This window comes from Dama dama, unplaced genomic scaffold (assembly GCF_033118175.1).
Source record: "Dama dama isolate Ldn47 unplaced genomic scaffold, ASM3311817v1 ptg000209l, whole genome shotgun sequence".
Lineage (NCBI taxonomy): Eukaryota > Metazoa > Chordata > Mammalia > Artiodactyla > Cervidae > Dama > Dama dama.
The window spans coordinates 268,376-340,464 of record NW_026871000.1 but is presented as its reverse complement, the minus strand read 5'-3'; the positions used below and the strand labels follow the sequence as shown (position 1 = coordinate 340,464).

Here is a 72,089-nt window from a genome sequence, read left to right as displayed (position 1 = left end):
TATATTTGCTGATGATGCTTACGATGCTTTGTATTTCTGTGTTGTCAATTGCAATTTCTCCATTTTCATTCTAATTTTGTTGATTTGATTCTTCTTTGTTCCATGATGAGTATTGCTAATGGTTTGTCTATTTTATTTACCTTCTCAAAGAACCAACTTTTAGCTTTGTTGATTTTTACTATGGTCTCTTTTGTTTCTTTTACATTTATTTCTACACTAATTTTTATGATTTCTTCCCTTCTACTAACCATGCTGTTCTTCATTTTCTAGTTGCTTGAGGTGTACAGTTATGCTATTTATTTGATTTCTCTCCTGTTTCTTGAGGTAGGCTTGTATTGCTATGAACTTTCCCTGTAAAACTGCTTTTACTGTGTCCCATAGGTTTTGGGTTGTTGTGCTTTCATTTTCACTCATTTCTATGCATTCTTTGATTTATTTCTTTATTTCTTCTCTTATTTGTTCGTTATCCTGAAGCGTGTTGTTTAGCCTCCATATGTTGAAAGTTTTAATAGTTTTTGTTTTTTCCCTGCAGTTGATATCTAATCTTACTGCATTGACATCAGAAAAGAAGTTTGGAATGGTTTCAAATTTTCTGAATTTACAAAGGCTAGATTTATGGCCCAGGATATGATATGTCCTGGAGAAGGTTCCGTGCACAATGAGAAAAAGATGAAATTCATTGTTTGTGGTGGAATGTCCCATAGATATCAATTAGGTCTAACTGATCCATTGTCAACAAAGGTCCATCTAGTCAAGGCTATGGTTTTTCTAGTAGTCATGAATGGATGTGAGAGTTGGACTATAAGGAAAGCTGAGCACCGAAGAACTCATGCTTTTGAACTTTGGTGTTGGAGGAGATTCTTGAGAGTCCCTTGGCCTGAAAGGAGATCCAACCAGTCCATCCTAAAAGAGATCAGTCCTGGGTGTTCATTGGAGGGACTGATGTTGAAGCTGAAACTCCAATAATTTGGCCACCTCATACAAAGAGCTGACTCATTGGAAAAGACCCTGATGCAGGAGGAGGGGACCACAGAGAATAAGTTGGTTGGATGGTATCACCGACTCAATGGACGTGAGTTTGGGTAAACTCCAGGAGTTGGTGATAGACAGGGAGGCCTAACATGCTGCGGTTCATAAGGCCACAAAGAGTCAAATATGACTGAGTGACTGAACTGACCTGATCCATTGTACCATTTAAAGTTTGAGTTTCCTTGCTGGTATTCTGTTTAGTTGATCTATCTATTGCTGTTAGTAGGGTATTAAAGTCTCTCACTATTATTGTGTTACTGTTAATTTCCCATTTCATACTAGTTAGTATTTGCCATACATATTTGGTGCTAGGTATGTTGGTTGCATACTTATTTATAATTGTTATATCTTCTTCTTGGATTGATCCTTGGATCATTATTTAGTGTCCTTCTTTGTCTCTTTTCACAGCCTTTATTTCAAAGTCTATTTTATTAAATATGAGTATTGCTACTCCTGCTTCCTTTTTTTCTCCATTTGCATGAAATATCTTTTTCCAACTCTTCACGTTTAGTTTGTATGGATCCCTCATTTTGAGGTGGGTCTCTTGTAGACAGACTATATAATGGGCCTTATTTTTATATCCATTCAGCCAGGCTTTGTCTTTTGGTTTGGGGATTCAACCCATTTACCTTTAAGGTAATTATTGATAAGTATGATCCTGTTGCCAGTTACTTTGTTATTTTGGGCTTGAGTTTATATGCCTTTTCTGTGTTTCTTGTATAGAGAGGATTCTTTAGCATTTGTTGAAAAGCTGGTTTGCTGGTGTTGTATTCTCTGAGCTTTTTCTTGTCTATAAAGTTTTGAATTCTCTTTCATTTTTGAATGACATCATTGTTGGGTACAGTAATCTGGTTTGTAGACTTTTCTCTTTCATCACGTTAAGTCTATCCTTCCATTCCCTTCTGGCCTGGAGTTTCTATTGAAAAGTCAGCTGTTATCCATATGGGCATCCCCTTGGGTGTTATATGTTGTTTTTTTGCTTGCAGCTTTAAATATTTGTTCTTCATGTTTGATTTTCATTAATTGATTAATATGTGTCTTGTTTATTCTGTTTGGGACTCTGGTTTCTTGGACTTAGGTGGCTATTTCTTTCTCAATTTTAGGGAAGTTTTCAGCTATTATCTCAAGTATCCTCTCATGACCTTTCTTTTTGTCTTCTTCTGGGACTCCTATGATTCGAATGTTGGGGCATTTGACATTGTCCCAGAGGTCTCTGAGTTAGTCCTCATTTCTTTTAATTCGTTTTTCTTTTTTCTTCTCTGCTTAATTTGTTTCCACCATTCTATCTTCCACCTCACTTACCCTATCTTCTGCCTCATTTATTCTACTGTTCATTGCCTTCAGAGTGTTTTTGACCTCAGTTATTGCATTATTCATTATTGATTAGCTCTTTTGTTTCTTCTAGGTCCTTGTTAAGCATTTCTTGCATATTCTCAATCCTTGTCTCCAGACTATTTATCTGTTACTCGATTTTCTTATCAGTATTTTGGATCATTCTTACCATCATTATTCTGTATTATTTTTCAGGTAGACTTCCTATATCCTCCTCTTTTGTTTGGTTGGGTGGACATTTATCATATTCCTTTACCTGCTGAATATTTATCTGCCTTTTAATCTCATTTAGGTTGCTGTGTTTGGGGTGGCCTTTCTGTATCCTAAAACTTGTGGTTCCTCTTTATTGTGGAGTTTCCTCCCCACGGATGCATTTAGAAGAGTTACTTGTTAAGGTTTCCTGGTTAGGGAAGCTTGTGTCCGTGTTCCGATGGGTGGAAGTGGATCTCGTCTCTCTGGAGCACAGTGAACATCCCAGTAGTGAGTTTTGAGTTGTCTATGGGTTTGGTGTGACTTTTGACCACCTGCCTGTTAATGCTCAGGTTTATGTCCCTGCATTGTTGGATAATTTTCTTGGTATGTCTTGCTCTGAAACTTGTTGGCTCTTGAGTGGAGCTTGGTTTCAGTGTAGGTATGGAGGCTTTTGGATGAGCTCTTGTTGATTAATGTTCCCCAGAGTCAGGAGTTTTATGGTCTTCTCAAGTTTTGGATTTAAGCCTCCTACCTCTGGCTTTCTGTTTTATTGTTTCTGTAGTCTCAAGACTTCATGCATACAGCACTGATGATAAAACGTCTAGGTTCATGGTGAGAAGATATTCCACAATGAGGAACACCCAGAGAGGTTCATGGAGTTACATAGAGAAGAGAAGAGGGAGGAAGGAGATAGAGGTGACCAGGAGGAGAAAAGGAGAAGTCAAAAATAGAGAGACAGATCTAGCCAGTAATCAGTTCTCTAAGTGTTCTCCACTGCATGGAACACCCAAATAGATTCACAGAGTTGGGTAGAGAAGAGCGGGGGAAAGAAGAGATACAGGTGACCTGGGGGAGAAAAAGGAGAGTCAAAAGGGGCAGAGAGTGATGAAGCCAGCAATCACACTCCTAAGTAAAAATGGATACTGAAGTTTGAATTCTTAAAGGGACAAAATTGTTAACAAATACCAAAAAGCATAGTTTAAAAAATCTAGAGGTTAGACTCTCAAAAATGAAGTATTTTTAAAAATCACAGAAATTATAAATATATATATATATATGAAATTTGTTTTAAAATAGGGTTTTTTGCCAGTAATGGCAGTTTATAAATGTGAAAATTAAATCATTAATAACTTAAAAAATTAAGAATGTAAAATATATTTAGGAATTTCTCTGGAGTTGTTGATGGCAGTGTGGGGTCAGTTGTTTCAGATAGTGTTTTGTTCCAGCTTTTACTTCTTCTCAAGGTTTATAGGCCCCTTCCAATATAGTCAGTGCTAACTTCAGGGTTTTAATCTCTTGCACCTGTTACATCCAAAGTGATTCCCTCTTCATTGTTTATTTTGGCATTTGCTGTTTGCAAGTGTCTAATTTCTCTCCTGATACAATGGGGGCAAAGGTAGTCACTTATTTAGGCTCACTTGTTCAGTTGTGCTGTGGGGAGGGAGGGCCACTGCAAATAAATATCATTGGCTTTTGTGGGGAGTGCTTACAGTGTCTGGGCCACATTGGATTTGCCCCCACTCACGACATGTGTGCCTTTCCGGTCTACACTGCTCAGACTCCAGGTTGCTCTGCTGGGGAACTGTCTAATGCGGGTCCTGCATTGCATGCACTTCCTGGACTGAGCTGCTCAGGCTTAGGTTTTCAGGTACTCCACAAAAGCAAAGACTCAGTTGGCCTGCCTTTTGTGCCCTTCTCAGTCTCAAGCAGCTCAGGCGACCGTATGCTTGGCAAGCACACTCTCCCTGGTGTATGGTGCATCTTATCACCTCCCCAGTCCCATCCGCTCAGTTTCTGGATTTACAGTGAGAACGCTATCTCAGGTGTGCTGTGTGTCTCCTCTGGGGAGCTGATCTCTGACTGTGACCCTCCTGGCAGATGTCAAGTACCCAGGATCCCAGGAAGACTTGGTTAGCAACTGGGATCCTGCTTACTGTTTTGTAAAGGATGCCTTCTCTGGGGCCAAGATTGTCCCTTGCCATCTGGCTCTTGCTGTCACCCCCCTGCGTCTCTGCCTCTGTTGGGGGAGGGGCCGGTTCACAATCGGCTAGCTCTCCTCTGATATTCACTCAATCCTTTGCTCTGTGAGCAGTCCAGGCTGTGCCTTAGAGCTTTCCATGGGAAAGTTCTCTCTCTCTCTCTCTGGCTATCCCACAGTGTGGGATGCTATCCCAAGTTAGCTCCCTCAGACTTTCCTCAGGGCATTCAGGCCCGGTCCATACCTTAAGCATGAAACCCATGACTTCCTGTTCAACCCTGACTCACTGGTGGTGTTCGTGATGTTCCGCACTACTTCTCCACTGAGGGCTGTTGTTCGGTGCGTATTCTGTGGGGTTTTTTGTTTCTGTTTTTCCTCCTTTCTGTTCCCCTCTGAAATTCCAAAACTCCCCATAGACCCACCAGTGAGAAGATTTCCTGGTGTTTGGAAACTTCTCCTCCTTCATGACTCCCTCCCCAGGATGGGTCTCTTTCCCTAACTCTTTTGTCTCTCTTTTTATCTTTTATATTTTGTCATACCTCCTTTCAGAGAGAATGGGCTGCCTTTCTGGGTGTCTGGTGTCCTCTGACAGTGTTCAGAAGTTGTTTTGTGGAATTCTCTCAGTGTGCAAATGATCTTTCAATGAATTCCTAGGGGAGAAAGTGGTCTTCCTGTCCTATTCCTCCACCAACTTATGACCGCCCCTTACCCTTGGTTTTTATCTTCTGTGCTGTATGCATGTGGAATTCTTGATAATACTGTAACAAAGGAATCAAAGCCCAGCGGCCAGGAAGTCAATTCCAGAACTTTGAATCGTCATCAAACTCGTGACACCAGGAACATTAAAAGAGAAGTACACAGACAAAGTCTCCATACCTACAAGGAAATAAAGCTCCACACAAAATCCAGCAAGTTCAGTGTAAGATAACCCACAACTCTTCTCCAGCAAAATAGGAAAACAACAATGAATACCATAAAAAATGGACTGCCCACAGCCATACCAAACCCACAATCAAAAATGCATAACTGGACACTTCATTGCACTCCAGAGTGAAGAGATCCAGATCCACCTGCAGAGCCCAGACAGAAGTTCCCCCAAAGCACTAAACATTGACAAGTCACTGCTCCAACCCCCTCCACAAAGAGCAGACTCCACAACAAAATGAAGCCATAACTGTCCAGCCTGCAGAAAGGTGACCCAAACCACAGCAATGTAAACAAAAAAAAGAAAAGAAAGAGAAATATGCAACTGGTGAAGGTACATGATAAAAATCCACCAAACCAAACAAAGATGACATAGGGGGTCTGCCTGAAAAATAATTCAAAATAAAGACAGTGATGGTGATCTATAATCTTAAAAATAATGTGGAGTCTCTGATAAATACACTTGAGACATGAATTGAGAAGATGAAAAAAAAAAAAAAAACAAGATCTAGAAGAACTAAAAAAGAGTCTATCAGTAATAATGTGATAACTGAGATTAAAAACGCTCTGGAGGGAAGCAACAGTAGCGTAACCAAGGCAGCAGAAAGGACAAATTATATGGAAACATAGTAAAGAGAATTGGAAAAAAGGAAAGCAGTGTGGAAAACCCCTGAGACTTTTGGGGACAATGTTAAATGCCATGCCACACCAGAAAGAAAAAAGAAAACAAAAAAACAGAGAGAGAGAGAGAGAGAAAAGAAAGAAAGAAAACGGGATCATGAGAAAATTCTTGAGTAGATAAATGTTGAAAATCTCCATTAAATGTGGAAGGAAATACTTCTCCAAGGCCCAGAGCCCCAGAACGTCTCGAAGATGATAAATTCAGAGTGAAACATTACACAACACATATTAATCAGATAAAGAAATATTAAACACAAAAATCAAACATTAGGAGCAGCAAGGGGAAAGAGATATATAACAAACAAGTGAATCCCCATAAGGATAGCAGTTGGTCTTTCAATAGAAATTTTTCGGGTCAGAAGAGAATGATAACATATACTCGAACTGATGAATGAGTCAAATCTACAACCAACAAGGAACTTATAGAGATATAAAGGAGAAACCAAAATTTTAAGCAATAACTGAGAGAATTCATCACCATGAATGTTATACTCTTAACAACGCTTTAAAACTGTGGCACTTCATATGTTATCATAATTGAAAAACACATCAGTGGCCAAGAGTTTGGAAAAGGTCAAATTTCATTTCTGATATCAAAAAAGATGGATGCCAAAGAACACTTAAACTGGACAATTGTTCTCCTTTCATCTGCTAGCAAGAAAATAATCAAAATTTTTCAGCAATATGTGAACAAAAAATTTGAAGATGTGCAGCCTAGTTTTGGAAAAGATAGAGGAATCAGAGAACAATTGCCAATAAAATTTGGATCCCAAGAAAACAAGGAATTCCAGAAAAAAAAAAAAAAATACACCTGCTTTCTTGACTCCGCTAAAGCCATTTACTGTTGTGGATAACAATAACTGTGGGCAATTCAAAAAGAGATGGAAGTATCAGACTTTCTAATCTGTCTCCTGAGAAATAGGTATGCAGGTCAAGATGCAAGAGTTGAAAGTAGACATAGAAATGTTGACTAGTTCAAAACATGGAAAGGAGTGTGACAAGGCTATATACTGTCACTTCGCTTATATGAAATATGTTCAGGGTATAGTAAGCAAAATGCCAAGGTGGATGACAAGCCTGATTCCAATGACAGCTGGAAAGTGTTTGCAGGAGAAACATCAACAACTTCAGAATATGGATGGTAACACTCTAAAAAACGATAAAATGAAACAGAACTAAAGAGCCTCTTGATGAGGGCAAATGAGGAAAGAGAAAAATCTCGCTGAAAGCACAAGTTTTAAAAAACAAAAATCATGGCATCTAGTCTCATCACTACTTGGCAAATTAAACGAGAAAACTTGGAATCACAGAAATACTTAATTTTCTTGGGCTCCAAACTCACTGTAAACGATGACTGCAGTCATGGAACAAAAAAATAAAAAAATAAAAATCTTTGTATAAAAAGCTATGACAATCCTACCTATTGTATTAAAAAGAAGAGGCATCACTTTACTAGAAAGCCCCCCACAGTCACAAGCACATACAGTTTATCCAGAAGTCTCGTACAGATGTTCAGATGTACAGTTCAGTTCAGTTCAGTTCAGTTCAGCTGCTCAGTTGTGTCTGACTCTGCAGCCCCATGAACTGCAGCACGCCAGACCTCCCTGTCCATCACCAACTCCGGGAGTCCACCTAAACCCATGTCCATTGACTCGGTGATGCCATCCAACATCTCATCCTCTGTCGTCCCCTTGTCCCCTGCCCTCAATCTTTCCCAGCATCAGAGTCTTTTCAAATGAGTCAGTTCTTCACATCAGGTGGCCAAAATATTGGAGTTTCAGCTTCAACATCAATCCTTCCAATGAACAACCAGGACTGATCTCCTTTAGGATAGACTGGTTGGATCTCCTTGCAGTGCAAGGGACTCTCAAGAGTCTTCTCCAACACCACAGTTCAAAAGCACCAATTCTTCTGCACTCAGCTTTCTTCATAGTCCAACTCTCACATCCATACATGATCACTGGGAAAAACCGTAGCTAAAGTAGACTGACCTGTGTTGACAAAGTAAGGTCTCTCTTTTTTAATATGCTGTCTAGGTTGGTCATAAATTTCCTTTCAAGGCGTAAGCATCTTTTAATTTCATGGCTGCTATCACCATCAGCAGTTATTTTGGAACCCAGAAAAATAAAGTCAGCCACTCTTTCCCCACCTATTTCCCAAGAAGTGGCAACTGTGTGGTCGCAGGGGGGTCAAGAGGGCTACTCCACATTGAAGGTCAGGAGGGGAGCCGTGAGGAGATACCATCTGTCCCAGGTAAGGAGCAGTGGCTGCACTTTCCTGGAGCAGACATAAAGAAATACCCCATATCTAAGGTAAGAGAAACCTAAGTAAGATGGTAGGTGTGGCTAGAGGGCATCAGAGGGCAGACACAGAAACCATAATCACAGAAAACTAGTCAATCTGGTCACACGGACCACAGCCTTGTCTAACTCAGCGAAACTAAGCCGTGCCATGTGGGGGCATTCAAGACGTCGGGTCATGGTGGAGAGATCTGACAGAATGTGGCCCACTGGAGAAGGGAATGGCAAACCACTTCTGTGTTCTTGCCTTGAGGTCCCCAGGTTGGTACGTGCCCAATATGCTACCAGTGATCAGTGGAGAAATAACCTCAGAAAGAATGATGGGATGGAGCCAAAGCAAAAACAATATGCAGTTGTGGATGTGACTGGTGAAAGAAGCAAGTTCTGATGCTATAAAGAGCAATATTGCATAGGAATATGGAATATTAGGTCCATGAATCAAGGCAAAAGGGAACTGGTCAAACAGGTGATGGCAAGTGTGAATTTTGACATTCTAGGAATCAGCGAGCTAAATAATGGACTGGAAAGGGTGAATTTAACTCAGATGACCATTATATCTACTACTGGGGGCAGGAATCCCTTGGAAGAAATGGAGTAGCCATCATGGTCAACAAAAGAGTCCAAAATGCAGTTCTTGGATGCAATTTCAAAAAAGACAGAATGATCTCTGTTCATTTCCAAGCAAACATTCAATATCACGGTAATCCAAGCCTATGCTCCAACCAGTAATGCTGAAGAAGCTGAAGTTGAATGGTTCTATGAAGACCTACAAGACCTTTTAGAACTAACATCCCCAAAAGGTGTCCTTTTCATTAGAGGGGCCTGGAATTCAAAAGTGAGAAGTCAAGAAACACCTGGAGTAACAGGCAAATTTGGCCTTGGAGTATGGAATGAAGCATGGGAAATGCTAATAGAGTTTTGCCAAGAGAACACAACTCAGCTAACACCCTCTTCCAACAACATAAGAGAAGATTTTACACATGGACATCACCAAATGGTCAACACCGAAATCAGATTGACTGTATTCTTTGCAGCCAAAAAGGGAGAAGCTATATAAAGTCAGCAAAAACAAGACTGGGAGTTGACTGTAGCTGAGATCAACTCCTTATTGCCAAATTCAGACTTAAATTGAAGAAAGTAGGGAAAAACACTAGACTATTCAGGGATGACCTAAATCAAATCCCCTATGACTATACAGTGGAAACGAGAAATAGATTTAAGGGACTAGATCTGATAGACAGAGTGCATTATGAACTATGGATGGAGGTTCATGACATTGTACAGGAGACAGAGATTAAGACCATCCCCATGGGAAAGAAATGCAAAAAGGCAAAATGGTTGTCAGAGGAGACCTTACAAATAGCTGAAAAGAAGAGAAGCGAAAAACAAAGGAATTAAAAGAAAGCTATTCCCATTTGAATGCAGGGTCCCAAGGAAAAGCACGGAGAGATAAGAAAGACTTCCTTAGTGATCAATGCAAAGAAATAGAGGAAAACAACAAAATGGGAAAGACTAGAGATCTCTTCAAGAAAATTAGAGATACCAAGGGAACATTTCATGAAGAGAAGTATTCGATAAAGGACAGAAATGGTATGGACCTAAAAGAAGCAGAAGATATTTAGAAGAGGTGGCAAAAGTACACAGAAGGTCGGTACAAAAGAAGATCTTCACGACCCAGATAATCACAATGGTGTGATCACTCACCTAGAGCCAGACATCCTGGAATGTGAAGTGAAGAGGGCCTTAGAAAGCATCCGTATGAACAAGGCTAGTGGGTGTGATGGAATTCCACTTGAGCTATTACAAATCCTGAAAGATGATGCTGTCAAAGTGCTGCACTCAAAATGCCAGCAAATTTGGAAAACTCAGCAGTGGTCACAGGACTGGAAAAGGTCAGTTTTCATTCCAATTTCAAAGAAAGGCAATAACAAAAAATGCTGAAACTACCACACAATTGCCCTCATCTCATGCTAGTAAAGTAATGCTCAAAATTCTCCAAGCCAGACTTCAGCAACACATGAAATGTAAACTTCCAGATGTTCAAACTGGTTTTAGAAAAGACAGAGGAACCAGAGATCAAATTGCCAACATCCTCTGGATCATGAAAAAGCAAGAGCATTCCAGAAAAACATCTAGTTCTGCCTTATTGACGATGCCAAAGACTTTGACTGAGTGGATCACGACAAACTGTGGAAAATTCTGAAAGATAGGAGAACCAGACAACCTGACCTACCTCTTGAGAGACCTAAATGCAGGCCAGGAGGCAACAGCTAGAACTGGACATGGAACAACAGGTTGGTTCCAAATAGGAAAAGGAGTACATCAAAGCTGTATATTGGCACCCTGCTATTTAGCTTACATGCAGAATACATCATGAGAAACGCTGGGCTGGACGCACAAGCTGGAATCAAGATTGCTGGGAGAAATATCAATAACCTCAGATATGCAGATGACACCACCCTTATGGTAGAAAGTGAAGAGGAACTAAAAAGCCTCTTGATGAAGGTGAAAGAGGAGAGTGAAAAAGTTGGCTTAAAGCTCAACATTCAGAAAACTAAGATCATGGCACCTGGTCCCATCACTTCGTGTGAAATAGATGAGGAAACAGTGGGGACAGTGTCAGAATTTATTTTTTGGGGGGCTCTAAAATCACTGCAGATGTTGACTGCGGCCATGAAATTAAAAGACGCTTACTCCTTGGAAGGAAGGTTATGAGCAAACTGGGTAGCATATTAAAAAGCAGAGACATTACTTTGTCAACAAAGTTAATCTTGTCAAGGCTATAGTTTTTCACGTGGTCATGTATGAATGTGAGCGTTGGACTGTGAAGAAGCCTGAGCACTGAAAATTTGATGCTTTTGAACTGTGTTGTTGGAAAATACTCTTGAGAGTCGCTTGGACTGCAAGGAGATCCAACCAGTCCATCCTAAAGGAGATCATCCCTGGGTGTCCATTGGAAGGACTGATGCTGAAGCTGAAACTCCAATATTTTGGCCACCTGATGTGAAGAGTTGACTCACTGGAAAAGACCCTGATGCTGGGAGGGATTGGGGGCAGGAGGAGAAGGGGAAGACAGAGGATGAGATGGCTGGGTTGGCATCACCAACCCAATGGACATGGGTTTGAGTAAACTCCAGGAGTTGGTGATGGACAGGGAGGCCTGGCCTGCTGCAATTCATGGGGTCACAAAGAGTCAGTCATGACTGAACATGAACTGTACTGAACTGAACTGATGGATCCAGATGCCACCATCTTAGTCTTCTGAATGTTGACCTTTAAGCCCACATTTTCAATCTCCTCTTTCACTTTCATCAAGAGGTTTTTTAGTTCTTCTTCACTTTCTGCCATAAGGGTGGTGTCGTCTACATATCTGAGGTTATTGATATTTCTCCTGGCAATCTTGATCCAGGTTTTGCAACCTCCAGTCCAGCGTTTCTTATGATGTACTCTGCATATAAGTTAAATAAGTAGGGTGACAATATACAGCCTTGATGTACTCCTTTTCCTATTTGGAACCAATCGATTGTTTCTTGTCCAGTTCTAACTCTTGCTTCCTGACCTGCATACATTTTTCTCAAGAGGGAGATCAGGTATTCCAGACCTTTCAAGATTTTCCACAGTTCATTTTGATCCACACAGTCAAAGGCTTGACATAGTCAATATAGCAGAAATAGATGATTTTTCTGGAACTCTCTTGCTTTTTTGATGATCCAATGGATGTTGGCAATTTGATATCGGGTTGCTTTTTGGACCATAAAGAAGGCTGAGTTGAAGAATTGATGCCTTCAACTGTGATGTTGCAGAAGATTCTTAAGGGTCCCTTGGACTGCAAAGAGATCAATTCATCAGTCCTAAATGAAATCAACCCTAAATATTCATTTGAAGCACTAACTCTGAAGCTGAAACTCCAGCATTTTGGCCACCCAATACCAAGAGTGAAATCATTGGAAAAAACCAAGATGCTGTGAATGATTGAGGACTGGAGGAGAAGGGGGTGACAGAGGTTGAGACAGTTGGATGGCATCACAAATTCAGGATATGAATTTGAGCAAACTCTGGGAGAGTATGAAGTAGAGGGAGACCTGTCCTGTTGCAGTCCATGAAGTCACAAAAGAGTTGCACACAACTGACCGACTGACAGCAATATTCAAAGTCTCTAGAGCTACTTCTTAAAATCATACTAAAATATATTGACTAAAAAGATAACAAATAACAAGTAATGCAGTACACTAAAAGATGCCATCATGTCAAAGAGACAAATCTTAGAACTGAATAGATTTTAAGAATTAGGTTGCAAGGAAATTTTTATGCAAACAATAAAAAAAAGTCATAGTGACTATACTTCTGGGATACAAAAGAGATATGAAATTTAAAATTATATTAGAGAAATGACAGTTAGTTCAGGTCATTTCAGTCACTCAGTCATGTCTGACTCTTTGCGACCCCATGAACTGCAACACACCAGGCCTCTCTTTCCAACACCAACTCCCAGCAAACCCATGTCCATTGAGTCAGTGATACCAACCAACCATCTCATCCTCTGCCGTCCCCTACTCCTCCTGCATTCAATCTTTCCCAAAATCATGGTCTTTTCAGATGAGTCACCTCTTTGCATCAGGTGGCCAAAGTATTGTAGTTTCATCTTCAGCATCAGACCTTCCAATGAACACCCAGGACATTATATATCATTATATTATGTTAGTTATATATTTTGTCATATTATTTTACATATTAGTGATAAAATCACAAAGAGTTCCAGGTACCTGAATCCAAAACTCAAAAATGTTGAATTGTTTCTCAGCCTTTTGACAAACATGAAGTATAAAAACTACAAAACTTGAACACGAAGTATGGCCCAATAATCGATATCCAAATGATGCTAGAAGAAAATAAGTCCTCTGAATTAAAAGAAAACATAAATGACAATACAAACCAAGTGGACTTAACACACATGGACAGAATATTCCGTATAGCAGGAACTGAAGATTACACATCCCTCTCAAGTGCACTAGGTATTGTCTGAGTTTCCTGAGCTATACAGCAAATTCCTTTTGGCTATCTATTTGACATATGGTAATGGAAGTTTCCCGGAGAAGGCAATGGCACCCCACTCCAGTACTCTTGCCTGGAAAATCCCATGGATGGAGGAGCCTGACTGAATGACTTCACTTTCACTTTTCACTTTTCAGCTTTGGAGAAGGAAATGGCAACCCACTCCAGTGTTCTTGCCTGGAGAATCCCAGGGATGGTGTCACACAGAGTCAGACACGACTGAAGTGACTTAGCAGTAGCAATAGCAGCAATGGAAGTTTCCATGTTACTCTTTTCATACAATTCACCTTCTTCTTCCCTCTCCCCAGGACCACAGTCTATTCTCTATGTCTGTTGCTCTGCAAATAAATTCTTCACTATCACTTTTCTAGATTCTATATATATGTGTTCAGTTCAGTCGCTCAGTCATGCCCGACTCTGTGACCCCATGAATCACCAGGGCTCCCTGTCCATCACCAACTCCCGGAGTTTACTCAAACCCATGTCCATCAGGTCAGTGATGCCATCCAACCATCTCATCCTCTGTCATCCCCTTCTCCTCCTGCCCCCAATCCCTCCCAGCATCAGGGTCTTTTCCAATGAGTCAACTCTTCACATCAGGTGGCCAAAGTATTGGAGTTTCAGCTTCAGGATCAGTCCTTCCAGTGAACACCCAGGACTAATCTCCTCTAGGATGGACTAGTTGGATCTCCTTGCAGGGACTCTCAAGAGTCTTCTGCAGCACCATAGTTCAAAAGCATCAATTTTTTGGCACTCAGCTTTCTTCACAGTCCAACTGTCACTTCCATACACGACCACTGAAAAAACCGTAGCCTTGACTAGATGGGCCTTTGTTGGCAAAGTAATGTCTTTGCTTTTTAATATGTTATCTATGTGTTAGAACACCATATTTATCTTTCTCTTTCTGACTCACTTCACTCTGTATAATAAGTTCTAGGTCCATCCACTTCGTTAGAACTGACTCAAATGTTTTCCTTTTTATGGCTGAGTAATATTAATATTCCATTGTGTGTATAATTAATATTCCATTGTGTGTATATACATCAACTACTTTATCCATTCATCTGTCAATGGACATCTAGGTTGCTTCCATACAATGGGATACATGCGTCTCTTTCAATTTTGGTTTCCTTGGGATATTTGCCTAGGAGAGGGATTGCTGGATCAAGTGGTGGTTTTTACTCCTAGTTTTTTTTAAGGAATCTCCATACCATCTTCCATAGTGGTTGTATCAATTTACATTCTCATCAAGAGTGCAGGAAGATTCACTTTTTTTCCACACCCTTTCCAGCATTTATTATTTGTAAACATTTTGATGAGGTTCATTCTGACCAGTGTGAGGTGATATGTCGGCGTAGGTTTGATGTACATTTCTCAAATAAATGAGGGATGTTGATCATCTTATCATGTGTGGTTAGCCATCTGTATGTCTTCTTTGAGATATGTCTTTTTAGGTCTTTTCCCCACTTTTTGATTGGGCTGTTTGTTTTTCTGGGATTGATTGTATTTGTATACTTCGGGAATTAATCCTTAGTCAGTTGTATCAGTTGCTATTATTTTCTCCCATTCTGTGGGGTGCATTTTCAACTTACTTATAGTTTCCTTTGCTGCACAAAAGTTTGTTTTTTTTTTTGTTTGTTTGTTTGTTTAATCAGGTCTCACTGGTTTACTTTTGTTTTTATTTCCATTACTCTATGAGGTGGTTCATAGAGTATCTTGTTTTGATTTATGCCAAGTGTTCTGACTATATTTTCCTCTAAGATGTTGATGGTTTCTGGTCTTACGTTTAGTTCTTTCATCCACTTTGGGTGTATCTTTGTGTATGGTGTTAGGAAATGTTCTAATTTTATTCTTTTATATGTAACTGTCCAGTTTTCCCAGTACCATTTATTGAATAGGCTGTCTTTCCTGCATTGTATATTTTTGCCTCCTTTGTCAAAAATAAAGTGCCCATAGGTGCATGGGTTTATTTTTGGACTTTCTATCTTGTTCCACTGGTCTATATTTCTGTTTTTGTGCCAGTTTCCATACTGTCTTGATGACTATAGCTTTGTAGTTATAACGGGAAATCAGGAAGCTTGATTTCTGCAGCTCCATTCTTCTCTCAAAACTGCTTTGTCTGTTAGGGGTCTTTTGTGTTTCCATATGAATTGTGAATTTTTCTTCTTGCTCTCTGAAAAATGTCACTGGTAATATGATAGGGATTGCATTGATCTGTAGATGGCATTTGATTTTATAGTCATTTTCAAAATATTGTTTCTTCCTATCCAGCAACATGGAATATCTCTCCATCTGTTTATGTCACTTTTTATTTCTTTCATAATGTCTTGTAATATTCTGTGTACAGCTGTTTCATCTCCTTAGTTTATTCCTAGATGCTTAATTATTTTTTGTTGCGATAGTGAACGGGATTGATTTCTTAATTGCTCTTTCTGATTTTTCATTGTTAGTATGTAGAAATGCAAGTGATTTCTGTGTATTGATGTTCTATCCTGCAACTTTGCTAAATGCACTGTCTAGCTCTAGTAATTTTCTGATACTATCTTTGGGGTTTTCTATGTACAGTATTATGCCATTTGCAAACAGTGACAGGGTTATTTCTTCTTTTCTAATCTGGATTACTTTAATTTCTTTTTCTTCTCCAATTAATACAGCTAGGACTTCCGTAACTATGTTGAGTAATAGTGGTGAAAGTGGATACCCTTATCTTGTGCCTGATCTTAGGGGCAAACATTTCAGTTTTTCACCATTGAGAGTAATGTTTGCTGTAGGTTTATCATATATGGCCTTTACTATGTTGAGGCAAGTTTCTTCTATGCCCAGTTTTCAGAGAGTTTTAATCATAAATAGGTACTGAATTTTGTCAAAGCCTTTTCCTGCATCTATTGAGATGGTCATATGGATTTTATCTTTCAATTTGTTAATATGGGCACCATATTGCTTGATTTCCATATATTGAAGAATCATTGCATCCCTGAAATGAAGTTCATTTGATCATGGTGTATGAGCATTTTGATGTGTTGCTGAATTCTGTTTGCTAAAACAGAGGATTTTTGCTTCTATGTTCATTAGTGATATTGGACTGTAGTTTTCTGTTTTTAGGTTGTCTTTGGCTCCTTTTGGTATGAGGTTGATGGTGGCCTTGTAGAATGAATTTAGAAGTGTTCTCTCCTCTCCAATTTTTTGAAAGAGCTTTAGAAGGATAGGCATTACCCTTTCTCTAAATTTTTGAAAGAATTCACCTGTGAAGTCATCTGGTCCTGGGCTTTTCTTTTCTGGGGAGATTTTTTATCACAACTTCAATTTTAAGTGTTTGTAATTGGGCTGTTCATAATTTCTATTTCTTTCTGGTTCAGTCTTGGAAGATTGAAATTTTCTAAGAATCTGCCCATTCCTTCTAGGTTATCTATTTTATTGCCATAGAGTTGTTCATAATAGTTTCTTATAATCATTTGCATTTCTGCATTGTCTGTTGTAACCTCTAATTTTTCATTTCTAATTTTCTTGAGTTGATTCTTCTCTCTCTCTCTCTTTTTTTTTTTCTTTTTCTCAATGAGTCTGGCTAAGGGTTTGCCAATGTTGTTTATCTCCTCAAAGAACCAGCTTTTAGTTTTATTCACCTTTATTATTGCTTCTTTCTTTTCCATTTATTTCTGCTCAGAACTTTATAAATTCATTCCTTCTACTCCTTTTTTTAAATTTATTTTTCTTTTTCCAATTGCTTTAGGTGTAAAGTTAGGTTGTCTATTCAATGTTTTTCTCATTTCTTGAGGTAGGATTGTATTGCTATAAACTTCTCTCTTAGAACAGCTTTTGCTGCATCCCGCTGGTTTTGAGTTGTCATGTTTTTATTGTCAGTTGTTTCTAGACATCTTTTGCTCTCCCATTTGATTTCTTCTGTAACTTTTCAGGTATTTAGAAGCATGTTGTTTAATCTCCACATGTTTGTGTTGCTTACAGTTTTTGTTTTTTGTAAGTGATATCTATTCTCATACCATTGTGGTTGGAGAAGATGCTTGATATGATTTCAATTTTCTTAAATTCACTGAGGGTTTATTTGTGACACAAGATGTGATCTATCATGGATAGTGTTCCATGTGCCCTTGAGAAGAAGGTGTATTCTTCTGTATTTGGATGGGATGTCCTGAAGATATCAAAGAAATCCATCTCATCTAATGTGTCATTTAAGACTTGCACTTCCTTATTTCTTTTCTGTTTTGATGATTTGCCCATTTGTGTGAATGGGGTTTTAAAGTCTCCTACTATTAGTGGGTTACTGTAAATTTCTCCTTTTATGTCTGTTAGTGTTTGCCTTATGTATTGTGGCGCTCCTATCTTGGTTGCGTAGATATTAACAATTGTTATATCCTCTTGTTGAATTGATCCCTTGATCATGATGCAGAATTCTTCCATATTTCTTGTAATCTTCTTTATTTTAAGGTCTATTTTGTTTTGTATGAGGATAGCTACTCCAGCTTTCTTTTGCTTCCCATTTGTGTGAAACATATTTTTCTTTCACCTCACTTTTAGTCACATGTGTCTTGAGGCTTGAAGTGGGTTTCTTGTAGACAGCATATATATTGGTCTTGTTTTTGTACCCAATCAGCAGTCTGTGTCCTTTGGTTGGAGCATTTAATCCGTTTATATTTAAAGTAATTATTGATACATACATACATACATATATGTTCCTATTGCCATTTGCTAACATTTGGGGTAGATTCTGTATTTTTTTTCTTCTGTTGTATTTCTTGACAATAAAACTCCATTATTCATTTGCTATAGAGCTGGTTTGGTGGTACTGAATTCTCTTACCTTGTTCTCATCTGAAAAGTGTTTGAATTCTTCATCAATTTTGAGTGACATCCTTGCTGGGTACAGTAATCTTGGTTGTATATTTTTCCCTTTTAGTACTTGAAATAAATCTTTCCCTTCTGGCCTGCAGATTTTCTGCTGAATGATCAGCTGTTAAGCGTTTGGGCTTTCCCTTGTATGTTACTTGTTGCTTCTCCCTTCCTGCTATTAATATCCTCTCTTTGTCTTTAGCCTTTGTTAGTTTGATTAATATGTGTCTTGATGTGTTTCTCCTTGGATTCATCATGAATGGTCTCTTGGTGCCTCTTGGACTTGATTGGCTACTTCCTTTTCCATGTTGGGAAATTTTTTTACTATAATCTTTTAAAAAAAATGTTCTCATACAGTTTCTTTATCTCATCTTCTTCTGGGACCCCTATAATTCTAATGTTGGTGCATATCATACATTCCCAAAGGACTCTGAGACTGTCCACAGTTCTTTTCTTTATTCTGCTCTTCAGAATTTATTTTCAACTTTTTAATCTTCCAGCTCACTAATTCATAATTCTGCTTCAGATATTCTGCTACTGATTCTTTCTAGAGTATTATTTTTTATTTCAGTGATTATGTGTTTGTCTTTGTATGCTTATTCTTTAATTCTTCTAGGTCTCTGTAAACTGATTCTTACTTTTTCTCCATTTTCTTTTCAAGGTTTTTTTTAAATCATCTTTTCTATCATTTTTCTGAATTATTTTTCAGGTTACTTTTTGATTTCATATTCATTTATTTGGACTTCTGAGTTTCTAATTTTTTTTTCTCTTTTATTTTTGCATTATTCCTCTGTTTTTTTTTTTTTTTTTTTTTAGTTATTGTGTTTGAGGTCCCCATTTCCCAGGAAGGCTGAATTCTTTCTTCCATTTGATTTTTGCCCTCCTGAAGTTGGCACAGCTGTTTCTGATGAGCATTGTATAAAGTGAGACACATGCTGAATTTGTGTGTGTGTGTGTTTGTTTGTTGGTTTTCCTGCTATGGGCAAGGCTGAATGAGATAGTACTCCTTTCTGCTGATGATTAGCTTGTTGTTTTTTTGTTTGTTTGCTCTTTAAATGAGGTGTCCTGCACAGGGTGTTATTGATGGTTGAGTTATGCCAGGTCTTATATTCAAGTGGTTTCCTTTGTGTGAGTTCTCACTACCTGATACCCCCTAGGGTCACTTCTCTGGTATTCTAGGGTCTTGGAGTCAGTGCTCTCATTCCAAAGGCTCAGGGTATGATCTCTGGTCAGGAACGAGGATTCCACAAATGGTTTGTTATGGCATTAAGGGAGAGTAAAACACATATCCAAAAATGAGAAACCAGTGATGAACCTCAGAGAAATGGCAGGTACAAAATCAGACAAATAATAATTAAAATAATAAAATGTACACATATCCATATACAGATATGAACACAGTCAAAGCATTCCAACAAAAATAAAGTAGATCTGGGGAACAAAGGAAATAAAAAATTATATTTACCAGTTAAGAACAAAATGTAGCTAAGCATAAAATGGAAAACAAAACTAAATAAAGGTGCCAAGTGAGGAATAAAGAAATGCAAACCAAGGTAACAAATATGTTGAGAGAAACAAAAAGAAAGGAAGAAATAATAAACATTCAAAAATTTCAAGACGTAGATGGAGATTTGTATACATAACAGTTTAACTGAAAGGGGAAAAGAAAAATAGGAAAGGGAAATGAAGGAATAAATGTAGAAAAATAAAATATGTCTTAAAATTTTAAATTACAAAAGAGAGATTTAAAAAAATCAAGGAAAAAGAAAGAAAAAAAGGTGGAGGGGGGATAGTTTCACAGAACAGCAAAACACCAATGTAGAGGCATAGGTTTATAACAATGATATGAAGTGTGATTCAATATACACATATACATATTTACCCATAGTGAAAGAGGTGGGAGGGGTTTCAGGATGGGGAACACATGTACATTCATGGCTGATTCATGTCAATGTATGGCAAAATAAACTACAGTGTTGTAAAGTGATTAGCCTCCAACTAATAAAAATAATTGGGGAAAAAGGGACTGAGAGAAAGAGCAAGACATCAAAGAAGAAGAAGACTGAACGGACCAGAAGAAATGCTGAAAACTATAATTCAGGAAATTAAAAAAAAAAAAAGGATTTGAAGTTACTTATTATATACTTAAAAATATTGATCCACAATGACTAACACCAAGGTATTGTAGTATACTGGGTTTAAAGAAAAATAAAATATTTGACTATCTAGAAAGAAGAAAGGAACACATGATTTGCAAGTTATTTTAATTAGATAATTATCAGACTTCAAGAGCAACACTTTATGCTCAAAGAAAATAAGCTTATCTTAGTTATACTCTCAAGGAAAGAAAATGAGTCAAGCATTTTGTACCTAACAAAACTGATTTACAAGTAAAAAGGGCACAGGTACTCATTAGCCCTTTCTGAAGAAATCTACTAAAGAATCAGCTTCAGGTAATAATATGACCAGAAAGACATACAGTTTGTAAAATTGAGACTGGAAAACTATCCAGAAAAACCCTTAGGTTTTCAACAGATAACTTGTAGCAAAAATAAGCTTTGGATTAAAGGAGGCTTAAAAGACATACAAAAATATATATATATATATATACAGGAGCAAGACTAGCATTATACGGTGCATATTTGACTGGTGAAACTGGAAAACGCAAGGAAATAATTACTGTAAACAAATAATGATTCCTTATAGAAGGAAGAATGGGATTGCAATCAGGGTGGAGTATTTAGAAGTGTTTTGCCTTGTGGAGGGGAAGTTCAGGGACACTTTTACTTCTTGTAAAAGTGGTTAGATTGTTCGCCTTTGAGTAATTCATTAAGCTGTGCATTTGTTTTCTGTACTTTTATATATTTGTACTTTCTTTCACAATAAAAATATTATTTTGAAAAAAAATCAAAATAGCCCAAAAAATTTAAGATTTGATTGACCTGGTGAACAAAGAAACAAAAATTATACCTACCAGAACAAAACTAATTAAAGCACACATTGGATAACTAAAGTAAAGCAGCTTATACAGCTTGCACAGCTTTGGTCAATTGGGAATAAAACAGTGAAAATAAAACTAACAAATATGTTGAGACAAAAGGAGAAAGAGTAAAGAAAGAAACAATATATATGTGAAATAAAATAAAGGTAAATAAGGATGATTTATATACAATAAAAAAGAACAGTAGGGAAAGAAAACAAAGTATAGATATTAAAAAAAAATAATAGATTTACAAAACTAAAATTTAAAAAGAAAAAAGAAAAGAAAGAACAAAAAACTCCACCGTACTGCAAAAGCTCAATGTGGATGAAAATGTGGACAACAATAAAATGTGGGGCTGAGCAAAAAAAACCAAAAAACAAAAAAAAACCTCTAAAGCTTAATTTGATATCCTAGTGCCAATAAGATCAAAACCTACAACAGGGGGCAGGGGAAGGAAAAAAAAATTCAAAAGAAGCTACAGAACAAGTTAGAAATTAGAACAATAAATGTTTTTCTTGAGGTATTACTCTCAGAATCCTTTCCCCTTCTGGGAATGTTACCTCCCTAGGATGATTTCCAACACTATATGGATCTCAGAACCTGCTGTGGGGGCTGCTCAGATCTAATCTGGTCCCATTCCTGTGCATTCTTGCCTCCAATGTCCCCAGTTATCAGAACCAGTGCACTTTCTTTTGTGGGTGCTCTCAATTGCGTTTTATATATTCCATAGACATAGAGTCTGCTTAGTTGATCATTTGGATTTAATCTATCGCTTTTACAGCTTGTGGGGAGGTTCTGGGTCTTCTTAGCCACACTGCCCTGGGTTTAATTTGTGATTTTATTTCCCCCTTTACATGTGGGTTGTCCACTGGAGTTTAGCTCCTGAGGTTGCTCTGGAGGGCTTGAGTTTGCCCCTATGAGAGCCAGGTGTGGAAGTGGTGCAGTGGCTTGTGTCTCAGGAGTTCTGTCAGCACCAGGTATTCAGGGGTGTTATTGGTTAGGGCAAGAGGAAATACAGTTATCCAGAAGGGTATGGCCACCAGTATTGGCCAATATGCTCCAGTGTTCTTGCCTGGAAAATCCCCTTTCGGACAGAGAAGACTGACAGCCTATAGTCTACAGGGTCGCAAAGAGTCAGACGGGACCAAAGTAACCCTGCACACATAAACACAAGACTTCTTTTTGGTGACAGCCCTGATCCAGTAAGAGTTGAGCATGAAGGTGGTTCAGCTGCTTGTCTTGTGGGGATCCTGGCGGCACCAGTTGTTTAGGTACACCAGTGCCTCCACAGCAGAAGTTATGGCCCTATTAGAGTCTTTTTTTGAGCCTCATGTAGCTGGAGATCAGAAAGCCTTTGTCCAGTTTTTCTCCATTACTCCTCTGATTCAGGCACTTAGAGGGATCCCTTGCCTGGGGTCCACTCTGTTTCATGTGTCAGGCACACAGACAGGCCCCCCTGACTAGGATCGTACTCTGTACATCAGCACATCAGGCACATCCCACTTTATGTGGGATCTTACGCTGTAGTTCAGTGTGTCAGGGGGTTGATGGGTCAATCTATCTATTGTTAAGCTGCCGATGCTAGTGTGTGGAGACAGAAAGGCTATGGCGATGGCTCCATATATATATACATGACTCAGCCGTATTGCCTTGCTTCCATGGCTTCCTGGCTTTCCTCCACAGGCGTTTCCCACCACAATCTTCTCCCTCTCATCCCCTCAATCTGTCTCCCTGCAGTCAACAGCAGCCCTCACAGTGGGCTCCACAATTGCTCCACAATCTTTAAACTTCAGCTTCCAGGTGCTACCCCTTCCAGGAGACCTATATCTCTGCCTGGCTTATGTATGGCTGCAGCAAAGACTGTCTGAGTCTCATTCCATTTAGGTTGCTCTAGATCAGCTATTCCACTCTCAGCCTTTAATAGTTCTCCTCTGACTCAGAAAATTGTCCTGCTGTGGGGATCATGCCCCTGCTTCATTTCCCCCACCCCACAAGGGCAGGTCCAGTCATACTAACACTCCTGGTTAACCCTTATTTCCTTCATCCTACCAAGTTTTGTGCGGTTCTCTATATTGTTCTGCACCTGTCAAGTACTCCTCTTTGCTCTCAGCTGGTGTTCTGCATGCACTTCTGTGTCAGAAGGTGTATTCCTAATGTATTCATGGACAAAGATATACTGAACATCCACCTACTCCTCCATCATCTTGTTCTCTACCATGTCTCTACTTTTTAATATGGTGTGTAGATTAGTCATATATTTTCATCCAAGAAACAAGGGCCTTTTATTATCATGTCTACAGTCAGATGCACAGTGATGTTGGAGGTTAAGAAAATATAACCTGTCAGTGATTCCATTTTATCTCCATTGATATGCCTTGAAATGATGGTACCAAATGGCATGATCTTAGCTTTGGAATACTGAGTTTTAATCCAGCTTTTCAACTCTGCTCTTTCACCTTCATAAAATCGCTCTTTAGTTCATGTTTTCTTTTTGCCTTTTGGGTGGTGTCATCTGGATAAATAAAACTATTGATGTTTCCCACAGAAATTGTTTTTCCAGCCTTCAAATAAGCAGGGTGAAAATATATAGTCTTGATATAACCCTTTGCCAATTTATCAAACAATTTACTGTTCCATGTTTGAGTCTAACTGTATTGAACTGCACACACATATCTCAGGAGACAGGTAAGGTGGTCTGATTTTCATATCTCATTAATTTTTTTTTGTGATCCACAATATCAAAACTATTAGCAGAGACAATGAGGCAGATATAGATTATTTTAATTAATTTCCTTTCTCTTCTATCCAAACACCCATTAGTGCTAAGTCGCTTCAGTCATATCCAACTCTTTGTGACCCTATGGGCTGTAGCCCGCCAGGATCCTCATCCATGGGATTTTCAGGGCAAGAATACTAGAGTGGGTTGCCATTTCCTTCTCCAGGGGATGTTCCCAACCCAGGGATCAATCATGCTTCTTCTACATTGGCAGGTAGGTTCTTTACCACTAGCGCCATCTGGGAAGCCCAAACATCCATTCAGTCTAGTACAGTTCAGTTCTCAGTCATGTGCAACTCTTTGTGACCCCATGAATGGCAGCACGCCAGGCCTCCCTGTCCATCACAAACTCCCGGAGTTTACTCAAACCCATGTCCATCAAGTTGGTGTTGCCATCCAGCCATCTCATCCTCTGTCGTCCCCTTCTCCTCCTGCCCCCATCTCCTCCCAGCATCAGGGTCTTTTCCAATGAGTCAACTCTTCACATGAGGTGACAAAATTATTGGAGTTTCAGCTTCAACATCAGTCCTTCCGATGAACACCCAGGGCTGATCTCCCTTAGGATGCACTGGTTGGATCTCCTTGCAATCCAAGAGACTCTCAGAGCCTTCTCCAACATCACAGTTCAAAAGCATCAATTCTTTGGCCCTCAGCTTTCTTCCCTGTCCAACTCTCACATCCATACATGACCCCTGGAGAAACCATAGCCTTGACTAGACGGACCTTTGTTGACAAAGTAATGTCTCTGCTTTTTAATATGCTCTCTAGGTTGGTCATAACTTCCCTTCCAAGTGTAAGCATCTTTTAGTTGCATCACTGCAATCACCATCTGCAATGATTTTGGAGCCCAGAAAAACAGGCTGACAGTTTCCACTGTTTCCCCATCTATGTCTTATGAAGTGATGGGACCAGATGCCATGATCTTAGTTTTCTGAAATTTGAGGTGTAATCCAACTTTTTCACTCTCCACTTTCACTTTCATCAAGAGGCCTTTTAGTTCCTCTTCACTTTCTGACATAAGGTTGGTGTCATCTGCATATCTGAAGTTATTGATATTTCTCTCAGCAATCTTGATCCCAGCTTGTGCTTCTTCAAGCCCAACATTGCTCATGATGTACTCTGCATATAAGTTAAATAAGTAGGGTGACAATATACAGCCTTGACATACTCCTTTTCCTATTTAGAACCAGTCTGTTGTTCCATGTCCAGTTCTAACTGTTGCTTCCTGATCTGCATACAGGTTTCTCAAGAAGGAGGTCAGGTGGTCTGGTATTTCCATCTCGTTCAGAATTTTCCACAGTTTACTGTAATCCACACAGTTGAAGGCTGCAGAAGCACGCTGGCTGCAAAGGACCACACAGAAGCGTGGCTGTGAGGAGATACCCCTCGCCCGAAGTCAGAGGCAGCAACTGAGAGTGCCAGGCTGTGAGAGCACAGGAGCAGCCCAGAGGAGCTACCTCACGTTTGATGTCAGGGGCAGCCACCGAGAGGAGAAACCCAACCTCCAAGGAGCAGCAGCTGTGCTGGCCCAGGAGGGTCGAGAGGAGCAGCTCCCTGTTCAAGGTCAGGAAGGGTGGCTGTGAGGAGATACCCCTCGTACAAGGTAAGAAGAAGCCATAAAGAGATATCCCACCTCCAAGGTAAGAGAAACCCAAGTAAGATGGTAGGTGTTGCGAGAGGGCATCAGAGGGCAGACACACTAAAACCATAATTACAGGGAACTAGCCAATCTGATCACACAAATCACAGTCTTGTCTAACTCAATGAAATTAAGCCATGTCATGTGGGGCCACCCAAAATGGATGGGTCATGGTGGAGAGGTATGACAGAATGTGTTTCACTGGAGAAGGGACTGGCAAACCACTTTGGTATTCTTGCCTTGAGAACCCCATGAACAGTACGAAACACCCACTAACATGCACCTATTAAGATTAAATCATTACCTACACATGCCTAGTCTTTTTGGCTGTTGTTTTGTTTTGTTTTTCTATTTCAAGTAGTCAGCTATCAACTGGTACTTTCCTTGGAACTTGCCCCAGAAATGGAAAATCATTTTGTTCTCATTTTCTTTTTTTCAAACAATTAGGCGTAATTTACCTAGTATGCATATAGAAAGTTTCCTTGACCTGAAGTTTATCTTGAAGCACTATAAAATAGCCATTCATTGAAAGAAAGCCTCATTCTACTCTTAATTATTTCAAAATAGAAATAATCATCTTCATAGATGACATGTAACTGTATTGTTCAAACTAGACAATTGTAGGAATTTTTTGACATTAGCCAACATAAATTTATCTTTGTTATCCTACATAGTCTAACACTTATTTGGTAGATCAGTTGCAACTAGGATTATTTTCATATAATGAAGATGGTTGGTGAGTTGACCTTTAAGGAGAGGCAGAATAAATATCAGGCATCATCGGCCCTGGGAACCATGAATTACCTGCCTGTTGCAGGTTAGGAAAAGAACTATGATGGAGTGACATATGGCCATACCTAAATGGAAAGGTAGAAATCTCTACCATCAGTCCAAAATAACTATTCTGTACTGGAGACACGATATGGTATGCAGAAGTAGTCAGCAGGAAAATTTTCAATGCAGCCATTTGCTTGAATGCAGCTGCAAGAGGAGAGTGCGATAGCCGCATAAAAACTCAATATTCAAAAAACTAAGGTCATAGCATGTGTTCCATTATTTCAAGGCATATCAATGGAGAGAGAATGGAATCATTGACAGATTTTATTTTCTTGACCTCCTATAACTTTGCAAGCAGTGAGTGCAGCCACGAAAGTAAAAGACATTTGCTCCTTGGACAAATAGCTCTGACAAATCTTGACACCATATTAGAAAGCAGAGAGATTGCTGACAAATATGCAATAGTCAAAGATATGACTTTTCCAGTAGTCATGTTTGAAGGTTAGAGCTGGAAAGGACCCCAAGACCTGAATAAAAAGTGTTACTGTTTTTCAACTATGGGCCTGGAGAAGACTCTTGAGTGTCCTGTGGACAGCAAGGAGATTAAACCAGTCAATCCTGAAGGAAATCACCCATGACTAATCGGGGAAAGAGTGATGACGAGACTGAAGTGCAAACACTCTGGCTAACTGAGGCCAAGAGCTAAATAATTGGGAAAGAACCCTGATACCTGGAAAGATTGGGGGCAGGCTTAGGGTTAGGGGTAGGAGAAGGGAATGACAGAGGATGAGATATCTGCAAAGCATCACCAACTCAAAGGATATGAGTTTGAGCAAATTCTGGGCGATCTGAAGGACAAGGGAGCATGGCGTGCTGCAGTACATGGAGTCCGAAAAAAGAGTCCGAAAAAAATGAGCAACTGAAAAACATCAAAAAATTGGTATTGGCAGGGATTGGGGGATGGATCATAAAGCATGTTAACTCTCTCATTGTAAGTGAAATTGAGGACTATTAGAAATTGCAAAGCTCTTATCAGCTTACTACTTCCTTTTCTCCCTCAAAATGTACTGTCAGAAGGTGATTTGAGAGCTTTCCAGTGAGAGAGAACCTCTGTGGAGTCGTGCTGTATCCTGAGGTGAAAACCTTACCCCACATGCCACTTGGATCTACAAGCGTGGTCTTATGCAGTGGCAGGATTGCCTCTAAATGTCTGTTAGACTGTTCCATCTTCTGAGGTGTTAACTGCTCTGGTATGTGATCTTAGAAAGGGGATTGAAGGTTAAGAAAAATAAAAAAAAAACACATTAAAGCTTCTCAATCAAGCTTTGTAGTACTGGGAGCAGCTTCTTTGACTTGGGCATCCTAGTAACCTTAAGAAATACTTAGGTGGAATTACATTACTGAGCATGGAAGGAGGTCGGCCACTGGCTCCATTTTGACTTTCCACTTGCATTCTCTGTGAATAGGCCATTCTTCTCTTAATGCTGCAGTTTTGTCTTCAGATGATGACTGAGAATTGGGAAAATGAGTGAATGCATATGAAAGCCCCATAATACTGAGGACAGTGATTACAATGTTCTCCACTTCAATAGAGTCAGCTCTCAAGATTTGTAGCATTTTAATATAAGGAGTATCAATAAGTCTGCAAAAAATTATACTCATAAAACTCTTATTGACTGCTGCCCACATAGAATTGAATTGAAGCCAGCAGTCCTGTATAGTCAGCATATTATCAGTGGGTTGACATGTCGACATTGAAGGTATTAGGTAAGAAGTATGTGGACCACGTTATAACTCCTTCTATTTTAAATGTCTTTCTGATACTCTTGGGCAAGGTTATGCATGTTTCACTTGTGGGAACAGAATTCCAGATTTCATCCTTAGTTTCATTTGATTCTCGAGTGTTCTTCATTATTGGTGAGTGTCAGCTTCCCTGTTCCCTATTATGTCTTAACAGTACCTTGTTATCCAGGAAGAGAGAGAGTATCCCATTACAGGTGGCCTGGTTGAAACTCCAGGTGTCTACTTAGCCTTCCCTGGTACTGCCACAGTAGAGGATGGGTATTTGGTTATTGCCAGATAGAATAAAGTCTAAGGTCGTCTACTCAACTTTTGCTGAGCTGACTGGGAGAGTACCACAGTTTTTACCTGTGCGTGGATGAAATGTCTTGGTTATTATCTAAATGTTTTGCATTTTGTAACTCATCCTTTTGTCTTGAACTTTGAATACAGACTTTTGTAAGAGAATTTTAAATTGTGCCTATTTGTATTTGTGTTAACCATTTCTACATGCATAAATCTATAATTTTTCAAGGCAAAAATAAATTCCAGATAGACATTAACAAACACATTCTTACTCCAATATACACATAAGGCACAGTCACAATTTTATATGCCAGAATAACAAATAAAAAAAGAAAATAAAAGCCAGGATACAAACTAGGGATTGCTGTGGATCCCACAGAATTTCTCTGGTACTTGTTTCTAGACAAAGTGATGGAAATTATTTTTGTAGTTGAATGATTTCACACTAGTGACACCCTAAATAAGAATACTTTAAAAGATAATCCTTTGTTCGGAATCTCAGGCTATCTTATAATAGCTTGTATGTAAGATTATTCTCTGACTTGGTTAAATTAAAACCATGCTGTAGGGAATCAAAGTTGAAGTCATACGGATCGCTCCTGCATACCAGAGTCCAAACATGAAAAGCCCAAAGTGAAACACCCTACAACATATATTAATGAAACACTGAAAAATTAAACACAAAAAGAAAACATTAAGATTCAGCAAGGGCAAAGACATAAATAACATATAGGTGGATCCACCTAAGGATAGCAGCTGATTTTTCAGTAGAAACTCTTCAGGCAAAAAGAGAATATTTGCACATTTCCAACTGATGGAAGAGTCAAATCGGCAACCGGTAATCTCATTCATATATGAAGGAGAAATTAAAAGCTTTAGGAAAACTGAGAGAATCCATCACATCAAAACTGTTGAACTGTTAACATACTGTTAAACTGAGGCTGTGAGTTCATATGCCATTAGATGTGGAAAACTCATCAGTAGCTATGAAATTGGAAAGGACAATTTTCATTCCAACACCAAAGAAAGGCAATGCCAAAGAATGTTCAAACTAACATGCAATTGTGCTCCTTTCACATGCTATCAAGGTAATCTTCAAAATCCTTCAGCTGTATATGAACCAAGAACTTCCAGATGTGCAAGCTGGACTTGGAAAAGACAGAGGAAACAGAGGATAAATTGCCAACATTCGTTGGATCCTAGAGAAAAAGGGAATTCCGGGGGGGGGGGGGGGGTGGCGGGGATTAATTCTGCTCATTGACTTCACTAAAGCCATTGACTAAAGATCATGAAAAAGATCATGTGGGCAATTCCTAAACAGACAGGAGTATCTGACCTGTCTCCTGGTAAATGTGTATGTGGGTCAAGATGCAGTAGTTAGAACCAGACATGGAACAATTGACTAGTTCAAAACTGGAAAGCGAAGTGACAAAGCTATATATGGTCACTATTCTTATGCTAAATATATAGAGAGTTTATTAGGCAAAACACCAGGCTGGATAAATCACAAAGCTGGAATGAAAGTTGCTGGGAAAACCACAGAACAGTCTCAGATAAACAGATGGTATCTCTCTAGAAATAGAAAATGAAGAGGAACTGAAAAACCTTTTGATAAGGGTGAATAAAGAGAATAAAAAACCTTGCTGAAAACTCAACATTCAAAAAACAAAGATTTTGGCATCTGGTCCCATCACTACTTGGCAAATAGAAAACATGGGAAATATAAAAGCAGTGCCAGAGTTAATTTTCTTGGTCTCCAAAATCCCAGCGAATGGTGACTGCAGTCATCAAATTAAAAGACACTTGTTTCTTGGAGGAAAATCTATGACAAATCTAGACATTGTATAAATAAGAAGACACATCTCCTTACAACAAAGGTTCCCACAGTCACAAACCCCTATGGTTTATCCAGTAATCATGTACAGATGTGAGAGTTGAAACATATAGAAGGCTGAGAGCTGAAGAATTGGTGTCTTCGAACTGTGATCCTAGAGAAGATACTCAAGGGTCGCTTTACTGTAAGGAGATCAAAGCAGTCATTCCTAAATGAAATCAAGGCTGAATAATCATTCGTAGGACTGATGATGTTTAGCCCACCTGAGTTAAAGGCCAACTCATTGGTAAATGCTGGGGAAGATTGAGAACAGTCAGGGAAAGGAATAAGAAAGGATGAGCTGGATGGATGTCATCACCAATTCAATGGACATGCATTTGAGAAAACACTGGGAGAGGAAGAAGAGGGAGTCCTGTCATGCTGCATTCCATGGAGTCACAAAACAGTTGGACAAAACTGAGTGAATAAACAACAAAACCAGAGTCTCTAGAGCTATTTAAAATCACTCTAAAATGCATTTAGTAAAAGAAATAACAAATAACCATTAATGTGTTACATTAAAAGGTGGCAAATGGATTTTTTTTTTATATATGGCAACTAGAGTCTGTCAAGGAGATAATACTTAGAATTGAATAGATTTTAAGAATTAGGTTGCAAGCAAAATTTTATCTAGTCAATAAGCAATATAGTGACATGGTTACCATATAAAGTAGACAAAGCAGACTTTAAATCCAAACTGATATGAGGGATAAGACATAATATTTCATTATGTTTTATCAGTTATATATTTTGCCATATTATTTTTACCTTGATACAAGGGCATATTAACTGAAATATGCATATAGGATTTATAAACATATATTCACCTCCCCAAAGAGTTCCAGGTACCTGAATCAAAAATTGAAAACTTTTCAATTATTTCTCTGCCTTTTGGCTAATATGAAGTGTAAAAACTAAAAAAAAAAAAAAAAAAAAAAAAAAAAAAAAAAAAAATTGAGCGAGAAGTACAGCCCAAAATTACATATCCAAATAATGGTGCAATAATCTAAGACCACGGTGGGAAGAGAAAACTTAAGTGATAAGATTAACCTTGTGGACTTAACACACATAAACAGAACATTCCACCCAACAAGGACAGATTATCCATCCCTCTCGAGTGTACTTGGAATATTCTCCAGAATATTCTTGAGGGTTGAGTTTATATTAAGCCATAAAACAAGCCTTTTAAAGTAAATCATAACAAATATGTTTCTGACATCCTAGAAATGTACATTTAAATCACTAATTGGAGGACTATTTGGAAAATGTAATCTGTGGAAAATTAAACAACACATTCCTAAGGAACCAATGAGTCAAAAAAGAAGTCACAGGGGAAATTAGAAAATATTCTGAGGTGAATGAAAATGAAAACACAACATACCCAAATCATCACATACAGGAAAAGCAGAACTCATATGTATTTAAGTTTACATTAAAGGGAAGCTCTCCAATCCTGAGGATAAGCTTGTGTCTTCTACAGAAAAGGGAAAAAGAAGAAAAAAAAAATCTAACCTCATAGCAAGAAAACAGAGGGAAACAATAAAGTTTAACATGGGAATAAAATAATATAAATACTAAAATATTATAAATACTTGACCATCTTGTCAAGGCTATGGTTTTTCCAGTAGTCATGTATGGATGTGAGAGTTGGACTCTAAAGAAAGCTGAGCATGGAAGAATTGATGCTTTTGAATTGTCATGTTGGAGAAGACTCTTGAGAGTCCCCTGGACTTCAAGGGGACCCAACCAGTCCATCCTAAAGGAGATCAGTCCTGAATGTTCATTGGAAGGACTAATGTTGAAGCTGAAACTCCAATACTTTGGCCACCTGATGCAAAAAACTGACTCTTTTGAAAAGACCCTGATGCTGGGAAAGATCAAGGGCAGGAGGAGAAAGGGACAACAGAAGATGAGATGGTAGGATGGCGTGACTGACTTAATGAGCATGAGTTTGGTTGGGCTCCGCGAGTTGGTGATGTACAGGGAGGCCTGTTGTGCTGCATTTCATGGGGTCACAAAGAGTCAGACACAACTGAGCTACTGAACTGAACTGATCTGAAATACTAAACGAATAGAGAAACAACAAAAAGTAGCAACAACAACAATAATATAAGTGGAAAATATTAGGTAAACTGAACAAACAAGATGAGAGAAGATTTAGTTACAGAAATGAGAATGAATTAGATGCTATTGCTATGAAATCATACTAAACAAAGAGGAGTGTTGGGTACTTGGATAAGGCTTTATGCTAGCAAAAGACTTAAGTTATGTGAAACAGTAAAATTGCTGGGAGAACAGAGTGACTAAAGCAATTTTAAAAACTGGAAAATCTGAAAAGACTCATAATAAAGCATTGTAACAAAAGTTCTATCCATCCTGATTCCTCCTTTCACTCTTCAGAGTGGTCTTACAGAAATACTTGGGAAGTTGATCCTCAGGATTAAATCCTCCTCAGGATAAAACTCTTGCTGAATAAAACACAATTTCTCAACCTTTAGGCTATGAATTTTTCCCAGTCAGTAGCACACATTTTAGAATTTCCAAATAAGTGATTCTTGTGTTGAACCACAGCTTTCAACGTACGTTTACGAATTCCTACTTAACATGGTTTTTATTGTCAAAGTTTACCATTATTTATTAAAACTTGAATGAATTCATGTTTCCATAAACTGGTGACATCAATTGGCAGCACTTTTAGAAACAATGACAAACAAATAAAATGAAGGTACCCTTATGTCTACAGTTTAAATTTATTCTGGCTAATTTAACTCTGCATTTAAATTTTTTGCTTTTTGTTTTGTCGATACCTAATAAAGAGGTCTTTGGTATATATTTTATGTGACATGTGCACTGTGATGCCTTTCTTGTCAGTTGCTCAAGTTGGCCAAGGACTGATTTTCTTTTTCAATTTAAAAAAATAATTTCAAATTGGAATATAATTGATTTACAATATTGTGTTAGTTTCTGCTATTCTACAATGTAGGTCAGCTATTGGTATATAGAGATGAGCCCCCCATTTGATCACCCACATCCTTCTTGAACCTCCTCTCCTACCCCACAACCAACTTCTCTAGGGCATCCCAGAGCACTGAACATCTTTTCACTAGCTGTCTACTTCATACTTGATATTATACATTTGTCAGTGCATCTTGCTCAATTCATTCACTCTCTCCTTTGCCCTCTGTGTCCAGAAGTTTGTTCTCTACCTCTGCATTTCTTTCCCACCCTCCAAATGGGTTCTTCCTTGTCATTTTCCTAGATTTCACTTATGTGCATTAATAAAGAATATTGATCCTTCTCTTTCTGAATTACTTCATTCTGTATAATAGGCTCTAGTTCTATCCATATCTCTACAAGTCATCCAGTTGTGCTCCTTTTATGAATGAGTAACTTCCTATCCAATATATGTGCCCCAAATTCTTTATCCATTCCATGATATTTGAACACCTAGCTTGCCTCCCTATCTCAGCTACTGTTAAAGTTGTTGAAATGGATACTGGGGTACATATGTCTTTTTCAATTGTGGTTTTGTCTGGGTATATTCCAAATAGTGGGTTTGTTGGGTCGTATGGTAATTTTATTTCTAAGTTTCTAAAGAACTTGCTATGGTTATGCATCACAGTGCTATTTATTTACACTGCTAACAACAGTGGATTCCCATTTCTCCACACCATCTCTTTCATTTATTAAGATTATATAATTTTTTATTTCTTTACTTGGTTGCATCAGGCCTTATTTGTCACATGTGGTGTCTGGTTCCCTGACCAGACAGAATCCAGAACCCAGGGTTCAAACCTGGGACCCCTGCATTGGGACCATTCTGTCTCAGTCACTGGACCTCCAGGGAAATCCTCTCTTGTAGAATTTTATACTGATGGCCATTCAGAATGATATGTATTGTAATTTTGACTTGTGTGCCTTTATTACTTTGAAGTAGCTATTGCTCTGCTCAGTTTCTGGGAAGATTTTTTTTTTAATCACAAATGCATGTTGAATTATATAAAAGGGTTTTTCAATATCTTTTGAGGTGATCCTATGGTGTTAATCCTTCAATATATATTGATATCCAGCTCCTGAAGAATGTTGGCATTTCTGGGATAAACACTACTTAATAATGGTGTTTAATAATTTTAAAGTGTTGTTGGGTTCTTTTACTAGTATTTTGTTGAGGAGTTTTGCATCTATTTTCATCCATGTGATATCGGTCAGTAATTGTAATTTTCTGTATTAACTTTGATTTTGTTATCAAGATGATGGTGACCTTGTAGGATGAGTTTGGGGGTTTTACTTCCACTGCAGTATCTCAGAAGAGTTTCAGAAATACAGGTGTTAACACTTCTCTGAATGGTTCATAAATCTTACCTCTGAAGCCATCTGGCCCTTATAGTTAACTATAAAATTTTCAACACAATTTCACTATTAGTGTTTGTAATCACTGTGTTCATATTTTCTGTTTCATCTTAGTTGATTTTCCAAGAAGTTTCTGTGGCTTTCTGGTTCTACATTTTATTGGCTTATAGTTGTTTGTCATAGTCTATAAGATTCTTTGTTACTTCTGTGGAATCAGTTATAGCCTCTCGTTTTTCACATCTAATTTTATTGATTTGTGTGTTCTCCCTTTTTTCCTTCATGAGTCTGACTCGTGATTTATCTATTTTGTTTGTGCTCTCCTACTGCCCCTTTTTACTGTGGAAAATTCTAAGAGAGATGGGAATACCAGACCACCTGACTTGTCTCTTGAGAAACCTATACACAGGTCAGGAAGCAACAGTTAGAACTGGAAATGGAACAACAGACTGTTTCCAAATAGGAGAGGGAGTATGTCAAGGATGTATATTGTCACCCTGCTTATTTAATTTATATGTAGAATACATAATGAGAAATGCTGGATTGGAAGAAGCACAAGCTGGAATCAAGATTGCTGGGAGAAATATCAATAACCTCAGATATGCAGATAACACCACCGTTATGGCAGAAAGTGAAAAGAAACTAAAGAGCCTCTTGATGAAAGTGAAAGAGGACAGTGAAAAAGTTGGCTTAAATCTCAACATTCAGAAAACTAAGATCATGGCATCTGGTCCCATTTCTTCACAGGACATAGATAGGGAAACAGTGGAAACTGTCAGACTTTACTTTTTGGGGGCTCCAAAATCACTGCAGATGGTGATTGCAGTGATGCAATTAAAAGACGCTTACTCTTGGAAGGAAAGTTATGGCCAACCTAGAGAGCATATTAAAAAGCAGAGACATTGCTTTGCCAACAAAGGTTCGTCTAGTCAAGACTATGGTTTTTCCAGTGGTCATGTATGGATATGAGAGTTGTATTCCTTCCAAGGAGTAAGCATCTTTTAATTTCATGGCTGCAGTCAACATCTGCAGTGATTTTGGAACCCCAAAAAATAAAGTCTGACACTGTCCCCACTGTTTCCCCATCTATTTCCCATGAAGTGATGGGACCAGATGCCATGATCTTAGTTTTCTGAATGTTGAGCTTTAAGCCAACTTTTTCACTCTCCTCTTTCACCTTCGTCAAGAGGCTTTTTAGTTCCTCTTCACTTTCTACCATAAGGGTGGTGTCATCTGCAAATCTGAGATTATTGATATTTCTCCCAGCAACCTTGATTTCAGCTTGTGCGTCCAGCCCAGCGTTTCTCATGATGTACTCTGCATGTAAGCTAAATAGCAGGGTGACAATATACAGCTTTGATATACTTCTTTTCCTATTTGGAACCAGCCTGTTTTTCCATGTCCAGTTCTAACTGTTGCCTCCTGACCTGCATATAGGTCTCTCAAGAGGTGGGTCAGGTGGTCTGGTTTTCCCATCTTTCAGAATTTTCCACAGTTTTTCGTGATCCACTCAGTCAAAGGCTCTGGGATCGTCAATAAAGCAGAACTAGATGTTTTTCTGGAACGCTCTTGCTTTTTCATGATCCAGAGGATGTTGGCAATTTGATCTCTGGTTCCTCTGCCTTTTCTAAAACCAGCTTGAACATCTGGAATTTCACGGTGCACATATTTCTGAAGCCTAGCTTCCAGAATTTTGAGCGTTACTTTACTAGCGTGTGACATGAAGGCAATTGTGCTATAGTTTGAACATTATTTGGGATTGCCTTTCTTAGAGATTGGAATGAAAACTGACCTTTTCCAGTCCTGTGGCCACTGCTGAGTTTTCCAAATTTGCTGGCATTTTGAGTGCAGCACTTTGGCAGCATCATCTTTCAGGATTTGTAATAGCTCAACTGGAATTCCATCACCTCCACTAGTTTTGTTCATAGTGATGCTTTCTAAGGCTTACCTGACTTCACATTCCAGGATGTCTGACTCTAGGTGAGTGATCACACCATCATGATTATCTGGGTTGTGAAGATACTTTTTGTACAGTTCTTCTGTGTATTCTTGCCACCTTTCTTAATATCTTCTGCTTCTGTTAGGTCCATACCATTTCTGTCCTTTATCAAACCCGTCTTTGCCTGAAATGTTCCCTTGGTATCTCTAATTTTCTTGAGGAGATCTCTAGTCTTTCCCATTCGGTTGTTTTCCTCTATTTCTTTGTATTGATTGCTGAGGAAGGCTTTCTTTTCTCTCCTGGCTATTCTTTGGAACTCTGCATTCATATGGAAATATCTTTCCTTTTCTCCTTTGCTTTTCAGTTCTCTTCTTTTCACAGCTATTTGTAAGGCCTTCTCAGACAATCATTTTGCCTTTTCGCGTGTCTTCTCCATGGGGATGGTCTTGATCCCTTTCTCCTGTACAATGTCAGGAACCTCTGTCCACAGTTCATGAGGCTCTCTGTCTATCAGATCTAGTCCCTTAACTCTATTTCTCACTTCCACTGTATATTCACAAGGGATTTGATTTAGGTCATACCTGAATGGTCTAGTGTTTTTTGCTACTTTCCCCAGTTTAAGTCTGAATTTGGTAATAAACAGTTCATGATCTGAGCCACAGTCAGCTCCCGGTCTTGTTTTTGCTATTAGGTCCATCTAATTTATGTCATTTATTGAGCCCATCTTTGAACTATTCCCTTGGTATCTCTAATTTTCTTGAAGAGATCTCTAGTCTTTCCCATTCTATTGTTTTCCTAATTTTTATTTTATTTATTTATTTATTTATTTATTTTGTACTGATCACCGAGGAAGTCTTTCTTATCTCTCCTTACTGTTCTTTGGAACTCTGTATTCAAATGGGTATATCTTCCCTTTTCTCCTTTTTTTCACTCCTCCCCTCCCCCCTGGCTATTTGTAAGGCCTCCTCAGACAGCCATTTTACTTTTTTGCATTTTCTCTTGTGGGGATGTTCTTGATCCCTGTCTCTGTAAAATGTCATGAAACTTCGTCCATAGTCCATCAGGGACTCTAATATCTAGTCCCTTAAATCTGTTTCTCCCTTCTACTGTATAGTCATAAGGGATTTTATTTAGGTCCTATCTTAATGGCCTAATGGTTTTCCCCACTTTCTTCAATTTCAGTCTGAATTTGCCAATAAAGTGTTCATGATCTGAGCCATAGTCAGGTGCCATTCTTGTTTTTGTTTATGGTATAGAGCTTCTCCATCTTTGACTGCTAAGAATATAATCGATCTAATTTTGGTGTTGGCCATCTGGCCATGTGTAGACTCTTCTCTTCTGTTATTGAAAGAGAGTGTTTGCTATGATCAGTGCATCTGTTGGCAAAATTCTATTAGCATTTGCCCTGCTCCATTATGTACTCCAAGGGCAAATTTTCCTATTACCCAAGGTGTTTCTTGACTTCCTACTTTGCATTCCAGTCCCCTATAAAGAAAAGGACATCTTTTATGTGTGTTAGTTCTAAAAAAGATCTTGTAAAACTTTTCAATTTCAGTTTTTTTCTGCATTATTTGTCAGGGCATAAACCTGGATTATGGTTATAGTGAATGGTTTGCCTTCAAAAGGAATAGAGACCATTCTGTGATTTTTGAGATCACATCCAACTAGTGAAAGGTTGTTGCTGAATCATGAAAAGATACCAGGATTCTTGGCCTCCAGAGGAGAAGAATTCAATCCAGGGCCAGAGATGAGGCTTGATTGCTCAGAGCTTCTGTGTAATAAAGTTTTGTTAAAGTATAAAGGAGATAGAAAAAGTTTCTGACATAAGCATCAGAAGTGGGCAGAAAGAGTATGCCCTTCCTAATGTTTGCAGTGGAGTTATATACTCTCTAATTAGTTATTACAAAATCAAAAGAATCAAAAGATTGTCTAGGGGTTATAAAGATCTCACTAGACCTACTCCCATAATTTACATTTTAAGATAACAGAATTAGCCAGAAGATTTTTTTCCAGAGACTGTCCTCAATCATGATACATTATTGCTATATAATCCTAAGCAATGTAGAGGGGGAAATGTTTGTCCTTTCTTCCTCCTTGAGAACTCCAGACCCCTCTCTCCTTGGGGACCCCTGGACTTTTTATCAATCTGCCTTGGAATTGACTCTATCACTACTGCATTTTGGACTCTCTTGTTGACTATGATGGCTACTCCATTTCTTCTAAGGGATTCTTGCCCACAGTAGTAGATATAATGGTCATCTGAGTTAAATTCACCCATTCCAGTACATTTTAATTCACTGATTTCTAAAATATAGAGGGCCATCTCCTTTTGACCACTTCCAATTTGCCTTGGTTCATAGACCTAACTTTCCAGATTCCTATGCAATATTGCTCTTTACAGCATCAGACCCTGCTTCTATCACCAGTAACATCCACAACTGGGTATTGTTTTTGCTTTGGGTCCTTTTCTTCATTCTTTCTGCAGTTATTTCTCCGCTGATCTCCAGTAGCATAATGGGGACCTCCTGATCTGAAGAGTTCATCTTTAAGTGTTATATCTTTTTGCCTTTTCATGCTGTTCATGGGGTTTTCCAGGGAAGAATACTGAAGTGGTTTGCCATTCCTTTCTCCAGTGGATCACATTTTGTCAGAACTCTCCACCAAAATTTGTCTGCCTTGGGTGACCGTTCACTTCATGGCTTAGTTTCATTGAGTTGTAAAAAGCTGTGGCCCATGTGATTAGATTGGTTAGGTCACAGTGATTGTGGTTTCAGTCTACTTGTCCTCTGATGCCCTCTCTCAGAACCTACTTAATGCAGTTTCTTAACTGCAGTCTTAATGCAGTTTCTCTTAACTTGGATGTAGAGTATCTTCACAGCTACTCCAGGAAAGTGTAGCCACTGATCCTTACCTTGGACATAAGGTATCTCCTCATGGCTGCAACTACTGACCTTGGCCGTAGATATCGCCTCTCGGTTGCTCACCACTCCAGTTCCATGCAGCCACTGCTCACCACTCCAGCACAATGCAGCCACCACTCGCCGCTAAATCTCTATCCAGATCAGTAAGCAACAGTTAGAACTGGATAGGGAACAACAGACTCATTCCAAGTAGGAAAAGGAGTACAGTCAAGGCTGTATATTGTCACCCTGCTTACATAACTTATATGCAGGGTGCATCATGAGAAACGTTGGGCTGGATGTACTAAGGCAATTTCCAGTCTCCGTTAAACTGCAGGAAAGCATTTAATTGTTATTTTATTGTATGACATTATAATCTAGGGACGATTGTTACCAAACAAATTTATCCTCCTTTTTTTGTGTTTTAAAATTAGAGCTGCTATTAAAGCAGTGTTGTCAGCCACTATCTTTTGGTCTGTAGCTGGAAGATGTGTCCATTCTAGGGGTCCTGATTTCATTAATACACCAGTCGGAGCTGTAGGAGTAGGCAAGCACAAAAGCTGCGACACTTTACTTGTATCAATCCTATTTACATGACTATAGATACGGAAGCTGTTTCTTTATCAAGGGCTTGTCGAGCTTCAGGGGTCAGGCTCCTTTCGAAAGCTGGGTCAGAGTTACCGTGTAAGACATTAAACAAGGGCTTTAATTCAGCAGTAATGAATTTTACCTAAGGCGTAATCCAGTTAATATCTCCAAGCAAATTTTGATAATCACTTAATGTCACCAAATGAACTATTTTTTTCATTGTAAGGGAACATGAGTCACCATTTTAGAGTACAGAACTTGCCCTAAATAAGTAACTGGGGGGTTTATTTGGGGGCAATTTGAAGGCTACAATATTGTAAAGCCTCTGCTAGATCATGCAACACTGATTGTAAGCAGTCCTGATCAGGATGTGCTATTAGGATATCATCCATATAATGAATTAAATATATCTGTCTATCTTTTATATGAAACCATGTACAAAAGACTTGAAAAGATTTAGAAGTGTATGCAGGGGCATTGTCAGGTATTAGACATTAGGATAACACAAGTCTAACAGTGAGTGGTTATTTTGGATAGAAGCAGAATGAGCTTTTACATGTACATATTTTTAAATAGCACTTATTTATTTTACTAAAATAACAAAGTTAAAACAAATATAAAAAACTTAAAGGCAAAGAAATGCATAATCTGTTGTTGATAGATTTATTCTAAGAAAACTTTTTTCGCTTCACAGAGAGAGTAGACTAAATTTCAGTCTGTTACCAATTTAGCAGACAGCAAACAAAGAACATTTTTTTTTTTTTTTTTTAGTTAATCTTAGAGAATTTTTTTTTTTCTTATAAATCTTGAACTAGAGGTATTTTTCTAAAGCTATGAGTCAAACCATACAGGATAATTGACAAAATAGCCTGGTCATTGTTGTGACCTGTAACACTTGAACATGATAATTAAAACTATAACTGACAACATGTTACCAGGACATATCAATTTTCATGAATTTTCCATAATTTTTAGGATATCTACATAAGTAACAACAACTGTACAGTACAAACTGAGAAGATTTAGCACCATTCCAACAATCATTGCCATGCCATTTAACATGTCAAATGAACTCAGATAGTATAATAGCCCTTTGGGAGACCTCAGGGGCCCTCTGAAGCATCCCAAGCTTAGCTAGACGTCTAAAGAATTTTAAAAGAATGTGTTTAAAGATGTTTTAGCATAAGGATCAATTAAAAGCCTTTCAAACATTGGGTCAGATTTAGTCAATGTTGATGGCTGTATCCTTCAGCTTGTTGACATGTCAAAATGCACTTAAATGCCAAGGCTCAAGTTGTAGTGAAAGTGAGCCCCACCCCCTTTGGACCAAATGGACTCTACCCAGTTTTTTGTTTTGGCCACGTCCTTCCTAAAAAAGTCTATTTATCTAAGTAATTTTAATGCAATTTTAGAAAATCCTGATCATGCCAAACTCTTTTTTAATAATTCTAATAACTTTGGTAATTTACTGAAAGTATACTTCCTGCTTTCCATTCGCAACTAAGAGCTAACATTTATATGAGCATTTTATAGACTGGTGAGCATAAATACCACTGATAATGTTTAAAACACTTGGTTTTTCTTTTTTTTTTTTAATTTATTTTGTAACATTTTAGGATGGCATCAAGCACTATTTACTTGTAGTCCCACATCTCTTTAGTTATTCTGTAAAAGGAAATCAGTGTTTAGTAGGAAATGTTTTAAACATCTAATATATTTGGAAATGACCTAATTATTTAATAGACTTAATACTTAGTTTAGCACATCCCTTAGAAATTTAAGTTACGTCAATCTGGAGAGGCAATTGTAGACGGGTATTCCTAAAGAAAAATGATTTGTTAGAGTTTATATAACAACTCATATCTCTTTTCCATTTTTTAGAAAAATGTTTCACTCCAGGTAATCGCCTTTTGACAAAGTGGTAACAGATATAATATTTAAATTATATTAAACCTAGGTACAAAAAATATTTTACTTGATGTTAATTACTCTAAGACATGTCTATATCAGATAGTTCTCTTTAAAAGGAGTTTCTGCATTGAATAGTATGCCAAAAGAATTTTAACTTGTTCAATAAAGTACATTCTAAGTGAACCTAAAAAGCACAGTTTATAAGCATGCAAATTCTTTCCATTTTTGGTGTAATACATCAATCACATCTGCAAAGAGAAAACCAAAACTCTATATAAAGTAGTAGAGCTCACCTAGCCACAAGAAGCACTCATGTAGTTATTTTTCAAAAGGGTCAGAAAACCTAATTATAAACCTGCTAAGATTAACTTATAACTTAAGCTACCATACTGAAGCTAGTCAGTGATTCACTAATACTGCAAAAGATGCTTTCTGTTAGCGAGAGTGGTTTCTTCCTGTTAACTGGGTAAGAATCAGACTTTGAACAACAGGGAAAAATCAATTGATATTTCAGCATGAATCTGAGGCATATTTTATTTTGGGGTATGTCCATCAGTGGGTTTTTAGCCAGAAGTACTCATCCTAAAAGATAAGTCTTCCATTTGATTTAGAATTTTCTATCTTGGAGGCTTTGGACCTTTTAGAGATAAGGCACATCTCAGATCTTTCCATATTTCGATTTGCAGCAGGGATGGTGAGGCTTGCTATCACCCCTTTCTTTTCATTTAAAAGGAAAAAACAAACAAAAAAAAAAGATTAACACACATTGTTTCAGACTTTTCTGACACCTAAACCTAGAAAATATCTTTATATATACACATTCCTAGCTGAAGGTGACAAGAATGACAGCCTCAAGGAGCAGGCCAGAGCTCACCATTATACTTTTATACTCGTGTGTATTAAGTATAAACCAATGACGTTTCAACAAAGGAGTTTTTTTAGTTATTTATTTTAAAGCTACAGCACCTCAGAACTCCTTGGCAATAAATAGCTTGTCTGTCTCAAGTCCTGCTTCCCAGAGGGAGCTCGGTAGGAGCCTGGCTCAGGCCGTGAGGTCTGGCACCGCACGCCCTGGTGAGGTCGGGCGGCTGGACAGTCAGAAATCGTCGGTCTTGCACTTCAGGTACTTGCGCATGGAGTCGATGCCCTGCGCGGAGCCCCATATCTTCTTGAGCACCTCACACTCCCGCTCATTGGCCCGCTCCAGCTCCAGCCTCATGTTGCAGCGCACAAGGGCCTTGGATTCCTCCAGCACGACACGGTTGCAAGAGGCGAGCTCCTTGATGCGAACCATGACTTCCTGGGTGAAGGTCCCAGGCCAGAACACCTGGGAGACCAGCCCTTTGCTGCACGCCTCCTGTGCTGTTAGCTTCCGCCCTCTGAACAGCATTTCGTTGGCAGATGCTCCTCCCATAATCTTGGGGAACATGACGGTGGAACAGCCGTCTGGACTCTGTCCGAAGGTGGTATAGGGCGTCTGGAACCATGCCTTTTCGTTGGCCCAGACCACATCACAGAGAGGCAGGATGGATGCTCCGAGCCCAATGGCCGGGCCATTCACAGCTACGACAATAGGCTTCTTGAACTGGATGAAGATGTTCACGAAGTTTCTGATGGCCTCAGCCATTCTGGCGCTCTCCCTCTTGCGGTTATCTGGCAGGCGCCGGATGAAGTAGAGGAAGTCCAGGCCGCAGCAGAAGACACTGCCCACAGCGCTGAGCAACACCAGGTTGCTGTCGTCGGCGTTGGCCATGCTCAGCGCTCTCTGCAGCTCCTTCATCACCTCCGGGTTCAGCGAGTTGTTCTCGGATGACTTGGTGGACAGCAGGATGTGGGTGAAGCCGTCCTGCTTCCGGACCACAATGTCCCGGTACCTGTAGGCTCTCTCCCTCTGCCACACGCTGAAGCGCAGCTGCTTGTTAAAGGGCTGGTCTTGCCTGTCCTTCATGAACTTCTTCTTCCCAGCTTTCATGCCCATGACTGACGTCTGCAGGGGACTTGTGCAGTTGACTGGAAGTGCGTCCACCAAATCGGACGTGCCATTCCCTTTCATGGCCAGCCCTGTGGCCATGGTGGCCTTCACGGGGCCCGACGCCCGTGGCAACAATGGGTGTATCCAGGGCCGGCTCCCCATCATCAAAGGCTCTGGCTCTGGGCTCAGTAGGTCCCCGATCTGCTTCTCGGCTGCCGCCTCTGGGGCTGCTGTGTCTTCCGGCCCCTGCTTCATGGGGTCCGGATTCTCGGGGCTCTCGTCCTGAAAGCTGTCCAGCACAGTCCCACTCTTTATGGGGCTCTTGGGCACGAGAATCCTGTTGCCCAACCGGGCCAGGTCCATGTACTTGTAGGTGGCCAGGCCCCGTGCAGAGCTCTCCTGGAACTTCTGGCTGGCAGTAAACGGCGGGCTGCTCTTGGCTTCGTGCTCCTTGCCCACCACTAGGGCCTTGGGGGCGGCCTTGGAGAAGCTGCTGTTGGTGGATCTGGAGATCTGATTCTGGCCATTGTTTGGGGAGGTCCGCTTGGCTCTAGTGAGGGTGCCCTCCTTCTGCTTCCCGGTGTGCTGCCGGTTAAAGTCGTGGATGCACTCCTCGCAGTTCACCAGGTGCTGCTCTGGCTCCCATGTGGCATCCTCCCTGCCATAGCCTTTCCACTGAACCACATACTCCGTCTTCCCTTTCTTGTTTTGCCTCTTGTCAATGACCCTTTCAACGTCATACAGCTCCTCGGAGGCCATGGCTGCCCCCTCTGGGCTGGGCCAGTGAGGCAACCCTGGTCATTTTGAAGACTCCCAGTGGTCTGCTCCAGAGCCCCTGAACACCCCTATATGTAGGGGACCACACCCTTATGATTATGACGTCAGTAAGTCCATTCCCCAGCCAATGGCAGCCTTACCCCAGCCTTAGCATCACAAAGCCTCATCCTGAAACCTGTGATGTTGGATGCAGAGCTCAGTTGATTTGCTGGCAGAAATGAGGCATTTTTCATCATCCCAAAGAGCCCCCCAAACTCACCTGCCATCCTCATCTCTCTACACCAACACAGATGGGCCACATGTCAGGGAGAGTGTGTCTCCTCCAAACCTTACCCCACAACCGGGTTTCAGCCTTTCCTTCGAGTCTGTCTCACGTTACATTATTAACTACTTTTCGTTTTCTTGCCTCAAATCCATCCATGATAATTAGGCTGTGGAACTGAGAATAATTTCCCTTTCATCCTACAACTGGTAGGAGGAAATGCACCTTGAAGGCCATTCAATTCTGGGCCACTTATGAGAAACCTTTTCCATCCCACCTCCTTTTCTCAGTCTTCATCTAGCTCTCCTCAGTTTTCTAGTCTCCAGTCTAAAAGCCCCATCCTCAACTGTGAGAATACACAATATTCAGTATGCACTGAATACATACACTTGCTCTGGCGCTACTTGGCACTGTCTTGTTTCAATTCGAGGACTAATTGTCACCTCCCCAGATGTAATACCCAGGCTTCAGTTTTAACATGGTAATGTGGATGAGGCAGACAAATGCATGCTTTGGGTTGTGCTGGATGACCCCAAGAAGGAAATCACCACCTGTGACTGACTAGTATTCCCAGGAAGGAAGGGGTGCAGCTTGCCCAGTGGTGTGTGAGCCTCATGTGCACAGTGCTTCTCAACATGCACCCTCACAAATTTCTTCTCATCCTGTTTTCCTGGCAGAAGCTCCTTTGGGTGTCTCCTCACAGTTGAGACCATGGTGGAATTCATTTCCATGAATAGCTGCCACAAGCTTCCAGCCTCTTGGAGGAAACCCTGTGTAATCATGCCTACCCATCTAGTTCCCAAGGTCTCTCATTGAGGTTGTTGGTGCTGGAGGATAGGGGAATAAGTTGTGTGCTTCAGCACAGTCCCTTTGTTCCTAATGGGGTAGCATGGTCAGCCAGCCTTAGATGTACCCTTGGGGGGCAGTCTTTGTTGACATAGTGGGATTCCCTGTGGTTTCCATGAGGTGCTGTCTTCCTGGTGTGCACTGGCTGCTTAGTCACCTAGGACAAGCCTCAATGTTCAGAGCAGTCTTATTTCTACCAGTCAAAAAGTTGAGAAGCACAAGATGGTGGAGGGGGAGGGGTACAGGGAGTACATCTCTCTCCACGGATCCATCAGGAATAGACCTTCAGACACAAGTGCTTGCAGAACCTCAGCTGAGAGTAGACAGGACTGCCTGAACAGAGGAAAATAGTAGATGGAACCGCAAACAATCAGGAGGATGCAATAACTAGGGGGTGGGGGGAGGAGACATGCGTGTTAGTAGGATTGGGCCTGCCCTCAGGGGGTGGGAGACCTGAAGTAGGTGTCCGATCTCCACATGGGAGCAACTGTCTGCATCAGAGGAGAAACACTTAAGGCTGAGAGTGAAACAGCACATCTGTGGCAGCCTAGAAGGGATGAGAATGAGACAGTCCTTTCCACAGTCATTCACACCCCAGAGAGGGACACAGGTCCTGTAGAAGGTGCAGCAGGAAGCAGATGGTTCCTAGAGATTGTGGAGAAATCCCTGGCCATGGTCTGCTGCCTACTGGTTAGAGACAAATTGAGGGGATGCTCAAATGAGGAGATCGTGTGGGAAAAGCCTGTGCAGGTAAGCCAGGTGGCCATGGGAGGAAGGTGACACTGCTGAGTCATGTGTAGGGGGTGGAGCCATCGGGACAGCCTCTGTCTCCCCACACGCCTGCATCACAGCTGAATAAAAGAGAGGTTGGTCCCATGAAGCACTTGAATCACTGAACTACAGAGTAAGACTCCACCCAGGGAGCGCCTTTAAGTACCTGATGCTCCAAACGACAGAGTAGGACCCCAGCGTGGGGGGTCCCACTATGTGCCTGACACGCTGAACAACAGTGACGGACCCCAGACAGGAAAGCCCTCGAAGGGCCTGAATGCATGTGTCTATGGAGAAAGACTAGCCAAAGAGGCCTTCAGATTGCCAGCTACAATAGGCTCAAAGAAAAATTCAGACAGGGCCTTAATTCCTGCAGTGGAGGCAGTCCAAGTCTCTGTACACTTGGCACTGCCAGGGTCCCTGCAAGCCAAGCAACTGTGTCGCCTTCATGCTCAACTCTCACTCAGGCAGAGCTGCCACGGTCCAAGTACTCGTCCGTCTTTGCTCTCAGTTTCGCTTCAGGATTGTCAGATTCCTTTCTACCCTGGAGACTGTGGCAGGATTCTCTGCCAGGGAGGGGATTCTCCATGCAAGAATCCTGGAGCGTATTGGCCAATACGGATTGCCATGCCCTTCTAGAGCACTATATTAGCCGCTGTCCTTATTGCCAAACCCCTGAGCACGCGGCGCTTGCCAGAACCTCTGTGACCCAATCTGCTGCACCACCTCCACACCTGGTCCTCAAAGGGGCAAACCCAAGGACTCCAAGGCAACCTCAGGAGCAAATTCCAGTGGACAAACCACATGCAGAAATGGACGGGAAACCCCCATGAAAGTCAGCAGCAGTGTAGCTAAGGAAGAAGGCCCAGAACCTCCCTACGAGGTGTACAAACTGCAGATTAAACCCACACGATCACCTAGGAAGACTCTGTGTCTAAGCAATGGATAAACAAGTCATTGAGAGATCCCTCCTGCAAACCAACCAATCAACCAACAACAACCACAACGAAACAAAACGCAGCAGTTCTGATGGCTGTGGACTTTGCAGGCAAGAACACATAGGAGTGGGACCAGATTAGAATGTAAGTTGCCCCCACACCAGGTCCAGAGATCAGCACACTAATGACGGGTAGCCGAGGGAGGTGAGGTGGCCTGTGAATACAAGTGAAGGAAAGGACTCTGATAGCAGTGACTCAAGATAAATGTATGTTCTTCCTCTCTTTTGATTTGCTCTGTAGATTCTTTGGGATTTATTTGTTTTCTTTCTTTCCGCCCTCACCACAACTGCAGTAGTTGTCATTGTTAATTTCACTACGGAATCAAATGAAGCTTTGGAGCTTTTTTCCTGTGTGTGTGTGTGACATCTTCTTCACTCCTTCTATACAACGTTTCTTGTACGTTCAGCTTTTGCAGTTCTGTAGAACTTTTTTTCTTTTATTTTCCTCAGTCTTCTTCTAAGTTTAACTTGACAATTTTTAATCCTCCTAATTTTGTTATCTACATTTACTCCTTTGTTTATTTTTCGTACTGTATTTCCCGCCCCTTTGTAGTTAAACTTTACCTGTATAAATGATTTTATCTCCCACTGTTTAAGAATGTATATCTGTTCATTTTTTTCCTCTCAACATATTTGTTAGATTTATTTTAACTGCCTTATTGCCCACCTAGAACCTAGGACTAGTTTTGTATTCCGGTTAGTGCTTTAGTTAGTTTTATGCTTGTGGATAAACACTCGGGTTCCTTTGTTCACTGTGCCAATTTAATGACGTTTATTTCACTTTATTTTTGTTTTAGAACTTTGTCTCTAAGTTGATCTTTTGCTGCTCTGTAGAGTTTTATTTTCTACTTTTTATTGTCTTCTTCCATTTCCCCCACTTATTATACATTTATTTACTTATTTATTAAAACTAGTGCATTTTTTCTATATCGATTCTTTTCTTTGCCTTTCCTACACTTATTTTCCCCTTAGGGTGAATCTTTAATATATATATAAATGTTCATCTTCCTCTTTACCATTACATATCTATGCTTTGTTTTCTGTATTTCCTTTCTTATCAGCTTCGGGGACGCAGGCCTGGTGAAGTCCAGGTGTTCCTTTAGGATAAGCAGTGTCTGCGAAGTATAGAAAACCGAGTCGAGTCTTGGTTGAGTGCAAAATCAAGACTATTTTATTCTTTTACATCAGTGCTTATGTACCCTAAAATCAATAATCCTTTAAAGACCTTTAAGGAAGGGGCAATGATAAGATTGTACCAGGTGCATAATCCTGGGTGACATCAGAAATAACTTTCCAGATCAGTCCATACCTACACGTAACTTTTCAACAATTCAAGGGCAGCAGCTAGTCAACTGTGAAAAGCCATCTACAAACATCATCTTGTGAAGCTGATCCCCGGGCTGACTTAGCTCTGGTATGTAATGCTAAAGGTCAAAGTTCTCATGAATTCCCTCCTGATCACACCCTAAGCAATCTTCCCAAACTTGTAATGGACTCTATTGACTTTTGCTTATGGGGTAGATAGACCTGTTTATTAGAACCCGTGGGCCCCCATGGACTGTGTTGCTGCCATGCTAAGGTTTCGAAGAGGGATTTTAGGTAAGAGTCAGACTCATGTTTTGGGAACCTCAAAGAACGCCAAGCATCAGAAGATGAAAGGCCGAAGGCCTGGGCGTGGGTTGTGGGGCAATCCCGAGAAACCCCCAGAGGTCGGGGTGATTTGCGTGTGGAGTGGTCCTGGAGGTCCCCACAACTTTGCGTGCCAGCTCCTTGAGCCCAGACCGTGTCACAGGCTGCGTTTCTCTCGCCGGCTCCCGACATCTCCCCGTTTATTTCCTAGGACAGCAAGATGAAGTTCAGTCGCAACACTTTGAATGCTGTTCAGTAGACTTTGAAAAAGACAAGGAAGAAAAAGTATTACTAGTAAGGCCATGGCATCCATATCAACACAGCTTATTAGCCTGGAGACAAAGTTTTGCCTGTCACCAAGCTTGAGAGGATATTGAAATGATTAGTTGCTGTTCCGGCAGCGGTGAAGTCTAGTCTGGAATGCTCTAGGGCTTGGATTTGTTTACATACGTTTTCTAAATCTAAGCTTATGCTGGAGCTATTCCAAATTCCTGTGATATGACTTTTAATCCATTCCCAATTATAGTCTGTTTCATTAACTTGCTAGGGAGTGATACAGATCCATCGACAATCAGCGTGGCAAGACAGAGCTAATTTTACTATTAATGCTTGCAATTCAGCTCCTATGTGCATTACAGCTTCTTCCAAAGTATCTACTTCCATCTCTAGTTTACTATCTATGATTTCTTGAGATGCTAAAGTCAGGGACACATTTCTGCAGATGTTATTAACAAATTGAGCTGTATGCACTTGTTGGGTTAGAGCTACTGCTGCCACTGTAATGGAGGCAATTGCGGCTATCAAGGCAGAGGTTGCCAAGATAAGTACATCTACTAAATGCTTAGCCCTCATAAGATCTTGTCATTGTTGAAGCACAGCTAAACCAGAATTGTCACACCAAGGAATAGTAACATTACCAGCAACCATAAGATATGGAGGGTGTTGCAAAACCACAAACAAGCCAACCTTAAATCGGGGGCTGAGGCAAGAGGATAGCATACATTCTTTACAAGTAACTATGGTTGGACCTCCAGTATAATCAGCAAATATCTGTGCGTCATTAGAATTATTAGTGAAAAGGAAAACAGGGAGAGAGCAAACAAGCTAATGCAGAAAAGGTACTAGCAATTTTAGGTCTAATTACTGTGATCTCGGAGGTGGCGGCAAGTGCTTTCCATAGTTCAGGCTGCCAATGTGTCTGGTTGTTTAAAGGAAAAGATAACAGGGCAGGGACAAACTGATTGTGATGCCCAAACTAGTCGTTTTGAATTTTGTTTGGTAAATTTTAGTGGCGACTCAGTGATAATTCCCTTTTTAGAAGCTCCTAAAGGATGTACCTTCCTTTAGGGGCATGATTAGACTTCTATTATATGGGAAATGAAAACATAAAGGGAGATCATCAGTGAGTCCCCAGAAAGTGTAATTGAGTTTGATAGGATACTTATCCTAAAAATATGAAGTGTACCATCCGCCCAAAGGATGGGGTCGAGTTGTGTGGATCTGCATGGCCTATTGGTGCAAGTAACGACCTGGAATGGAAGGGGGTTAGTGAAGTTGGCCTAATATACCCCAGGTGTGGCTGAAGAGGCATTTACCTGACAAGCAAGCAGAGCAAGGATAGCTATGAAAACCTTTTCAGGAGTAGGAGCATGTCTTGTCGACACAGCTATGTCTTGAGCTGGGTGACAGACGTCCATGATTTGTCCCCAGGTCGGGAGAGCAGCCTGTCGGGTGGCTCGTGTTGGGCATTTTCTATGGGGCATGGAGATAGATCGTGTGTGGTCTCTCAAGGACAGCCGTGATATCTGCATAGTGGGAGGTTCATGTGGATATTCATCTGGAGCTTCTGGTGCTGTCTGTGCTTGATTTTTTGGAGTTTCCATGCTGGAGGAGGGGGAGGCCCCCTTTTTCCTTTTTGGCCAAGAAAGCAGAGGCATCAGGTCCTCGGGGAATTGAGACACACCGGATCAGCCTGTCAGAAATCGGAATGGTTGACTCTGCATCTTGAGGAATGATAAAAGCATACCATCGGCCGCTGGTTATCAGTGGGTCAGGCCCCTTCCATTGTCCTGAAAGGACATCCTTCCACCTGACTAAAGGTTTCATGACCCTTTGTTCTGGGGTCCAATGCCAAAACATGGCAGTGTGACCCAACAAATCAGCATTAAGATTATGTAGTACAAAGACGGCACGCTCTAACACCTGGTGAGGGGAACTCTACTTGTATAGTTATATCTTGAAAGACTTCACCCGTCCTGGCTGTAGTTATAATCACATGAGAGAAAGTGTCCATGGTTACATGAACAAAGGATCGCCTCCAAAGGCGATCAAAGGATGGAACATGGGCTACATCTACCTGCCAGAGCATATTTGGCAATAGTCCTGGAGAATATAATCTGAATGCTAAGGTAGGTAGAAAAGTAGGGCAGTGTGTACAGGAGTGAACTATTTCTCGAGCTGACTCTCGGGGAATGTGAAACTGATATTTGAAAGCAGTTGCATTTTGATGATGTAGGGCATGTGAGGCTCGATCATCAATAACAGTGTCAGTTGCAATCGATTTAGTAAGAGCATCAGCTAAATCCTTTACACGACTTAAGGGCCCTTGTAGACTCAAGTGAGCTCGAATATGCCTGATATCAAAGGTTTTATTTGGAATCTATATTGGTTGTCGCAACTTAGACAGTAAGTGAAAGATGGTGGTTTTATTTTTAGGCAGCACAGCTGTCTCAATATGAGAAAATGGTCTGATAACATACTGTGAGTCAGAGTATATGATAAACTCTTCTTTGGGGAACATAACAAAGGCCACTACGACGGCAGTCAGTTGAGGCTTTGGGGCTGAGGTTTCTTGGGCATATAACACTTTTAGTTTGAGTTTCTGTAACTATGGAAGCTTTTCCATTGGAAGACTCATCTGTAAAATTATTGACAGCCTTTGGTATAGGAGAGGCTTGACATCTTTTTTTTTTTTTGGAAAAAGACTGGGTCATCAGCCATGAAATTTAATGAAGAGTGAGAGGGCAAATGATGTGGGCAAGGAAACTTGCCCTACATAATGTCCTAAGGCAATTTGCCAGTCTTTGTTAAACTGCAGGAAAACATTTAATTGTTATTTTATTGTATGAAATTATAATCTCAGGAGGATTGTTACCAAACGAATGTATCATCCTTTTTCTGCATTTTACAATTAGTGTTGCTATTAAAGCTGGGTCATAAGCCACTATCTTCTTGTCTGTAGCTGGAAGATGTATCCATTCCAGGGGTCCTGATTGCATTAATACACCAGTCGGAGCTGTAGGAGTAGGCAAGCACAAAAGCTGCCACACTTTACTTGTATCAATCCTATTTACATGACTATAGACACAGCAGCTGTTACTTTATCAAGGGCTTTTCGAGCTTCAGGGATCAGGCTCTTTTCGGAAGCTGGGTCAGAGGTACCTTGTAAGACATTAAACAAGGGCTTTAATTCAGCAGTAATGAATTTTACCTAAAGCCTAATCCAGTTAATATCTCCTAGCAAATTTTGATAATCACTTAATGTCACCACATGAACTTTTTTTTAATTGTAAGGGAACATGAGTCGCCATTTTAGAATATAGACCTTGCCCTAGATAAGTAACCGGGGGGTTTATTTGGGGGCAATTTGTAGGCCTCTATACTGTAACGCCTCTGTTAGATCATGCAGCACTGATTGTAGGTATGCCTGATCGGGATGTACTATTTGGATATCATCCATACAATGAATTAAATATACCTGTCTATGTTTGATATGAACCATGTGCAAAAGACTTGAAAAGATTTAGAAGTGTATGCAGGGGCACTGTCAGGTTTAAAACATTAGGATAACACAAGTCTAACAGTGAGGGGTTATTTTGGATAGAAGAAGAATGAGCTTTGACATGTACAATAACTTTAAATAACACATTTATTTTACTAAAATAACAAAGTTAAAACCAATATAAACCACTTAAAGGCAAAGAAATGTATAATCTGTTATTGATAGATTTATTCTAAGAAAACATTTTTCGCTTCACAAAGAGAGCAGACTATATTTCAGTCTGTTACCAATTTAGCCGAGAGCAAACAAACAGCATTTTATTTCGTTAATCTTAGATAAGTTTTTTGCTTTTTTTTCTTATAAATCTTGAACTAGAGGTATTTTTCTAAAGCTATGAGAGTCAAACCATACAGGGTAATTGACAAAGTAGCCTGGTCATTATTGTGAGCTGTAACACTTGAACATGATAATTAAAACTGTAACTGACAGCATGTTACCAGGACATATCAATTTTCATGAATTTTCCATAATTTTTAGGTTATCTATATAAGTAATAACAACCATACAGTACAAACTGAGAAGATTTAGCACCCTTCCAACAATCATTCCCATGCCATTTAACATGTCAAATGAACTCAGATAGTATAATAGCCTTTTGGGAGGCTTCAGGGGCCCTCTGAAGCATCCCAAACTTAGCTAGTGGTTCAAAGAATTTTAAAAGAATATGTTTTAAAATGTTTTATCATAAGGGTCAATTAAAAGCATTTCGAACGTTGGGTCAGATTTAGTCAATGTTGATGGGTGTATCCTTTAGCTTGCTGATATATCACAATCAAGTTCTAGTGAACGTGAGCTCCGCCCCCTTTGGACCAAATGGACTCTACCCAGTTTTTTGTTTTGGCCATGTCCTTCCTAACAAAATCTATTTATCTAACTAGTTTTAATCCAATTTTAGAAAATCCCGATCATGCCAAACTCTTTTTTAATATTCTTGATACCTCTGTTAAATTTACTGAAAGTATACTTCCTGCTTTCCATTACCAACAAAGAGCTAACATTTGTATGAGCATTTTAGAGACTGGTGAGCATAAATACCAGTGATAATGTTTAAATCCCTTGTTTTTTCTTTGTTTTATTTATTCACTTTGTAACATTTTAGGATGGCATCAAGCACTATTTACTTGTAGTCCCACATCTCTTTAGTTGTTCTGTAAAAGGAAATCAGTGTTTAGTGGGAAATGTTTTAAACATTTAATATATTTGGAAATGTCCTAATTAATAGACTTTTAATACTTAGTTTAGCACATCCCTTAGAAATCTGACTTATGTCAATCTGGAGAGACAATTGTAAACGGGTATTCCTAAAGAAAAATTATTTGTTAGAGTTTATATAAAAACTCGTATCTTTTTTCCAATTTTTAGAAAATTTTTTCACTCGAGGTAATTGCCTTGTTGACAAAGTGGAAACAGATATAATATTTAACTTATATTAAACCTAGGTAGAAAAAATATTTTACTTGATGTTAATTACTGTAAGACATGTCTATATCAGATAGGTGACTGAACAAACATTCTTATCAGGTATTCAATACTGAATATAACTCAGTTCACCTGAACCTGGAATTTATTGTTTCATTTAGAATTATTTGATTTGTAAGTGCTTATTCTTCTTTAAAGCAAATGAATAGAGCTCATTTACAAATTAACCTAAACAATATTATGCAGAGACAAGGACATACCAACACATCTTTAGACAAATGCAGTGCAAAATCTAGCTTCATGTTTTAAGCTGGGTCATGAATTAGATATTACACAATAAAACTTACTAGCTTCTACAAATAGAAGAAATACATTAAAAATTTTAAAGGCTTTTTTTCTTTCCTTTTTGTCTCAGTGTCAGGAGTTAGAGATTGTCTAGGGGCAAATACTTTGGTGCTTTTTCGATACCAGCATTGCATACCATGCCCACCCCCTCCTGCCCAACCGTCCTTGACAGAGCTCCCCAGCTAAATTCCCAGCCTTGCACTCACATACAGAAACACCACATCCTCCTCCTCTTCCCCCATGGGAAGGGTATCATTGGGGCTCAGTCTGAGCACAGGACAGCCCCAAGCTTTCAAGCTAACTGGACCTTCTCTTCCCATCTCCAACTGCACAGGAACCATGCCCCTCCCTCTGCACATACCTTTCCTTTCTCTGCCCTTTCTGCCCCACACAGAAAGCTCAGAGAGCTCAGAGACACACATAATTTCACACCAGGTTGATTTTATTTAAATGTCATTATTAATGTTGGTGGGTGCTATTGGTAGAAGACTCAATGACTGTACTGTTGGCCACTTTGAAGCAGTGAGACCCTGGAAGAATTCTCATGTCTCTAGCCATGTTCTGAAGTCACTGGCTATGCAGTTGTCCAGCAGGAATGGCAGGGGTCTCCATGATCTCTTGGGCCTCTTCCAGTTGGTTCTGATTCAGCTCTTGATTCGCCTTGGAACACTGGCTCCAGAGGTTTGAACCTCTGATATTGTTAGGATTCTCTGAGGTGGGAGCTATTTGAAAAGCCTTCTTGCTCAGCTTTGGTTGAATGTGCTTATTTGCCCTCACAGGTACCCTGGCAACCTGGAGAAAACAAGAGAAGGAGCAAAGAATGGCATTAACTTGGGGAAGAGTGTATTGCTGTTTGGGACTGATGGTTTCAGTAGAAGGAGTGTGACCAAGAGGTGGCATGTGCAAGACAAGGAAAGGGGAAGGTGTCTTAGGGGCCCTGTCAATGGGCAGGGTGAGCTTGGGTGGGTTCACTCACCTTGACACTTCTTTTCGACCTCAGTTGATAAGACGTCTTCATCTTGTCGTACTGCATAAGGAGCCGGTTGTTTCTGAATTGTGCTAGAGTCTTTTGGCTTCCCAGTCACTTTAGTCATTTGGTCTTGTGTCTGTGTGTGTGTGTGTGTGTGTGTGTGTGAGTGTGTGTGTGTGTTAAGAAATATTCAATTGATTTAACTAGTTTTCACAGGTGAATGTGAATTCTATAGAAACTTGATTGATTGTACAGTTTATATATACTTCAAACTACAGAACGCAAAAAGTAGGTCATATGGATGCAAAACTACTGCACCAACCCGTCCAAGTAAAGGCAGATTTACATTCTGTAAGCTCTCCGCAAGGCCAGGCGGTGGTCGGTTCCAAGTAGAAACTTCAAAACTGTACTGAAATAAGGTTTTGATTTTATTTCACTCTTCATCCATTCCATATGATTGCAAGCTCAGAAACCTGCCAGGAGACAGGCTTCTGGAAACGTCCCCAGCACTGGCAGGAATGCAGACATCTATGTCCACAAGGCACTCTCACATAGGATCCTCTCCTTGTTATGGTGTGTAGATGTGAAAGCAGAGACTGAGAACATGAAATGTCGAAATAATAAGGTAGTTCTCTTTAAAAGGAGTTTCTGAATTGAATAGTATGCCAAAAGAATTTTAACTTGTTCAATAAAGTACATTCTAAGTGAACCTAAAAAGCACAGTTTATAAGCATGCAAATTCTTTCCATTTTTGGTGTAATACATCAATCACATCTGCAAAGAGAAAACCAAAACTCTATATAAAGTAGTAGAGCTCACCTAGCCACAAGAAGCACTCATGTAGTTATTTTTCAAAAGGGTCAGAAAACCTAATTATAAACCTGCTAAGATTAACTTATAACTTAAGCTACCATACTGAAGCTAGTCAGTGATTCACTAATACTGCAAAAGATGCTTTCTGTTAGCGAGAGTGGTTTCTTCCTGTTAACTGGGTAAGAATCAGACTTTGAACAACAGGGAACAATCAATTGATATTTCAGCATGAATCCGAGGCATATTTTACTTTTGGGTATGTCCATCAGAGGGTTTTTAGCCAGAAGTACTCATCCTAAAAGATAAGTCTTCCATTTGATTTAGAATTTTCTACCTCGGAGGCTTTGGACCTTTTAGAGATAAGGCACATCTCAGATCTTTCCATATTTCGATTTGCAGCAGGGATGGCGAGGCTTGCTATCACCCCTTTCTTTTCTTTTAGAAGGAAAAGAAAAAGATAAACACACATTGTTTCAGACTTTTCTGACACCTAATCCTAGAAAATATCTTTATATATACACATTCCTAGCTGAAGATGACAAGAATGAGAGCCTCAAGGAGCAGGCCAGAGCTCACCATTATACTTTTATACTCGTGTATATTAAGTATAAACCAATGACGTTTCAACAAAGGAGTTTTGTAGTTATTTATTTTAAAGCTACAGTACCTCAGAACTCCTTGGCAATAAATAGCTTGTCTGTCTCAAGTCCTGCTTCCCAGAGGGAGCTCGGTAGGAGCCTGGCCCAGGCCGTGAGGTCTGGCACGGCGCGCCCTGGTGAGGTCGGGTGGCCGTACAGTCAGAAATCGTCGACCTTGCTCTTCCTGTACTTGAGCATGTAGTCCATGCCCTGCGCGGAGTCCCATATCTTCTTCTTCTTTTTTTTTTTTTTTTTTTTTTTTTTTTAACTTATTTTTTTTTTATTATTATTTGGAGGCTAATTACTTCACAACATTTCAGTGGGTTTTGTCATACATTGATATAAATCAGCCATAGATTTACACATATTGCCCATCCCAATCCCCCCTCCCACCTCCCTTTCCACCCGATTCCTCTGGGTCTTCCCAGTGCACCAGGCCCGAGCACTTGTCTCAGGCATCCCACCTGGACTGGTGATCTGTTTCACCATAGATAGTATACGTGCAGTTCTTTTGAAATATCCCACCCTCACATTCTCCCACAGAGTTCAAAAGTCCCATATCCTCTTGAGCACCTCACACTCCCGCTCATTGGCCCGCTCCAGCTCCAGCCTCATGTTGCAGCGCACAAGGGCCTTGGATTCCTCCAGCACGACGCGGTTGCAAGAGGCGAGCTCCTTGATGCGAACCATGACTTCCTGGGTGAAGGTCCCAGGCCAGAACACCTGGGAGACCAGCCCTTTGCCGCATGCCTCCTGTGCTGTTAGCTTCCACCCTCTGAACAGCATTTCGTTGGCAGATGCTCCTCCCATAATCTTGGGGAACATGACGGTGGAAGAGCCGTCTGGACTCTGTCCGAAGGTGGTATAGGGTGTCTGGAACCATGCCTTCGTTGGCCCAGACCACATCACAGAGAGGCAGGATGGATGCTCCTAGCCCAATGGCTGGGCCATTCACAGCTACGACAATAGGCTTCTTGAACTGGATGAAGCTGTTCATGAAGTTTCTGATGGCCTCAGCCATTCTGGCGCTCTCCCTCTTGCGGTCATCAGGCAGGCGCCGGATGAAGTAGAGGAAGTCCAGGCCGCAGCAGAAGACACTGCCCATGGCGCTGAGCAACACCAGGTTGCTGTCGTCGGCGTTGGCCATGCTCAGCGCGCTCTGCAGCTCCTTCATCACCTCCGGGTTCAGCGAGTTGTTCTCGGATTACTTGGTGGACAGCAGGATGTGGGTGAAGCCATCCTGCTTCTGGACCACGATGTCCTGGTACCAGTAGGCGCTCTTCCTCTGCCGCACACTGAAGCGCAGCTGCTTGTCAAAGGGCTGGTCTCGCCTGTCCTTCATGAACTTCTTCTTCCCAGCTTTCACGCCCATGACTTAACGTCTGCAGGGGGCTCATGCAATTGGCCATCAGCATGTCCACCAAATCGGACGTGCCATTCCCTTTCATGGCCAGCCCTGTGGCCATGGCGGCCTTCACGGGGCCCGACGCCCGTGGCAACAATTGGTGTATCCAGGCCGGCTCCCCATCATCACCGGCTCTCCCCCCGGGCTCAATAGGTCCCCGATCCGCTTCTCGGCCGCCGCCTCTGGGGCCGCTGTGTCTTCCGGCCCCTGCTCCATGGGGTCTGCATTCTCGGGGCTCTCGTCCTGAAAGCTGTCCAGCACAGTCCCACTCTTTATGGGGCTCTTGGGCACGAGAATCCTGTTGCCCAACCAGGCCAGGTCCATGTTCTTGTAGGTGGCCTGGCCCTGCGAGGAGCTCTTCTGGAAATTCTGGCTGGTGGTAAACAGTGGTGTGCTCTTGGCCTCATGCTCCTTGTCCACCACTAGGGCCTTGGGGGCGGCCTTGGAGAAGCTGCTGTTGGTGGATCTGGAGATCTGATTCTGGCCGTTGTTTGGGGCGGTCCGCTTGGCTCTAGTGAGGTTGCCCTCCTTTCTGCTTCCTGGTGTGATGCTGATTGAAGTCTTGGATGCACTCCTCGCAGCTCACTAGGTGCTGATCTGGCTCCCATGTGGCATCCTCCCTGCCGTAGCCTTTCCACCAAACCAAATACTCCATCTTCCTTTTCTTGTTTTACCTCTTGTCAATGATCCTTTCAACCTCATTCATATCCATGGAGACCATATCTCCCCGCTCTTGGCAGGGCCAGTGAGGCAACCCTGGTCATTTTGAAGACTCCCAGTGGTCTGCTCCAGAGTCCCTGAATACCCCTATATGTAGGGGGCCACACCCTTATGATTATGAGGTCAGTAAGTCCATTCCCCAGCATTTATTGTTTGTAGACTTTTGGATAGCAGCCATTCTGACTGGCATGGTTTTGATTTGCATTTCTCTGATAATGAGTGAGGTTGAGCATCTTTTCATGTGTTTGTTAGCCATCTGTATGTCTTCTTTGGACAAATGTCTGTTTAGTTCTTTGGCTCAGTTTTTGATTGGGTCTTTTATGTTTCTAAAATTGAGCTGGAGGCGTTCCTAGTATATTTTTAAGATTAATTCTTTGTTGATTCATTTGCTATTATTTTCTCCCATTCTGAAGTCTTTCTTTCACCTTGCTTATAGTTTCCTTTGTTGTGCAAAAGCTTTTAGCTTTAATAAGGTCTCACTTGTTTATTTTTGCTTTCATTTCCAATATGCTGGGAGGTGGGTCATAGAGGATCCTGCTGTGGTTATGATGGAGAGTGCTTTGCCTATGTTTTCCTCTAGGAGGTTTATAGTTTCTAGTCTTACATTTAGCTCTTTAATCCGTTTTGAGTTTATCTTTGTGTATGGTGTTAGAAAGTGTTCTAGTTTCATTCTTTTCTAAGTGGTTGACCAATTTTCCCAGCACCACTTGTTAAAGAGGTTGTCTTTTCTCCGTTGTATATTATTTCCTCCTTTGTCAAAGATAAGGTGTCCATAGGTGTGTGGATTTATTTCTGGGCTTTCTATTTTGTTCCATTGATCTATATTTCTGTGTTTGTGCCAGCACCACACTCTCTTGATGACTGTGGCTTTGTAGTAGAGACTGAAGTCAGGCAGGTTGATTCCCCAAGTTCCATTCTTCTTTCTCAAGATTGCTTTGGCGATTCAAAGTTTTTGTATTTCCATACGAATTGTGAACGTATTTGTTCTAGTTCCATTTGTGTCATCTTTCATTTGTTTTATCCATACCTGGTTCTTTTCTGTGCACAAGTTTTTTCTCTGCTTAGGCAGGTTCATTCCCAGAGATTGCATTTTTCTTGTTACAATGGTGAATTAAATTGTTTCCTTAATTTTTGATTTTGGTTTTCTGTTGTTATGTGTAGGAGATTTCTTTGTGTTTATTTTGTATCCAGAAACTTCCCTAAAGTCATTGACGATGTCTATTAATTTTCTGGTCGCGTCTTATGATCCTCTGGCATAGTAATATATGTTTGCAAACAGTAACAGTTTTACCCCTTCTTTTCCAGTTTTCTGGTAGTTATTTTCTTCTTCTTCTTCACTGATTGCTGTAGCTAGAAGTCACAAGATTATGTTGATTAACAGAGGTAAGAGTTGGCAACTTTGTTTTTTTCATGAACTTAGGCAGCATGTTTAAGTTTTTACCTATGAGAAGCATGAAAACAGTGGTTTTATCCATACATGGCCTTTATTAAGTTGAAGAAGATTCTCTCTGTTCCCACTTCTTCTACAGCTTTTATCATAAAGGGGTGCTGAATTTTGCCAAAGGCGTTTTCTGCACCTATATCTTAGACGGTTTCGAGAGATTTCCTTGGAAGCACCTTTGTTATCTTTCAGTGTTCTTTCCCCCTTTGGCCACCTGATGCAAAGTGCTGTCTCATTAGAGAATGCCCTGATACTGGGAAATATTGAAGGTAAAAGGAGAAGTGGGTAGCAGATGCTGAAAGGGTTATAGTATCACCAACTCTATGGACATGAGTCTGAACAAATTCTGGGAGATAGGGAAGCTAAGACTGATGGGACACAGGCCATGGGGTGGCAAAGGGATGGACATGAATAAGTGACTGAACAACATTAGCAACACATTCTCTCCTGTTATTGGCAGTAGTAGTCATTCTTGACTACTTCATTTTTTATCCCAACATACCCTATCTGCATCTCAGTTACACTAATTTTACCACTTACATGCATAGATTCAGCCACATTTGTTGTCATAATTGCCCCCCACTGGCCAAAAATCTATGTGATTTCTCAACTACACATGAGCCAGTATTCTAAACTTTCTCCAGCAGTCATTTATATTCCTCATGCACCCTCTACTTTGCTCTAGCCAGAGAAAATTGTCATTCGCCAGCTAAGCCATGCGACAGGAAGCAAGTTCTCCAGGATAAATAAACTTTTAGGATTCTGTATTCTATCATTTTCTCAATCTTCACATTGTTCCTTTAAGTTTCATTTCTCCAATCACACTGAAATTTCAGTCTGTGCTCTGTTCATCTCAGTCTCACTGTCTGTGAAGACACTGTTCTTGTTTTCCTTGATTTTCCTTTTTTAGAAATGTCTATGACAGTTTATTTTAAATTCTTCTGGGAGTTTTTTTTTTTTTTTTTTTTTTTTTCAGTTTACAAATCGTTTTGAGATTTTAATTTTAGATTGACCTGTTTGATGAGCTCTGATAGATGATCCTTTCCAAATGGAAAAAATTATGACAACTCACATCTACTTTAGCTTCTGATTCTACTCACTTGCATTCAGGAGTAAAGGATTGTTTCTGAATAATACAACCTGCATGGGTGTACGTCTTAGTCACTGAATCATGCTTGACTCTTTGCAACCTCATGGACTGCAGCCCACCAGGCTCCTCTGTCCATGGGCTTTTCTAGGCAAGGATATTGGGTTGGGTACCCATTTCCTTCTCCAGGACAAACTGAATAGTGTAACCAAGATGAAACATAATTTATAAGGTTTTAAATCTTAATAAATTCTGGACTTGCAGAAACAATTCCCTCAAAAAAAAAAAAAAAAAAAAAAAAAAGAGTAAATCTTGATTGCAAGTTAAAGTCAACATCTTTGGTTGCCTATCCCAAGATCATCTAAAAATAAAATAATCATTGGCTTCTATGAAAAGCATATTTTTCAGTTACTCATATAGCTAGCTAAGGAATATAAAAAAGCAAAATGAAATCTCAGAGTTCTATATCATAAATAGAGGAAAATAATGGAATTTCTCCTTAAGAGAAATTGAAGCTAAGGTATGAATCTTTCTGATTTTTTTCTTGGTGAGTGGCAGTTGACATTCTTGCTGGTAATTTTTTTCCCATCAAGATTCCTTAAATCAGTGTCCATACTTGCTATTCAACCCAAGCAAGATGGTAGGCGCTGAGAGGGCGTCAGAAGGCAGACAGACTGAAACCGCAATCACAGACAACGAGCCAATCAGATCACATGAACCACAGAATTGTCTAATTCAATGAAAGTAAGCCATGCCGTCTGGGGCCATCCAAGATGCTTGGGTCATAGTGGAAAGGTCTGACAGAACGTGGCCCACTGGAAAAGGGAATGGCAAAACATTTCAGTTTTTTTTTTTTTTTTTTTTTTTTTTGCCTTGAGAACTCCATGAACAGTTTGAAAAGGCAAAAAGTTAGGACTCTGAGAGGTGAACTCCCCAGGTCGGTAGGTGCCCAACATGCTACTGGAGATCAGTGGAGAAATAACTCCAGAAAGAATGAAGGGATGGTGCCAAAGCAAAACCAACATCCAGTATTTGATGGGACTGGAGATAGAAGCAAGGTCCAACACTGTAAAGAGCAATATTGCATAGGAACCTGGAATGTTAGGTCCATGAATCAAGGCAAATTGGAAGTGGTCAAATAACAGATGGCAAGAGTGAACAGTAGAGTCTGAAGTCAGACAGGTTGATTCCTCCAGTTCCATTTTTTCTTTCTCAAGATCAATCTGGCTATTCGAGGTTTCTGTATTTCCATACAAATTATGAAATTATTTGTTTTAGTTTTGTGAAAAATACCGTTGGTAGTTTGATAGGGATTGCATTGAATCTATAGATTGCTTTGGGTAGTATAGTCATTTTGACACTGTTGATTCTTCCAATCCATGAACACGGTTTATTTCTCCATCTGTTTATGTCCTCTTTGATTTCCTTCTTCAGTATTTTGCAGTTTTCTCTATATAGGTCTTTCGTTTCTTTAGGTAGATAGACTTCTAAATATTTTATTCTTTTTTTTTTTTTTTTGCCATGGTGAGTGATATTGTTTCCTTAATTTCTCTTTCTGTTTTCTCATTGTTAGTGTAGATGAGTGCATGGGATTTCTTTGAGTTAATATTATATCCTGCAACTTTACTATATTCGTTGATTAGCTCTAGTAATTTTCTAGTAGAGTCTTTAGCGTTTTCTATGTAGACATCATGTCATCTGCAAACAGCGAGAGATTCACTTCTTCTTTTCCTATCTGGATTCCTTTTACTTCTTTTTCTGCTCTGATTGCTGTGCCCAACACTTCCAAGCCTATGTTGAATAGTAGTGGTGAGAATGGGCTCCCTTGTCTTGTTCCTGATTTTAGGGGAAATGCTTTCAATATTTCACCATTGAGGGTAATGCTTGCTGTGGGTTTGTCATACATACCTTTTATTATGTTGAGGTGTGTTCCTTCTATTCCTGCTTTCTGGAGAGTTTTTATCATAAACAGATGTTGAATTTTGTCAAAGGCTTTTTCTGCCTCTATTGAGATAGTCATATTATTTTTTTTATCTTTCAATTTGTTAATGTGGTGTATTACAGTGATTGATTTGCAGATGTTAAAGAATCCTTGCATTCCTGGGATAAAGCCCACTTGTTCATGATGTATGATTTTTTTGTTATGTTGATGGATTCTGTTTGCTAGAATTTTGTAAAGGATTTTTCAATCTATGTTCATCAGTGATATTGGCCTATAGTTTTCTTTTTTTGGTGGCATCATTTTCTGGTTTTGGAATTAGGGTGATTTTGGCCTCATGGAATGAGTTTGGAAGTTTACCTTCTTCTGCAATTTTCCGGAAGAGTTTGAGTAAGATAGGTATTAGCTCTTCTCTAAACTTTTGGTAGAATTCAGCTGTGAAGCCATCTGGTCCTGGGCTTTTGTTTGTTGGAAGATTTCTGATTACAGTTTCGATTTTTGTGCTTGTGATGGGACGGTTAAGATCTTCTATTTCTTTCTGGTTCAGTTTTGGAAAGTTATACTTTTCTAAGAATTTGTCTGTTTCTTCCAAGTTGCCCATTTTATTGGCATATAGCTGCTGGCAGTAGTCTCTTATGATCCATTGTATTTCAGTGTTGTCTGTTGTGGTCTCTCCATTTTCATTTCTAATTTTGTTATTTGGTTCTTCTCCCTTTGTTTCTTAATGAGTCTTGCTAATGGTTTGTCAATTTTGTTTATTTTTTTCAAGAAACCAGCTTTTACCTTTGTTGATTTTTCTATGGTCTCTTTAGTTAATTTTTTTTTTTCTGCCCTATTTTTAAGATTTCTTTCCTTCTACTAACCCTGGGGTTCTTCATTTCTTCCTTCTCTAGTTGCTTTAGGTGTAGAGTTAGGTTATTTATTTGACTTTTTTCTTGTTTCTTCAGGTAAGCCTGTAATGCTATGAACCTTCCTGTTAGCATTGCTTTTCCAGGGTCCCATAGGTTTTGGGTTGTTGTGTTTTCATTTTCATTCATCTCTATGCACATTTTGATTTCTTTTTTGATTCCTTCTATGATTTGTTGGTTATTCAGAAGTGTGTTATTTAGCCTTCATATGTTTGAATTTTTAATAATTTTTTTTCCTGTAATTGAGATCTAAGCTTACTGCACTGTGGTCAGAAGAGATGAATGGAATGATTTCAATTATTTTTTAATTTACCCAGGCTAGATTTATGGTCAATGATTTGATCTATTCTGAAGAAGGTTCCGTGTGCACTTGAGTAAAAAGGTGAAGCTGATTATTTTGGGGTGAAATGTCCTATAGATATCAATTAGGTCTAGCTGGTCCATTGTGTCATTTAAAGTTTGTGTTTCCTTGTTAATTTTCTGTTTAATTGATCTATCCATAGTTGTGAGTGGGGTATTAAATTCTCCCTCTATTACTGTGTTACTATTAATTTCCTCTTTCATACTCATTAGCGTTTGCCTTACATATTGTAGTGCTCCTATGTTGGGTGCATATATATTTATAATTGTTATATCTTGTTCTCAGATTGATCCTTTGATCATTATGTAGTGTCTGTCTCTGTCTCTTTTCACAGCCTTTATTTTAAAGTCTATTCTATCTGTTATGAGTATTGTGACTCCTGCTTTCTTTTGGTCTCCATTTTCATAAAATATTTTTTTCCAGTCCTTCACTTTTAGTCTGTGTGGGTCCCTTGTTTTGATGTGGGTCTCTTGCAGATGGCATATATATATATATATATATATATATATATATATATATATATATATATATATAATTTTTCCATTTATTTTTATTAGTTGGAGGCTAATTACTGTATAATATTGTTGTTAGGGGCCTTGTTTTGTATCCATTCAGCTAGTCTTTGTCTTTTGTTTACAGCATTCAACCCATTTACATTTAAGTTAATTATTGATAGGTATGGTCCCATTGCCATTTACTTTGTTGTTTTGGGTTCATGTTTATACAACCTTTCTGTGTTTCTTGTCTAGAGAAGATCCGTTGGCATTTGTTGAAGAGCTGGTTTGGTGGTGCTGAATTCTCTTAGCATTTGCTTGCCTGTAAAGCTATTGAATTCTCTGTCATATCTGAAGGAGATCATTGCTGGGTACAGTAATCTAGGTTGTAGGTTATTCTCTTTCATTACTTGAAGTATGTCCTGCAATTCCCTTCTGGCCTGAAGGGTTTCTACTGATACATCAGCTGTTATCCTTATGGGAATCACTTTGTGTGCTATTTGTTGTTTCTCCCTTGCTGCTTTTAATATTTGTTCTTTGTGTTTGATCTTTGTTAGTTTGTTTAATATATGTCTTGAGGTGTTTCACCTTGGGTATATCCTGTTTGCAACTCTCTGGGTTTCTTGGACCTGTGTAATTATTTCCTTCTCCGTTTTTGGAAAGTTTTCAGCTATTATCTCCTCGAGTATTTTCTCATGGCCTTTCTTTTTGTCTTTTTCTTCTGAGACTCCTATGATTCGAAGGTTGGGGGCATGTCACATTGTGCCAGAGGCCCCTGAGGTTATCCTCATTTCTTTTGATTCTTATTTTTTTTTTTCTTTTTTCTTCTCTGCTTCATTTATTTCCACCATTTTTTCTTCTACCTCACTTAGCCTTTCTTCTGTCTCTGTTATTCTACTGTTGGTTCCCTCCAGAGTGTTTTTGATCTCATTTATTGAATTATTCATTTTCAACTGACTCTTTGTTCTTTCTTCTAGGTTCTTATTAAACATTTCTTGCATCTTCTCAATCTTTGTCTCCAGGCTATTTATCTGTAACTCCATTTTGTTTTCAAGATTTTGGATCATTTTTATTATCACTATTCTAAATTCTTTTTCAGGTAGATTCCCTATCTCCTCCTCTTTTGTTTGACTTGGTGGACCTTTTTCATGTTTTTTTTTTTTTTTTTTTTTTAACCTATTAGGTATTTCTCTGCCTTTTCATCTTGTTTAGATTGCCGTGTCTGGAGTGGGCTTTCTGTATTCTGGTGGTCTGTGGTTCCTTTTTATTGTGGAGTTTTCACCCAGTGGGTGGGGTTGGATGATTCGTTTGCCAAGGTTTCTCATTAGGAAGCTTGTGTCAGTGTTCTAGTTCGTGGAACTGGATTTCTTCTCTCTGGAGTGCAATGGAGTGCCCAGTAATGAGGTTTGATATGGGTTTATGTGTTAGGTGTGACTTTGGGCAGCCTGTATGTTGACGCTCAGGGATGTTCCTGTGTTGCTGGAGAATTTGCATGGTATGTCTTGCTCTGGGACTTATTGGCTCTTGGGTGGTGGTTGGTTTCAGTGTAGGTATGGAGACTTTTGGATGTTCTCTTATTACTTAATGTTCCATGTAGTCTGAGTTTTCTGGTGTTCTCAGGTTTTGAGCTTAAGTCTCCTGCCTCTGGGTTTCAGTCTTATTCTGGCAGTAGTCTCAAGACTTCTCCAACTATACAGCACTGGTAATAAAACTTCTAGGTTAATGGTGAAAAGATGTTCCTCTGTGAGGGGCACACAGAGAGGTTCACAGAGTTACATGAAGAAGATGAGAGGGAGGAGGGAGCTAGAGATGAGCAGGAAGAGACAAAAGGGGGACTCAAGAGGAGAGAGACAGATCTATGCAGTTCTCTGTTCCCAAAGTATTCTCCATAGCCCAGACACCCACAGAGATTCACAGATTTGGATTGGGAAGAGAAGGGGGAGGGAGGAAATATTGGTGTTCTGAGGTAGAAAACGGAGAGTCAAAAGTGGGAGAGAGTAATCAACACAATCCTGAGTAAAAATGGGTACTGAATATTGGATTCTTAAATGTCCAAAATGGATATTAGATACACTTTTCAAAGATGATGGGCTGCTTTTCTGGGCATCTGATTTCTTCTGCTAGCGGTCAGAAGTTGTTTTGTGAAGTTTGCTCAGCATTCACATGTTCTTTCAATGAATTTGTAGGGGAGAGAGTGGTCTCCCCATCCTATTCCTCCGCCATCTTGGCTCCTTCCCCTAGCGTGTTTTAAGTGGAGACATGCTGCTGCACCATGTATCCCTAAGCAGAAAGAAGCAGCAGGAAGAAATAACTTGGGGCCATTCAGGGAGATACAAAGCAGACAAGAAACAGAATGGGACAGATTACCAGGTAAAGAGATGGGGTATGTACAGCCCCTACAAAGAGCTTTCTGTCTTCTCAAGTGCAGTAGAATTATTTCCCCATAGGACCAGGCACATCTCACTTTCTTATGTAACGTTTGGGAGGCTGATGGCACTGTAGCATAAACAGTTGCTACCTGCAGAGTAACATTGCCCAAAGAAAGCCAATGCCAAAGAATGCTCAAACTACCACACAATTGCACTCATCTCACATGCTAGTAAAGTAATGCTAAAAATTCTCCAATCCAGGCTTCAGCAATACATGAACCATGAGCTTCCAGATGTTCAAGCTGCTTTTGGAAAAGGCAGAGGAACCAGAGATCAATTTGCTAACATCCTCTGAATCATCAAAAAAGCAAGAGAGCTCAAGAAAACCATCTATTTCTGCTTTATTGACTATGCCAAAGCCTTTGAGTGTGATCACACTATACTGTAGGACATTCTGAAAAAGATGGGAATACCAAGCCACCTGACCTGTCTCCTGAGAAATCTCCCTGCAGGTCAGGAAGCAACAGTGAAAACTGGACATGGAACAACAGACTGGTTCCAAATAGGAAATGGAGTCTGTCAAGGCTGTATATTGTCACCCTGCTTATTTAACTTATATGCAGAATACATCTTGAGAATCACTGGGCTGGATGAACCACAAGCTGGAAACAAGATTGCCGGAGAAATAGCGATAACCTCAGATATGAAGATGGCACCACACTTACAGCAGAAAGTGAAAAAGAACTAAACAGGCTTTTGATGAAATTGAAAGAGGAGAGTGAAAAACTTGGCTTAAAGCTCAACATTCAGAAAACAGATCATGGCATCTGGTCCTATCATTTCATGACAAATAGATGGGGAAACAGTGGCTGCTGCTTCATTTGTTTTGCTCCAAGGTCATTGCAGATGGTGACTACTGTCATGTAGTTAAAAGACACTCACTCCTTGGAAGGAAAGTTACGACCAACCTAGACAGGATATTAAAAAGCAGAGACATTATTTTTCCAAAGAGATTCCAACTCACCAATGCTATGGTTTTTTCTAGTAGTCATGTATGGATGTGAGAGTTGGACTATAAAGAAAACTGACCACTGAAGAATTGATGCTTTTGAACTGTGGTGTTGACAAAGACTCCTGAGAGTCCCTTGGACTGCAATGAGATCCAACCAGTCCACCCTAAAGGACATCAGTCCTGGACTCATGTTGAAGCTGCAACTCCTGTACTCTGGTCACCTGAGGTGAAGAACTGACTCACTGTATAAGACCCTGATGTTGGAAAGATTTAAGGCAGGAGGAGGAGGGAACAACAGAGGATGAGATTGTTTGATGTCACCACTGACTCAATGGAGATGAGTTTGAGGACACTCCAGTAGTTCGTGATGGACAGAGAGGCCTGGTGTAATGAAGACCATGGCGTCCTAGACATTAGAACTTGAGTGAGCAACTGAACTGAACTGAACTGAACCTGCAGAGTTTGCCAGTTTCAAACATCACTCTTTGAAGTCTTCACAGAATGCTTAAGCATCAGCGTTCTGCAGTGGATTGCTTAGGATCATCCTCTAGCTGCTCCTGGCCCCACAGGACTGGGGCGATGGGGTAAGCTGGCATGTGCTCTCTCCTGGAGGCAGGATGAGAACAGAACCACTTGGAAAGGGCCTTTGTACAGTAAATGAGCAGACTTCAATTCCCCTGGCACTGATGAGTATGTCCCTTAGTGGGATGCTGACCTTAGTATCTCTTACTTAGAGATGTTTCACCTATAAATCTCTCTATATAGAGAGAATTCCATCTCTAAATATGGTATTCTCTTTATGTCCTAAATTGACATATGGACAAAATGTTTCTATGTGAAGCACAGAACTTGTTTCACATATGAATGCATGCATGTAGGTTCCCTGTATGAAATATGGAATTCTCTATATTGCATATGTGAATTTCTCAACACTCAACTTCCAGAATGAAAATAGCATTTTCTATATTTCATGTGAAAATCTGTATGCACATTTTTCTACATGAAAATGGGAATTTAATGTATTTCACCTATGCATAACTGGGTGCTAGATTTACTACATGATATCTGAAATTTTGTGTATTTCACTTATGAACAAGTAGCCATTGATTTTCGTACACAAAATATGGAATTTTGATTCTACACATAAATAAATCAGGGTACTAATTTTCTCCCTTAAATGTGGAATTCTTTAAAATTCACATATGAAACTCCTATCGCAGATTGAATCCTTGAAAAAATGACTTTTCTATATTGATTTAGCAAAATATGGGTCATGATTTTCAATTCTCTATATTTCACAAATGAAAATCTGGCCCTCATTTTCCTACATGACGTATGGATTTCTTTATTTTCAATACTTGAAACTTTAGGCACGGCACTTTTTTCCATGAAGTATGGAATTCTTTGGTTTCACATCATCTATGGTGCCAAATTTACTACTTGAAATAAGGAATTCCTATATTTTTCATAGGCAAATCAATACCAATATTCTTATATGAAATATCAATACTCTACAGCTGACTATGAATATTTGATGAAGATTCTTTCCCTACATAACATATAGAATTCTCTGCATTTCACAGCTGAAAATTAGAATGGTTATTTTTCCTGCAAGGAATGCAGAGTTCTCTTTCTTAAACATGAACATCTAGGTGCAGATTTTCCTACATGAAAAATGAAAGGCTCTGCTTCTCAATTCTTTATCATCTATGCCACCAGGGAACTTGAACAGTTTTAGGAAGACCTCCAAGACTTTCTAGAACTAATACTGAGAAAAGATGTCCATTTCACCATAGGGTTCTGGCATGTATAAGCAGGATGTCAAGAGACATCTGGTGTAATGGGCAAGATTTCATGGTGTAGGAAATGAGGCAGGACAAAGTCTAGTAATGTTTTGTCAGATAGAAAGGGTAAAAATTAAAATAGTGACACAGTTTTCTTGAGCTCCAAAATCATTGGGGACAGTGATTACAAGCATGAAAATAAAAGACCTGTGCTCTTGGAAAGAAAAGCTATCACAACCCCAGACACAATGTATTGAAAAGCACAGACATCGCTTTGGCAAAAATTGTCCATATAGCCAGAGCTATGGTTTTATCAGTAGACATGTACGGGTGTGATAATTTGTCTACAAAGAAGGCTGAGTGCCAAAAAGTTGAGACTTTGTAACTGTGGTGCTGGAGGTGGCTCTTGAGATATCCTTGGACAGTAGGGAGATCAACCCCATCAATCCTAAATGAAACTAACACTAAATATCCATTGGAAGGTCTGATGCTGAAGCTGAAGTTTCAATATTTTGTGAAATCTCTATATTTCACATAAAAAACTTTGGATGTCATTTTCCCTGCAGGAAATATAGAATCATCCCTATTTCTCATTTTTAAAATCCGACTGAAAATTTTCCCACATGAAAAGTGGAATCTCAATAATTCATTCATGAAAATATGGGTGTAGATATTCTCACGTGCATTTTGGAATCCTCTAAATGTCACATATAAAATCGAGGCACACACATTCTTACATGAAATATGGTAATATTTACATGTCATATTTCACCATCAAGGTGTAGCTGTTTCTAGTTGAAATATGGAATTCTCTGTATCTCACTATTTATATCTGCAGGCAATATGGAATTCTCTATATTTCACATATAATATCTGATGATGAAGTTTTGACATGGAAATACAGATTTTTGTCCATTTCACTTATGTAAAACCAGGGTGAAGATTTTCTGACAAGACATATGAGCTTTATATAATTCAGATATGAAAAGTTGAGTGCAGCTTTTGTACATGTATGGGATTTTCTATGTTTCAAATATGGAAATCTTAGCTCAGCTATTCTTATATGAAATAAAGTCCCTAAATTTTATTTATAAAACCTGGACACTGATTTATCTTGACAATTTGCTACATGACACATATGA

At 39.8% G+C, this 72,089-nt stretch overlaps 1 protein-coding gene and 2 pseudogenes across 2 annotated transcripts; all 3 read right to left on the bottom strand.

Moving 5' to 3' along the window:
* Window positions 1-43,243: 43,243 nt before the first annotated feature.
* LOC133053750 (chromodomain Y-like protein) lies at window positions 43,244-44,878 on the bottom strand. Of its 2 annotated transcripts, XM_061138257.1 has the most exons (2): window positions 44,190-44,878; window positions 43,244-44,123 (listed from the first exon to the last, which is right to left on the bottom strand). In XM_061138257.1, exons 1-2 carry the CDS (start codon window positions 44,876-44,878, stop codon window positions 43,244-43,246), a joined length of 1,569 nt encoding a protein of 522 aa, XP_060994240.1. The 2 variants fall into 2 exon arrangements, with proteins under 2 accessions (XP_060994240.1, XP_060994239.1); XM_061138256.1 differs by having other exon boundaries at window positions 43,244-44,878.
* Window positions 44,879-49,944: 5,066 nt separating this feature from the next.
* On the bottom strand, window positions 49,945-56,100 carry LOC133053745 (uncharacterized; annotated as a pseudogene).
* Window positions 56,101-57,586: 1,486 nt separating this feature from the next.
* On the bottom strand, window positions 57,587-59,156 carry LOC133053748 (chromodomain Y-like protein; annotated as a pseudogene).
* Window positions 59,157-72,089: the final 12,933 nt, after the last annotated feature.

Bases quoted from the DNA above. Each gene is read 5' to 3' on its own strand.
- LOC133053750 (XM_061138256.1), bottom strand. From the start codon at position 44,878: ATGGCCTCCGAGGAGCTGTATGACGTTGAAAGGGTCATTGACAAGAGG.